The sequence below is a fragment of the Blastomyces dermatitidis genome, assembly GCF_000003525.1.
Source record: "Blastomyces dermatitidis ER-3 genomic scaffold supercont1.2, whole genome shotgun sequence".
In the NCBI taxonomy this organism is placed as follows: domain Eukaryota; kingdom Fungi; phylum Ascomycota; class Eurotiomycetes; order Onygenales; family Ajellomycetaceae; genus Blastomyces; species Blastomyces dermatitidis.
This window is the reverse complement of record NW_025544775.1, coordinates 2,166,551-2,238,639: the sequence shown is the minus strand read 5'-3', so window position 1 is coordinate 2,238,639 and position 72,089 is coordinate 2,166,551. Positions and strand designations below refer to the sequence as shown.

Below are 72,089 nucleotides of genomic sequence, written 5' to 3'. Positions count from 1 at the left end.
CATGATCTCTCATCAAGAATATCTTTAATCTCTCACTCAAGCTCATTATCTTCTTCTATGATCTCTAGCAGTTGTCAGTCAGAAGTCAGTTGAGAAGAAAATGAGTCAGTGACAGCACAGTGAAGCAAACTTGTATAAAAGATATCATGAATCTCTGATAATATGTCAAGACAGTAGTTATAACTATCTAGAACTTCTATCACTTTATATCTGATGTGACAGTAATCGAGTGTATGAGATGAACATGTGATTTGTATATTCTTAAGATTTAATCACACAAGGCCTTCTATCTTATACTGCTCTGTGAAATCTTATCAGATGTTGATTCAATCTTCTTAGTCTTGTTTTACAGTTATTATGAAGATCTCTGCTCAGTCACAGATGTCTCAGAGCTTTATTACTAAATTATCAGCAATCTGAATTAAACTGCAGAGATTTGATATGAACTGTGTAATCTCTAGAAGATTTCACACTTTCATGTGATATCTGTGTGTAAGAAAGAATAAGCTTATATCTGTTGAAACAGCATCTTGATCATTGATAGTGACCTCTGTATATAGAAGAAGATCATGCTAATTATCTTATAAGTAATTACAGAACTTATAAAGATAATTCTTTACAGTCTGAATTATCTATTCTGATGTATTATCAGTCTCAGAGTGATAAACAGTTGATAAACAGTATATAATCTTAAGAACTTGACAGATTCTTATTTAGAGAGCACTCACAAATTGACAGTCTTAATTCAATACTATAGATCTCAGCAATTTATGCATCTGATAGAATAGACTTCTTAGAAAAGCTTCAGTAACTTATTCAGTATTCATCTTATCACAGAGTTTCAATATAATATTCTTACTCAATCAGTTTATAATAACCAGAATGTTTCTACAGCTCTTACTCTCAGAGAGATTAATAGTGAAGTTAATTATCATATCTCATCAGATTCTATCAGAGATATTAAGTGATTTCAGCAGGCCTTTTCTATGATTAATTCATAAGATGATGAAGCAATAATAGTTACAGTTTTAGACAAAATATCTGATGCTGTTTAATATCTCAGATCAGTAGAACTTCTGAGAGATCATTCAATACAGTTATTTACAATCTGAATAATCAGTTATACACAAATCATGCATCTCTTGCATTATCTAAGTGCATAAGGGTTCAGAGTAGAGAACTCAATATCACTTACAGAACTGTAGAGTATTATTATCATTGATTAAGCATTCTGAGATGTCAATTCTTATACATAGTTCTGAAAGGAATCAGAATGCTTCTTAATATACTGCTTTAGTAAGTGATTGAAGAAGTTCATCAGTTTGAGCTGTTACATGTCATAATTCATTCAGTGTAGATTTAGGAGAAGTTGAGATATCAGTATCAGTGTCAGTATCAGTGTCAGTGATAGTTCAGAGAGAGAGTGTTCTAATCAGAGAAGTATATATAGTGTTATAAGTTATTTCATCTTAATCAACTAATATCTTTGAATCTAGAAGTCAGTGTTCTCAGTTCATTCAACAGGTGTCTGTTACATCAGAAGGCATTTCTTACTCTTATTATAAGAGAGTATCTGTCATCAAGTTCTAGCTGTCAGAACAGTAGTATATTGTAAAATGAAAGCAGCTTAAGAACTCAGATCATTATATCTATCATTCAGTGAGTTTATAAGTAGTTATAAAGTACTTGAGATTCTAATAATCTGTGATTATCTCAAATTCAAAGATACTTTAGAGTTCAAAGTCTCATTCTTCTAGACAGTATACAATTGTAAGAAGTTTCTTATCATAGATCTCATAGTTGTATTTAGCAGAACTCAATTTCTTAGATATGAAGATACATGATTATAAGATATCTTTATTATCATATTACAATATAGCTCTCTCTGTAATATAGTCAGAGAAGTCAGCTTCAACAACTGTTTCATAATCAGAGTTAAATATCATTAGTAGAGAAGTATTGATGAATATTTTCTTTATCTGTGTGAATACAGTTTCAGTGTTCACTGATCACTGAAATACTGAGTTCTTCTTAATGAGTTTGATAAGTGATCTCATGATATCTGAGAAGTTTTGTATAAATCACTGATAGAAGTTAGTAAATCTGATGAAGCTTTATACATCTTTCACAGTATATGAAGCTTCTCATTCAAGAATGATGAAGACTTTCTCAAAATTCATTCAAATTCTCTTGCCAGCTTCTATGATAAAACCTAGATATTTGATACTCTTGACTTTGAAGTCATACTTATCAATATCTATTAGTAGTCCTGCTTCTTATAATTATTGTAATACTCTTTGTACAGGTTCTTGATATTCTTTTCTGAACTCATCAGTGAAGATGAGAATGTTATCAAGATATATAGATGCAAATTTATCAAGAAAATCTCAGAGTGCTTAGTTGATATACTTCTGAAATGTACTGAGAGCATTGATCAGTTCAAAGAATGTAACTATTCATTCAAAGAGATTATAATATGTTCAGAATGCTGTAAGTCATTCATCTTCTTCAGCAATACAGATTTTATAAAACATGGCAATGATATCTAGTTTTATAAATCATTGAATTTATTCAATGCGAGCTAGGGTTTCATTGATAAGAGATAAAGAATAGTGATTCTTCTTGATTAATCTGTTCAATTCTTAATAGTTCACACAGAATCAGAGTTCTTCACCTGATTTCTTTATAAAGAGAATAGAAGCTGCAGTGACAGAGTTACTAATATATATAAATCTCTTATTCAACAGATCATTGAGTGTCTTCTGAAGAAGAAGAAGTTCATCTCTAGATATATTATAAAGAAGGCCTTATGATGACTTGAGATTCTTATTATTCTTCTTTTCTAACTTGATACTGTGATCTACTTCTGAGCCTCATAAGAGGAGTATATTCATAGTGTTATCTTGTTGAAAGACATCTAGATATTCATGATATTATTGAGAGAGTTTTGTACAAGAATCTGTTATTATAATATAGAATAACTTTTCTAGAGTCTTTTTAATATCAGTCAGACTGATGAAGTAGATTGATATATAATTCTGCTATCAGTAATTCTTTCAATGACTTCTTTTTCTAAGCATTTCATAGGTGTTGACAGAGATCTGTGTCAGATTTATAGTCTTATAAATGTCATTCTTATAGATTCTATCATTGTTAGGGAATATTAAACTTCTGTTTCAAGTGTTTAATAAGATGCCTTGTTCAGATAGTCAGATAAGTTCTAATATAAGATTATAATCAAGATTATCAACTTCATATGCATAGACATCTTCATACTGATATTCTCTAACATCTATGTTTAGTTTTATTATGTAATGAGTACAAACATCTTTTGAGCTATCAAATTCTGTGAGAAGTCAGAGTTTTGATAAGAAGATACACTGAAGATTATAACATCTTACAACTGAAGATTTTATCATTGCATAGTGATATAGACTGCTGTCTATCATAACTTTCATATTATACATGTTATTAAGCACAGTAGATACAAGAATTGCATTCATTGTTATTTTCTCTTTAAATTATTGTTGTTCAATCTCTTCAAGCTTCTGTTTATAAATTTGAACAGAAGCTAATCTTTTCCCTGTTTTTATCAGAGTATTTTTATAGTTATCTTTCAAATCTTTCTTCACTGCAATGTGATTGATGCAGATAGGCACTGATTCATTCTTCAAATAAGAAGACACTGATCTTTCTCTTAATTAAGAAGATGTCAGTCTTTCTCTTGAGTGTGAAGATACATAGATTGATTGATAGTTGAAAGTGATATGTTCTAATCAGTTACAGTTGATGTATACTTCACATTGATGTTGATTGACAACTTCTTCAGAAGTGATCTCAGAATCTCAGAAGTCTGTTCAAACAGTGAAAACTATTGCTTATGTATAGACATTTGAATCTATTCAGTTTATAACATCTGTATCATTGCTGTTACTCCTCTTCAGCATGAGTGTATAAGTGACTGAAGTGTAACATCTTCTGCCACTATTCTGTATACTCTTAAGCTTGATAAGACAGTCATTCAATGTTCAGAGCTGTGTGCAGAAGCCTTTATAAGTTGAGTCTTTATTTACACTTATGAGAGTCTATAAGAGTTTAAAAGTTAATGTCTTCTTGAGCATGCTAATCTTTATTTGATTCTCTCAAGATTGATCATCTGCTTCTAAGATCTTGATATCAAAGTCAGAAATGAATGTTGTAAGAGAAATGTTTCTCTGTCAGATACTCTATAATTAATCTAATATCTTCTGTTACATGATAGTGTCTTGAAACAGAATATCAAGATATTTTATAATATTATCAGATATTCATAATACTGGTTCACATGCTTTTATTCATAAGTAAAATTTCTGTTTTACACAATTCTTCAATTATTCATTGATATACTAATCTTAATTGATTAATAAACTGATGATATCTTCATCTATACTCAGTTTCATAAGCATTTTCATTCTTCATGATGAGTAGAGAGTGAGATCAGAAGTATTAAAATATATAGAAGTATCTAAGTGTTCTTTCAGTGCTTTTATATTTAATTCTGTAGATGTTGAAATTGCATGAGTTAATCATTGAATCTCTTTGTATTGAAGTTGTTAAGTTGTATACATGTCTGCTATCTGTTGCTGTTGTAATTTCAACATTGCTCAGAGTCACTGTGATATTATCTCTATACTCACACTCAAGAGTTCTCTCATATTATTATTAGACATGATTATATCATTTTATTGAATGTATAATATCTATGAAATCTGAAGAAGTGTAATCATATTCTCATATATCTGAGTATCAGAACTCTCAGATCTTTCACTAACATTCTCTTTATAAGATCTTATTATAAGATCAGAGTGACTGATAAGTAAGCTTCTATCTGAGAACTCAGTGTCTGCTTAACTGTGTTTCTCTTTCTTACACATTGTTATGTGTTTGTATATCTCTTGATGAATAATTATTTCTGATGAGAAGATGATACATGAATAATCATTTCTAATAAGAAGATGATGAACATTTTTCTAGTGTAAGAAGCCTACACTGAATAGATTAATATAATATTATAGATCTTATATAACAAAGAGAAAAATGTTAGAGAAGGAAAGAAAGAGAAAGTGTGAGAATCAGCAATTGAAGTGAATATTTATACATGTATGTGATGATGTATGCAGTGGAGTTTCAGGGCGGAAGAATCTATATGTGTTTATAGCAGCTGAGAATCAGTGATTGAGAATGGCTGAGAGTCAGAGTGTATGTGTTCAAGAATGAAGTAGTGGCTGAGAATCAGCGATCAAGAATGGCCGAGAATCGGAGTGTACGCGTTCGAGAATGAAGTGGTTGAAATCTGTGGAGTGTAACGGAATAGTCTATATGATTGATCGGGCGCAGCCCGCCACATTTTCAAATAATTTCAAAGTATTAAAAGGTGTTGAAATACTGCAATTTATAAACAGTTTTTATATTCTGAGCTGAAATTTTCTGATTTTATATATCTGAAATTGATAAATGTATAATAGTTGACTTTATAGATATAGAAAAAACTCTGAGAACTAAAAGTTCTCAGATAGATATTATAGTCTCTGACTGTATACATCTATAATTAAAGAATAATAATAATAATAATAATAATATCTGAAGTTATATACGGAAGTCTTTATAAGTCAGATCTTTATCTACACTTATAAGAGTCTGTAAGAGTTTGAAAGTTAATGTCTTTTTAAGTATATTAATCTTTATTTAATTCTTTCAAGATTGATTACCTGCTTCTAGAATCTTGATATTAAAGTTAGAAATAAATATTATAAGAGAAGTGTTTTTCTGTCAGATACTCTGTAATCAATCTAATACTTTCTATTGTATAGAAGTGTCTCAGAACAGAATATTAAAATATTTAATAATATTATCAGATATTATCAGATATTTACAACACTGATTTACATGCTTTCATTCATAAATGAAACTTTTATCTTATATAATCTTTCAATCAATCATTGATATATTAATGTTGATTAGTTAATAAACTGATAATATCTTTATCTACACTTAGTTTCATAAGTATTTTCAACCTCTATGATGAATAGAGAGTGAGATCAAAAATATTAAAATATATAGAAGTATTTAAGCATTTCTTCAGTATTTATATTGTGTTTATATTTGATTCTGTCAGTGTCAAAATTGTTTATGCAGTGATTTCTTGTTAAGACAATTATTGAATTTCTTTGTATTAACATTGTTAAGTTGCATGCATATTAGCTATCTATTATTATTAGACTGATCACCGGAATTATAAATTTCACATTTGATCTCATTTGATCTGATCTCATATATTTCTTTGTGTGAATCCTGCTGGGACTAATCATTAAAATAACATGCAAAGTAACTATATGTCAGATCTCAAAATGAAACCATGACTTAGAAAAAATAAGAAAGTAATCTCAATTGATCTTATTTAGTCTCATTCTTGATATAAAGTTACTATTTTTAGACATTTTAAGGTTTCTTTTAGACTATTTTTAATTTTTTAAAAAGTAACACTTTTTAATAATACTCAAATGAGATTTAAAGCCATTTAAAGCAATAAAAATAATTCAAATTGAGAAGTGAAAATCATGATCTCATTTGAAAAATGTGACAAGAGTAGATACTAGACAGTAAGTCTCACTGAGACAGTATGAGACTACTATCTAATGTTAAAACTGTGTAATAAGATCAGTTAAATTGATAATGAGACTATTAAAAATTCTGATTCTGATCTCAGACACAGTCACACAGTCAGTCTAGTTATTATTTTAATTTCAACATTGCTCAGAGCTATTAAAATACTGCATTTATACTCGTATTCAAGAGTTCTCTTATGTTATCAGTAAACATGTTATTCATTGAATATGTAATAACTGTGAAATTAGAAGAAGTGTAATTATATAAATATCTCATATATCTATAGCATCAGAACTCTCAGATCTTTCACTTACATTCTCTTATAAGATATTATTACAGAGTCAGAGTGACCGATGAGTAAGCTTTCATTTAAAGACTTAGTGTTTACTTAACTGATTAAGACTTAGTATTCACTTAACTAGTTATTTCTCTATTTCTTACACATTGTTACACATTCAGATATCTCATTGAGTAATCATTTCTAATAAGAAGATAATAAATGTTTTTCAAGTATAAGAGGCCTACACTGAATAGATTGATATAATATTTATAGATCTTATATAACAAAGTGAAAAATATTAGAGAAGGAAAAAAGAGAAAGTGTGAAAATCAGCAATCAGAGTAAATATTTATATACATACATGATAAAGCTTCAGAGCAGAAGAATAGAAATTCTGTGAGTTTTTCAGTCAAGAATCAGTGACTGAGAATCAGAGCTTCAGAGTAGAAGAATAAGAATCTATAATTAGTCAAGAATCAGCAGCCGAGAATCGAAGCTTCGGGACAGGAGAATGAAAATCTATGAAGTGTAATAAAATAGTCTATATAATTGATCAGACGCAGCCTGTCACATAGATAATAAATATAATACATTAGATAATAACTTAACAGAGCTTAAATCTATTAATACTTCTTCAGAATTTAAGATCACTAATACTAATATTAATATTTTATAAGATTGTTTATAATTAAATCACTGTAACTCACAGTATCTCTCTATAATATTTTATAATTAGTAGAAAATATAGTTGAAATTATCTTACATTATTAGAATATTACAGTGAAATAGTTAAGAAATAAAAATCTTTATAAACTTAAATTCAGAGTTCTAATATCTTAACTTATTAATAATACAGTTCTTCTATAAAATGATGAAATACACTATATTCAGTACTTTTCAAAGCAGAAATATTTAATAATAATCAATATTATACTATCTTACTTAAATAGAAGCGGAAATATCTTATTAATACTCTTTTCTTTAAAAAATTCAATTATAATTCTGATCTGAATATTATTAACTTTCAGACTACTTTTGAAATTATTTAGATTAATATATCAATCTAATTTAAACTACTTACTTCTATTTTTAAAAAAATAAACATATTAATTAAAAGAGCTATGAATGAGACTCAGATAAAATAACAGCTATTAAACAGCTATTTATTATTATAAGTATTATATATCACTCTTATTTCTTGAAAAACTCAAATTTCTTCAGCTCTATTTTCTCTGTATATATAAGAGATCTACGTTAAGTAGATCAGTATTAATATATAGATCTTATATAATAGAAGTGAAAAACATTAGAGAAGGATAAAAGAGAAAGTGTAGAAATCAGTGATTAGAGTGAATATTTATACAGGTATAAGATAAAGCTTTAGAGCAGAAAAATAGAAATTTCAGAGTAAAAGAATAGAAATTTCATAAGTTCTTTAACTGAGAATTAGTGACTGAGAATTAGTGACTGAGAATCAGAGCTTTCAGCAGAAATCTATAATATGTAATGAAATAATCTATATAATTAATCAGACACAGTCTGTTACATTAACTTCTTCTTTTTAGAAGTAAGATTACATGTAGTTCTCATTGATTAAGAGCTACTATCTCAGATAACACAGAGTTTAAAGTTCAGATCAGATAATTATAGCTGACTTATTTTACAAAATACTGTTAATTACAGTTACAGAGTCTGTTATTAAGAATATCTTTAATCTCTTATTCAAGTTTATTATCTTCTTCTATGATCTCTGACAGCTGTCAGTTAGAAGTTAGTTGAGAAGAGAATGAGTCAGTAATAACATAGCAGAGTAAGCTTATATAAAAGACATTATAAATCTCTGATAATGTATTAAGATAGTAGTTATAACTGTCTAGAACTTCTATCACTTTGTATTTAATATAATAATAGTTCAGTGTATAAGATAAGTGTATAATCTGTATATTTTTAAAATTCAATTATATCAGATCTTATATCTTATATTACTTAGTAAGATCTCAGCAGACATTGATTTAATCTTATTAATCTTATTTAATACTTATTATAAAGACTTCTGCTCAGTCATAAGTATCTTAAAGCTTTATTACTATATTATCAGTGATCTGAATTAAACTGTGAGAGTTTAGTGTGAACTGTGTGATCTCTAGAAGATTCAACACTTTTATATAATAATTATATATAAGAAAGAAGAGGCTTACATCTGTTAAAACAGCATCTCAGTCATTAATAACAACTTCAGCATGTAGAAGAAGATTATATCAATTATCTTATAAATAGTTATAGAACTTATAAAGATAATTTTTCATTATCTAAATTGTTTATTCTAATATATCATCAGTCTTAGAGTGATAAGTAGACTGATCATATGACTGTGTCTGAGATCAGAGTCAGATTTTTTAATAGTCTCATTATCAATTCAACTGATCTCATTACACAGTTTTAATATTAGATAGTAGTTTCATACTGTCTCAGTGAGACTTACTATCTACTCTTATTACATTTTTCAAATGAGATCATGATTTTCACTTCTCAATTTAAATTATTTTTATTGCTTTAAATGACTTTAAATCTCATTTGAGTGTTATCAAAAAGTGTTACTTTTAAAAAAATTAAAAATAGTCTAAAAAAACCTTAAAATGTCTAAAAATCATTACTTCATGCTAAAAATAAGACTAAATGAAATTAAATGAGATTACTTTCTTATTTTTTTCAAGTCATGATTTCATTTTAAGATCTGATATATAGTCACTTTGCATGTTTTTTTAATGACTAGTCCCAGCGGAATTCACATCAAGAAATGAATGAGACCAGATCAAATGAAATCAAACATGAAATTCATAGTCTCAGCGGCCAGTCTAGTGATAAGCAGTTAATAAATAATACATAATCTTGAGAATCTGATAGATTCTTATTCAGAGAATGCTTATAAATTAACAGTCTCAGTCAGATATAATTAGACTGACCGGCGAGACCATGAATTTCACATTTGATTTCATTTGATCGAATGTCATACATTTCTTGATATGAGTCTCATCAGAATCAAGCATTAAAAAAATCTGAAAATGAATCATTTCTGAGAGAAATGATGTGAAAAATAACTAGATTTAATACAAGAATAGTGAAATAAGAGTAATTTCTCAGAATAGACTGTGAAAGATAATCATTCTTTTAAAATCAGAATAAGACTGAGACTGAAGAGTCTTATTCAGTTCATTCAGTGATTGCTTATATAATCAGAATTTGGTAATAATTATTGATAACACTTATAAAACAACTAAATATATTCTTATGCAAGTTTATTCTTTACTTTCTCATGAAAACTACACTTCTCTGATATACTGTGATCAGAGATATTAAACTGTCTGATAATTTTATATTTTACAATTATAAGTTTCTTAATTATTTCTTCTTATACTTATTTTCAGTGATAGTAATAAATATCTCAGCTTGAGTTAAACTTTCACTTCATTCTCATGTCTGTTAATGAAATTGTCAGAATATCATGTATTATCAGTGTAATAGTTGAATATATACTCTCAACAATTTTTCATAAATCTAGAATTAATTTAATGTGTAAATTCATTAAATCATCTCAAAGATAGCAGTCAAATTCAGTTTTATAAGTATATAGTTTTACCTGATTTTCAGTTGTAATTAATATATATAAGTTCTGTTTCAAAGTTAGTATTACAGTTCTATGTAATATAGAGTGTTATCAAAGATTGTTACTTACTAGAGAATTATATTTCACTGTCTTTACATCTCTAATAATTATCTAATATAATTAAAGAGTCTGAATAGCTATCTGATATATTAAACTTCACTGTATTCTAATATTCTGTATCATATTCAGTGATATGACTGATTTATTTATTTATTAAATATCATGAAATTATTGTTATTATTTAGAGAAGGTATAAATTGTATTAGTAATGTTTTGAATCTCTGATATTTAAATTATTAGTCAATCTATTTAAAATTAACAGTAGTATTATCAAAAAGTATTATTAAAAAGTAATATTAAAGAGTGTTATCAAAAAACATTATCTTTTATAAAGTGAATATAAAAGTTACTTAAGTAATCACTTTCATCTCATTCTCATCTCAAGAATCAGTTATCTTATTATTTATCATCTCAATATTAAGATTCTTTATCAGTGTTTATATCACAAGTTGAATCATATAAGTAATGCAGAGAATATGACCTTATTTATTATTTCAGAAATACAAAGTTAATTTTTACTTCAAACTCTTTATTATAGTGTAGTTATTTGCAGTATTATTAGTTATAATTGAAGAAGACTGAAACTAATATCTCAATAGTTATTTTTAATCACTGTTATTAATATCTCTGTTATATAATTCTCAGTATGACTACTGATCAATGATTCAAATTCAATTAATATCTCTTAATAAGTTCAGTTCTTATTAATGTAATAACATGTAACTCTTATAAATATAAGATTATTTATACCTATTCATACATTCACTGTAAGAGACACTCTTTGATGATTCTTCAACTCTGATTCTAGATATTATATATTAACTTTGTAGTATATCTCAAGATTGAACTGAAAACATGATTAATATAAAATATAAAGATTTGAATTAAGTATTTGATGAAGTGTTCAGAATTCGGGGTTTTCAATTGATTAAAGAGAAAGATTCAGAGATATATATATATAAAGTAATTATTCACAGAAGTTATCAGATGAGAGTTATAAAATCAGAGTATTAATATATAATTATTTTTACATGATTTTCTTCAAATTAAAAAGTTAGTATTATCAAAAATTATTATCTGATAGAGTAACTTATCAGCTTAGTAGTAATTTTCTGATTATTTTTCTTTTATTATCTACATTCTGATGACTTCAGATGTTAGAAAATTTTATTAAAGCTATAATCAGTTTATAATAAATGTTTCTGAATAAAGTTACAGTGATTTCAGTAGAGAGATGACTCTTCAGTAATCTATAATACAATCTATAATAATATTCATAGTTTATTTCAATGTTTGTGTTGAGTTTTTCATAAATTCATAATCTGAAATCAGATGTAAAGAATGAAGTGATTATTTATATAATTAAAAGAGAGTATTCTGTATTGAATTGTAAATAATATAGACTTTATAATTTACAGTAATTTCTTAAAGAGTTTATGAATCTTTAATAGAAGTTAAAGAAGTAAAAGAAGTGAATTCAGAAGATATAATAAAGATTTAAAAAAGATAATAATTTATTTTTAATAAAGATAATAACTGATTACTGATATATATAAGAAGAATTATTATAAAAGAAAATGATCTTCTTTCTTAACTTAGTTATAATTTTAGTACTAACTCAGATTGAATATCATTAATATATAAAAATAAATAAATAATCTTGATTAATCTCTGTTATATTTCTTGAAATATATTAATATTGTGAAAGAGAGTATTATCAAATTATATTATCAGATAATATTATTAAAAATATATTAATATTATAAACATCAATATTGAAAAAATGTTAATACTTATATATTATAGTGATTTGTGAATCATGATAGTTAAATATATATATATATATTATTTCTGATATTGATTACAACTTGTACAATAATTTTTGAAAACTTAAAATTAATTTTAATTATTAATAATTATGAACTTATAACTAACTAATATAAAAAGAAAAAAACTTTTTCTACTTATTATCTTTCTTCTCTTTCTCATTCTTCTTATTATTCTTTATAATTTATTTCTTATTCTTATTCTTCTTCTTCTTCTTCTTATTTAAGATGATAATCACTTTAAAATCTCTTTTTACTGTTTTCTCAGAAGAGAATTCTCACTGCTCTCTCTCAGTCAGATTAATCTGTATCTTAAAATCCTGCATTTTCTGATCTACTGTCTCAGGTTTCACTTCAGCAGTAAGCAGATTAATATGCTCAGAGAGTAGAGCTATCTTCTCAATATTTTAAATTATGAAGTACATTCAAGATCTGAATAAGGTCTTAATTTTCTTCTTCTCAGTCAGCTTCTGATAATTAATTAGAGAACAGAAGTATTATTAAAAATTATTATCTCTTAATAAATAAAAAACTTATCAGCTTTAACTTCTTTATCTCTTATTTTAATACTCTCTTAATCTTCTTCTACTACTGTTTATTTACAGTAATACTCTTCTTCTCTCTCTCTCTCTTTATCTTGACTTCAAACTATTCTTGAGACTTCTTCTAATCTCACTACTACTGTATAAGACTCTTTACTATCTTCTTTTTCAATCTCTCATAGACAGTATTATCTGTATTATTTCTATACTTAGTTCAGTTTAAATCTATTAAAAGTATTACTTAAAATCATTATTATTCTACTCTCTTACAGAGTCTCTTCAAGATATTATAATATATCTTACAATCTGTCTTCTCTTACTTAAATATCTTCTTCTTCTCTCTCTTTAATCTGTAATAGTACTCATATGCCTTGATAGTCTGCAGAATCACACAATATTTGAAGAGAGATAATATAATTAATTTTAGTAAGTATTAAAGAGAGATAAAGACAGAAGAGACAGTCAGAAACAATATAATAATAATAATAATATTGATAATAATAATGATAATAATAGTAATAATGATAATAATAATAATAATAGTGATAATAATAATAATGATAATAATAATAATAATAATGATAATGATGATAATAATGAAAGAGAGAGTGCATTGAAATATATTACTGACTTATTAAATATAAAGAGATAAAGAAAATATTAACAGCTTTCAGAGATATACAGAAACAGCTATAGTATTACATAGTAATATTATCTTCATTTAATACATGCACTGTTGATATTCTTTATATACAGTTATTATATAATCTATATCAGAGATATATACAGAAAACAGATCTTTATTATTAGAAAGAATAATTACAGCAATTCTCTATTTTTATATTATAAAGATAAGTTATTCTTGCCCCGATAGCTGAATAATTAATGCAGCCACCTGGTAGCACCTTGGCATGGGAAATCAAGGCGCGTGGGTTCGAAACCCGCAGGGGATACATTAAATCCAGAACTCAAGCATCTCAGGTTTCTAATAAATACAGAGATGTACAAATCACTTCAATGAATCACTCTATGTTTCTGAGCTGAGAAGTTATTATCGTATGTATCTAATTGTCACTTCTTTGTATTTTTCTATGTTCTTGTTATCTTGATATGATCTCAACATCTGTATTTCCTTCTGTATAATTAACACTTGACCTGTATTTAACATCATACAAGAACTCATCATAAGCTCTGCTTGTATATGAGTATAATGAAAGAATAATAATAATAATAATAATAATAAGTTATTCTTATTTCTTTCTTCTCTCTTTTCTCTTCTTCTTCAACTCATTACTAAGTTCAAGCTGATATGAAAACTATTAAAACACTCTTAGAAATTCTCAAATTGAAGAGTATAGACTAATCAAATTTTAAATACAGAAGAATTAAATTATATTCAATATTACTAATTATTTATTTCTTCTTAATAAAATTACAGTCACATCTTTTCTCTCTTCTCTCTTAAATAAAATATGATCTGTGAAAAGTAAGTACTATGTCAGATTATAATAAATCAACATAGTCTCAGTATACAGAGCTTATATACATGACAGTGTATACTGAACTGAGAGACTGTATAAGTTATAAATCAGCAGCAGCATCTCAGAGAGAGTCATATAGTATAAGAAAGCTATAACTCTCAGTTATATATACAGAGAATAAATCATCACAGTAAGTGTATATATATTGTATAAAAGTAACACTTTTTAATAATACTTAGTCTCTAATATTATGAAAATAAAGTCTCTCTGTGAGATCTGTTTTTATCAAAAGTCAGAGAATCTTATATTTCTCAAGATTATCTTTATATATCTTATTTATAAAATCAATAAAAAGAATTATTGATTTCAGTGTTCTACTCTTAATATTATTCAAGTAGCAGCAGAGTTCACTCTGATCATACTTTTTAAGTATATATTTTCTAAATATTCACATTTATACAGATATATACTGATTATTTATTAGATAATATTAAGATAATAACTTATTACAGCTGTGTTACTCTCACTATAAGAGATATATAATTGATAATAAATATTATAAAGACTTTGAAAAGTAAGTATTTTAAGAGTACTGCAGCTCTGTAATCTTGATTTTTTTTATTTTTATTTTTTATTTTTTTCTTTTTCTTTCTCTTTTTTTTTCTTCTGATTTTTTCTTGTTTTTATTTTATTTTTTGGTTTTTTTTTGTATTTTATATTTTTTTTATAATTAAAATTATATGAATTATAATCTATATTTAAAAAAGTAATGATATTTAATAATACTCTCTATTGAATTTTTAACAAATGAGTACTATGTTATAATATTATTTAAGTAAGAAGTGATTTTATAATCTTATTTAATATTATTCTCAATAATGAGATCAGAATGAAAATATGACTAAGAATTTAAATATATTCTTTATTCAGAACTAGATTTTTATTTGAAAAGTAAATCTAAAATCTTTAATATTTAAAATAACATAATTTGAGATTAATATAATAAACATAAATTATAATCAGAAGTAATACTTTTAGATAATATAATAACTGTAAAGTTTGATTCTGATCTCAGACACGGTTACACAGTCAGTCTATATATACTTAGTATTACAGATGAGAAAGAAGAAGAAAAATATATTACAGAAAGAAGAGATTTTCTCAAAAAATTCTATTACTACTGTTAACTTTATCTCTAAAATATATTACTTTTATAGAGAATTTTATATATAAAATAGAATATAATAAGAGATGTGTAACTTACTTATTAACTATATTTTTCACATTTTAAGTTAATATATAAGAAATTTATTTATCATATATTTAATTTAAACAGAGATAAGAAAAGAAGATTTATATAGTTAGTAAAGAAACTTATTTATTTCTTTATATTATATATAGTATAGATACTGTTAAAATCAGTTAGTAACTATTACTATATAATAAAGATAATTTCTAATTCAGTAATTTTAAAAGTATTAGAACTATACTTTTAAAGAGAAAAATATTATTATATCTCTGACTATATTAAAATCTTATTATAGTTTTATATATTTTATTACTTTTCTACAGATAATTTTATTTATTCTGTAACTTATTTAAATCAGTTTTCAATTATTCTATAATATTATTCAGATATAATATAGAAAGATCTGATTAATAAATATAAGAATTCTACTTCTATATAAGATTAGCAGATTACTCTTTTATAATAGTAAAATACTGCTGAAATATCACTTCAGCTATTCTCACTTATAGAATAGAAGAGAGATACTCACTCATTATCTATATAAAATAGCTAGATACTGGCTTCTTATTAAAGAAGTCAGTGATTTTTTTTCTTCTAGTAAAATATATACAAGAGTTACTGCATTTCTCATACAATCTTCTTAGCATACTAAGTACTATATTTATGATATTCTCATAAGAACTCTGTAGCTCATGAGCTTGCTATTTAAGCAAGATAGTCAAGCTCACTCATACAGCTTCTCAAACAACTACCTACGTGACGCCGCTAGACTGGCCGCTGAGACCATGAATTTCATGTTTGATTTCATTTAAATCTGATTTCATACATTTCTTAGCGTGAATCCTGCTGAGACTAATCATTAAATAAACATGCAAAGTGACTATATATCAGATCTCAAAATGAAATCATGACTTGAAAAAAATGAGAAAGTGGTTTCATTTGATCTCATTTAGTCTCATTCTTAGTATAAAGTTACTACTTTTAGACATTTTAAGGTTTTTTTTAGACTATTTTTAATTTTTTAAAAAGTAACACTTTTTGATAACACTCAAATAAGATTTAAAGTCATTTAAAGCAATAAAAATAATTTAAATTGAGAAGTGGAAATCATGATCTCATTTGAAAAATGTGACAAGAGTAGACAGTAAGTCTCACTGAAACAGTATGAAACTACTATCTAATGTTAGAACCATGTAATGGGATCTGTCGAATTGACAATGAGACTATCAAAAATTCTGGTCCTGGTCCCAGACACGGTCACACGGTCAGTCTAGACGCCGCTGACTAGCCACCGCTTCGGTTCCGCCACATTACATATTATATAGATAGTTATCTAGAGAAGCTGTATAAGTAGACTTAACTATCTTACTTAAATAGTGAGCTCATAAGCTACAGAGTTATTGTGAGAATATTATAGATATAGTACTTAGTAGACTAAGAAGATTGTATAAGAATTGCAGTAACTCTTGTATATTATCAGTAGGAGAAAATGAGTAGATACTCCTCTTCTATTCTATGAGTGAGAATAGCCGGAGCAATACCTTAGCGGCGCCTCACTGACGTGGGAGGAGTAATCTGCTGACCTTGTATAGAAGCGGGGTTCTTATATTCATCAATCAGATCCTCCTATCTTGCATCCGAGTGATGTCATAGGGTGGTTGAAAACCGGTTCAAACGGCCTGCGGGATGAATGGAATCATCCGCAGGGAAGCGATGGGCCGTGTGGAACTGCAACGGGGCCTTGGCGCGGCCGGGGGCGTGACACCTGGTCCCAGACTCTACAGTAATCACTAACAGCTAGCGCGGTCAGCTGACCTACGCGAGGGGTCAGTTGATGTAGCCTTACAGGTGCCCTTGGAGTGAGCCCTAGAAGTGAGTCCAGAAAAAAGGCTGCTGAGAGGAGCCACTGAGAGGAGTAGTGCTCTGTGGTAGCTGGTCCGAGGGGTGTTGGGGGTCCCGGGTTGATCGGCCCTTCTACCAGCTGTGCGCTGGTGGTGATTGAGCTCTTTTGCCCCAGTAGCGTCAAGTTTTCTGTATACACCCCAGTAGCCGTCAGTTGACGTGTAACCTGGTCCAGAGACCTGCAAATATCATGCAACCTGGGTGGCAATATGACAGTATCTATGTCATAGACAGCAGTTAATAAGGCTTGCCGCTGCAGAAGTGATCAATTTGAGACTCATTGAGATCCATTTTTCACTGATATTTGTGTAAAGGTGTAATATGGCATGATAATCATCATAAAAAACCACTCATAAGGAAAAAAGTAATGCCAAACACGTGGCACTGTACTGAAAAAATCACCGAACAGGCCCTTGGAGAATCAATTGAGTTATTCCGTTCCAGCATCCATTATTCCTTCGCTAAACTAAATTTTCAAAGTATCCCTGCCGCTGAATGTATGTCAGACCCGCAGCAGATCAGCGAACGGGACGGCCCGGAATTGATCTTAACCAACTGGGTGTTGCTCTTGTCCAATTACCCAGTGCCACATATAACATTGCTTATTGGGAGTTGCAAGCCCAGTCTAGTGGGTCTGTCATTAATAATGCCTCTAATGCCGTGATAGGATAGTAGGGACTCGAAAATAGTGCCGGAGGTGGAAGGTGGGAAGGGAAATTTACCCGACGAAAACCGATCCTACTATTGTCTGAATTACAGTTGGCGGTTTTACTCAATGTTATTTATAAGTGATGTCTGCCTAACTATGAGTCATAGCCCGAGCTGGGTGGCAGAAACGGGAGATGGTGATAATGTTCTTGACATGCATTGAATAATAACCCCGAAGGATCATTCCAGCGTCAGGCTTCAAAATCTTATAATTCTCTCTCAATCAACCGCTCCTAGGAATCAGATACCTCATTCCATCAAGCTGAAACTCTTCATCCTCTCGCACCATCTTGCTCGTTTAGAATGGCGACCTCTGTGGCTACCAAAAAGTTCCGATTTCTTACCGCTGAACAAGTTATACGCCTCTACAAGACGTCAATTGCCAATATAGGGCCGACCCAACCGGCTATGTTGGAATCAGCAGTCGCATCTCCAATGAATGTCAAACACTATACGCAGCAGGAAAATATCTTTCAGCTAGCTGCCAATCTATCCGAGAAGATTATGAAGAATCACGCTTTTATGGACGGCAACAAAAGAGCTGCTCTCCTAGCAGCCGACATGTTCTTGAGGGTCAACGGTTATAAGCTGCAGGATATTCCAATGGCTCATGATAGTGTCAATCAAGGCATCGCAAACGCTCACGTTGCGGTTACAACCAATCAATGGACCAGCGAACAGCTGGGCAGCTATTACGAGAGTGTTGCGACTCCCATAGCAAGCTGGACTCAAGATATTTTGGCATGGCGGGATGAGACAATCGAGTATTAAGGGATATATGTTGTGATTGTCATGTCTATATCTTTTTTTTTTTTTTTTTTTTTTTTTTTTTTTTTTTTTTTTTTTTTTTTTGAATCCCCTTCTCTCCTTCTCCCAATGGATCATTTTTCATGTATGTATACGGACATAACCACTTAAGCCACTGACGGCAGAGTTATTGGGCGGGTAACTGCCATACGTACATCAATGACAACCATGAGGCTTTAAATTCTATATCAACCTATATACAATGGCCACCAAAAAAATTGTGCTGTTGCTTCAATAAGATATTCCTGCCACAGTCCTACTTGTCTTTGAGCTCATCAAGAGGCCCCTTCAGATCACGGAGAGAATCTCGAAGCTGATTTGTAAATTTTGCTGGCTGGAGTAAGCAAACGGAAAAAAGTTTCATACACAATTGGGCCTTACCATCAAAAGTCCCATCCAGTGTGATGGTATGAGTAGCTCCAAAGGTATGAAGAGTGGCGGGGCTTGTATTGGCATCAGACTGACGTGGAAGGTCCTGAGGAATTACAAGCCGAGGATATGGTAACGATTCTGGAAACTTCAGTGTTATTTAGGAAACGCAGAATTGCCGACATGACTTACCATGTGCAAAGTATCGAGAATCATGATAGAAAGTTAGGGGACACTGATCTGAGTCTCTCGCCAATGAATCGACAGAACGAGATCTGCTGTTTGAGTGGATGCCTGCTCGGAAAGCATAACCAATCTCTTTTGGGAGCATTGTGAAAGCCTCGTGGGCATTCCCCAAATCAATGTTGACAGTCTGAGTCACGAGGGACCCTTTATAGTCAAGGGTGATAAATTCTGCCTGCTTGGTATGTAGAGAGCGATAGACGCAAGTACGGCTGGTTGCGAAATTAGATAGTCGTTTCGGTATGGAAGTAGGGAACCGCATGATGTCAAGACCACGGTGAGGAGAATACAACCAGAGATAATGCAGTTGATCCGCTTCTTCTTGGAGCGATGGTGCAAAAGTTGGGTTTTTAGATCGGGAGCGCAAGAATATTTATCCGGTAGTATTTAATTAGTGTTGACGAAAACACGAATAATATTTGGTAAGTTAGACCGCAAAAGGGTAATGTTGGCCGTTACGGCCGTTGCGGCTAGCGATCTCCGTAGATCACGTGACCAACTGCTATATTACTGTAGGCTACTGGGGCAAAAGAGCTCAATCATCAGCAGCGCCTGCTGGTAGAAGGGCCGATCAACCGCAGGACTCTCAACACCCCCCCTCAGACCAGCTATCACAGAGTACAGTACTTCCTCTCAGTGACTCTCTTCAGTGATCTTCTCACAATGGCTTCTTTTTAATAATAAACTGAATCACTCAGCTCTAGAACTCACAGAACTTCTAGAGCACATTTCTGAGATATCTCTTAACACTGTTAAAATATTCAGAGTATTTATTAGAAATTTTTAAGTTTATTCTGAAATCAAACTCATGCATGTTAATCACAGTAAGACTCACACTTAACAGTTTCATAATCTGTAGACTACTGAGATAAAAGAGCTTAATTATTAGTAGTGCCTGCTGATAGAAGAGCTGATCAACCGCGGAACTCTTAACAATTATCATATAAGAAGAATATAGAGTTAATTTACAGTGATTACACTATAAATTCATTATTTCACCTGTGTCATATGTCACTGATTATAACACATGTTTCATTATTATATTCAGTGATACATCACTGAATATTAAATATTAAAATAATGTTGAGATAGTATAGAACTTTCTAATATTATTATAATATTACTCAGTAACTGTGTAATTAACAGATATTATTATTAAAATACTACTAAGATATTATAAGACACTGTATACTATTCTATCAGTGAAATTAATACTATTAAGCTAGTTATCTATTACTCAGTATAACTGCTACTATTCATTAACTATCTATTCTATTTAAAGAAATAAGATATTTTAATTATAATACAAATATCTTATTATCTAAGACTTATATATTAAATAATTATTATTTTTATCACTATTCTGTATTAAAATATTATATAATACTGTCTTTTAAACTATCAGCAGTCTGATAATAGTCTAATTATCAGAATTCTCTTATAAAATCAGCAGATTCAGTACATAATTATATATAATATAATATAAAGAAATAAGTGTAAAGAAAATTCACTTAACTTCTTTCATTTTATAAATAAATATATATAATGAGCTGTGTCTAATCAATTATATAGACTATTCTGTTACACTTCACAGATTTCTATCACTCTAATTCTTAGTTATTAATTCTTAGTTAAAAATTTACATAATTTCTATTCTTTCACTCTGAAGCTTTACTGTATATAAAAACCTCTATTCTTCTACTCTGAAGTTTCACTGTATACATCACTATGTATATATATAAATACTTACTTCAATTACTGATTCTTATACTTTCTCTTTCTTTTCTTCTCTAATATTTTTCACTTTGTTATATAAGATCTATAAATATTATATCAATTTATTCAGCGTAGATCTCTTACAGTTGAAAAATATTCATCATCTTCTTATTAGAAATAATTATTTATTAAGAAGATATCTGAATGTATAATAATGTATAAGAAATAGAGAAATAATCAAATAGCTAAGTAGACACTGAGTTTTAATCAGTTAAGCAGACACTGAGTCTCTAGATAGAAGCTTACTTATCAGTCACTCTGACTCTGTAACAAGATCTTACAAAGAGAATATTAGCGAAAGACCTGAGAGTTCTGACATCTCAGATATATAAGAGATTTATACAATTATATTTCTTCTAATTCTGCAGATACTACATATCTGATAAATAATATAACTATGTCGAATGATAATATAAGAGAACTCTTGAATATGAGTATAGATACAGTATCACAGTGACTCTGAGTAATGTTGAAATTATAACAGTAACAGATAGCTGATATGTATATAACTCAATAACATCAATATAAGAAAATTCAATAATTATCTTAACTAGAAATCTCTACACAGGCAATTTTAACACTGATAGAATCAAATATGAATACAATACAGACACTGAAGAAATACTTAAATATTCTCACATATTTAAATACTTCTAATCTCACTCTCTACTCATCATGAAGATTGAAAATACTTGCAAAACTAAGTATAGATAAAGATATCATTAGTTTACTAATTAATCAAGATTAATATATTAATGAATGATTGAGAAATTGCATAAAACAGAAGTTTCATTTATAAATAAAAGTATATGAATCAGTGTTATAAACATTTTATAATATTATCAAATATCTTGATATTCTGTTTCAAGATACTGTTATACAACAGAAAGTATTAAATTAATTACAGAGTATCTAACAGACAAATACTTCTCTTATAACATTTATCTCTGACTTCAATATCAAGATTCTAGAAGCAGATGATTAATCTTGAGAGAATTAAATAAAGATTAGTATACTTAAGAAGACATTAACTTTCAAACTCTTACATACTCTTATAAGCATAGATAAAGATCAGACTTATAAAGATTTCTGTATACAACTTCAGACATTGAATAATTATCTTATCAAGCTCAAGAGTATACAGAACAGTGATAGAAGATATTACATCTCAGTTACTTATATATCTGTGCTGAAGAATGACAATACATATATTATAAATTGAGTGAACTCAAATATCTATACATAAGCAAGAGTCTCTGCTGTTTAAACAGGCTTTTAAGTTTCTGAGATCACTTCTGAAGAAGTCACTGATCAATATTAATATGAGATATACATTAATTGTAACTGATCAGAACATATCACTTTCAACTGCTGATCAATCTATATATCTTATCACTTAAGAGTAGACTGACCGTGTGACCGTGTCTGAGACCAGGATCAGATTTTTTAATAGTCTTATTATCAATTTGACTGATCTTATTACACGGTTTTAACATTAGATAGTAGTCTCATACTGTCTCAGTGAAACTTACTGTCTACTCTTATTATATTTTTCAAATGAGATCATGATTTTCACTTCTCAATTTAAATTATTTTTATTGCTTTAAATGACTTTAAATCTCATTTGAGTGTTATCAAAAAGTGTTACTTTTTAAAAAATTAAAAATAGTCTAAAAAAAACCTTAAAATGTCTACAAATAGTAACTTTATGTCAAGAATGAGACTAAATGAAATTAAATGAGATCATTTTCTCATTTTTTTCAAGTCATGATTTCATTTTAAGATCTGATATATAGTCACTTTACATGTTTTTTTAATAACTAGTCTCAGCGGGATTCATGCCAAGAAATGTATGAGATCAGATCAAATGAGATCAAATGTGAAATTCATGATTTCGGCGGTCAGTCTACTTAAGAGAAAGATCAGTGTCTTCTCACTTAAAGAATGAATCAGTGCCTGTTCACATTAATCACATTATATGAAAGAAAGATTCAGAAGATAATTATAAGAACACTCTGATAAAATAGGAAAAAGATTAGCTTTTATTCAAATTCATAAATAGAAGCTTGAAGAGGTCAGATAACAATAATTTGAAGAAAAGATAATAATGAATACAATTCTTGTATCTACTGTGATGAATAATATATATAATATGAAGATTATAATAGATAACAGTCTATATTACTATACAATGATTAAATCTTCAGTTATAAGATATTATAACCTTCAGTGAATTCTCTTATCAAAACCTCAACTTCTTGTAGAATTTGATAGTTCAAAAGATCTTGGCATTAATTACATAATAAAACTAAACATAGATATCAGAGAATATCAGTATGAGAATGTTAATATATATAAAGTTAACAATCTTAACTATAATCTTATACTAGAACTTGTCTGACTATCTGAATAAGACATCTTATTAAACACTTAAAACAGAAGCTTGATATTTTCTATCAATGATAGAATTCATGAAGATAACATTTATAAAACTATGAATCTGACACAGATCTCTGTTAATACTTATGAAATACTCTGAAAAAGAAGTCACTGATAGCAGAACTATATAATAATCTATTTCATCAGTCTAACTGATATTAAGAAAGCTTTAGAAAAGTTATTCTGTACTATAATAACAGATTCTCATATCAAACTCTCTTAATAATATTATAAATATCTGGCTCATATCAGGCAGTTTGTCAACCGCTCCACCACGAACTCGCTCGATTTTTCGAATAAGAACCCGCCGATAGATCCATCGAAAAGCCCTCGATCATACGAGCATTTTGACCCCATCACCGACTGCATACCCCGTGTGGTGGTGGAGTTATCCAGCCAAATGTGAACCAGACGTCGTTCGGAACTCCTGTGTGGGATTATCCCCCATTCTCCCCTACCACACCACAACCCCGGGCCAAATTGCCATACAAATTGTAAGGTGAAGAGACCTAGCCATATGCACCAATCTTCTCGATTTTGGAAGATCCCCGATCTGTAGTTGTGGAGATATCTGAGGAGTGACCTCCGCGAAAACCCTGTCCATCTTTGATGTTCCAAAACACCAACGCCAAGTCCCACCCTCATACCGCCCTTCCCAATCTGGCCCATCCCCGGCAGAAAAATACAAAAAGATACCTCAGCGATAATATCAAGCATATAATCAACAGCCACTTCTGAAGTGCAACCTTCATGATCTGTCTTCAGCATATCATATCTAGACATCAATGCCAAGTCTCACCCTTGTACCACCCCTCTCAACCTGGCCCATCCCCGACAGAAAAGTACAAAAAGATACCTCAGCAACTGTACTTGATACATAATCAACAGACATGACAACTATAAAATCAGTATACCTCAAGATCTGACTGAGTCTTTGATTCCTGCACAGTGAGATATATTAAATCTAGTTTTAATATCTCAATATTCAATAGATTCTGCAAGAGATTGAGAACAACAACACTAGATTTCTATTAAATTTGAGAATTAACTCTATATTGATATAATCATTGATGAAGTCTTCTATTTTGAGATATAAATAACTAGTTTCTCTACATTCTGCTGATAATATTTACATTATTATATAGAAACAGACTTATATTCTCTATAATATCAAGACTCTGAAGAGAGAAAGTCTTGATAGAGAGTATACAGTAGTGTATATCTTAGCAGTTTCTATCTCATTCTTCTGCAGCAGTTAATGCAATAAAAAAAAAGATCTTAGAAATAGTTTTTTACTTCTCTTGAAAAAGTAAGGTGTTTTTCTCTGAGTTTTATACAATATTCTTACAAAGAATTAAAAACAGAGTTATTTTCTATCATAATTTCATATTCTTTTAAGTAAGAATTACTTTTTCAGTGACTGAAGAGCTTTCATTAATACTTAATTCTCTTTTACACTCTTTATTGACTGATTTGAGTTGCACACTTGTTGTGTGAGAAGAATTGAATGATTTAGAATAAAATTAAATAGTTTTAATCAATTTCTCTGCAAAAAATTGACTTATTTTTTATCAGTTTTTCTCTCAAAAACTGTCATATTATCTGATTTATTATTAATTGATATCATACTTTTCCTCACTGTATCTCAAGAAAGAGTTTGTAAAGATTTTATTGATTTATCTTAAAAATCACTTTTAGTTTATTAGATTCTCTTCAAAAATCTAATCTAGTTACTGAACTAGTGTGAAAAAAATCAGGTATTTTATACATAAAAGTCTTTCATTCTTCTTTTGAAACAGTCTGATTAACTTTTCAATTGAAAATAGACTAATAAATCTCTCAACTGAAACAGTCTGACCAACTTTTCATTTGAAAATAGATTAATAAATCTCTCAATTGAAACAGTCTAATCAACTTTTCATTTGAAAATATACTGATAAATATCTCAATTAAAACAGTCTGATCAACTTTTCATTCAGTGAGTAAAATGAGTTCAAGAGTACACTCAGTTAATGTGGAAAGAGATGTTTTCCCAGATGTCATTCCTGAAATTGAAATTCTAAAGAGAAGAAAGAAGGAAGAAATAGAGAAATAACAAGTTCTTGAAATACAGAAACTGAAAAAAGCAAGTAAAATTCTTGAAAAACAGTGTCTGAGTGAGAAGAATGAAGAAGTTCTGTTAATTCTTCATACTCAGACTAGACAACTACAAGAAGTGATCAAGTTCAAACTTGAAATTTCAAACATAATTCAAAAAACATTGAAATCTTTCAGTACAGTCACTGACTCTTTTTCATCTTCTACTTCTTCATCTTCTTCTTCTTCAAATCAGAAGAAAATATATGCTCAAGTAGCAGAATCTGCTGTCTTCAAACCTGCTAGTTCAAAATTTGCTCAAAATTCTGAGAAAACTGAGAAGAATATTTCTCAGATCTTCATTCATAGAAAGAAAAAAAAAGAAATGTAAAAAGAGAAGAACTTTCAAATCTTCAGAAACAGAAGACTTATTCTCAAAGTCTCAAATCAGAAGAGCTTGTAAAAAAACAAGCTAAACTCAAATCTTATTTTCAGAATTAGAAATGAAATTAACCAGCAGTTCTTTTCTCAGTTAATGACTGATATTGAAGTTTAAAAATCAGTCATAGCTTCAATTGAGCCATCTTTCTTTGAAAACTCTATTATTTTGACTACAATGCCTGAATTCAGTGCAGAATTCCTCATTCAGAATGAGAATCTCTGAAAATCAGCAATAGAATCTCTACTGAATACAATAATTCTATCTGAAAGAGATGAAAAGTGAGACAGATTCATTCTTCATGATATTCCAGTTGAAATTTTTGACTGTGAGAAAGAAATACTGCTTCTCAAAAATGAATTAGAAGAATACAATTCTATTCAACTGAGAAAAGAGCCTGTATAACTTAATTCAATTGAGTTCAGACAGAGCAGAAGAAATGCCTCTGTTCTAGTGTATATAAAGACACTTGAATAATCAAGAATCTCTGAAGTAAGAGTAGCAGGTTTGAAAATGAGAGTTCATGAATACAAAGATTCAAGAATGAATCTCAAAGCTTGAACACAGTGTTCAAACCATCAAAGATATGAACACTTTGTAATCTCTTGTTTCAGAGACTCAAAATGCGCATTCTATGCTAGAGATCACAAAACTAGTGAGCATAAATATAAAACATGCTCAAAAAGAGATGAAATATGTCAACATACTCTGCTTAAGTGCTTCAATTGCAAAGAAAAACATGTATCTAGCTCAAAAGAATGTGTATTTGCTTCAAGAACTCAGAAGAACTGAAGAAAAGATGAAGCTTAAAGTGAATCTAAAACTGAAGAGAAAACTCAAGCTAGTAAATTCACAACTGCAAGCTTAAAAAGAAGAAACTCTCAACTATCTAGATCTTCAAACTTCAATTCTTCAGCTAAATGTAAACAGAATTTGAATCCTTAAACATCTGTTAAGATTAGAGAATTGAGAAATGACTCTGATAATAAACTAGATAGAATGTAAGCAGTTGAGATTCCTGCTTTTTAAAATAGTTATAATCTACTATCTGATGATAGTGATTAGATTCTACTATATCTTCACTCTCTTTTAGTATGAATATACAACAAAAACAACAAAAAAAGTTTAAAAACTCTTCAAAAATCACATTTATTCAAAACAATGTGAATAGAAACTTAAATTATATTTATTCTTGTCTTCAGATTGCATTTGAATAAAAAGTTGACTTTGTACTTCTTCAAGAACCAAACTTTGATACTGAGTAAAAGTACATCATTTCTCATTCAAGTTATTACTGCTTTCTTTCTGAAAAATCTGAGATAAAATCAAGAGTAGCAATCTATGAGAGAAAAAGATCAAGATATTAATTTAATCTGAGATTTGATATTATATCTGACTCTGACATTCTAGTGAGTGACATTATAGATAAAGATGATAAGTTTGATACTATTCAACTTATAAATATCTATAATGAAAAATCATTGAAAGAAAACAACAATATCTGAACAATTGATAGAGGATTTTTGAATATAACTCTCTTAAAAAACTCTATAATTGCAGAGAACTTCAATGCTCATCATCCCTGATGAAACTCAGAGTGCATAAGAGCAGTAAGAGCAGATAAACTGGTTGAATGAACTTTTGAGCATTCAATAGATTTAGTTAACAAGTCTGATCAATAAACATTCTTTAGAAAAGATATGAAACAGAAATCTATTATAGATCTAACTTTCATATCACAAAATCTAATTGAAAAAAGACTTATAAACTGGTTTATTGATTCAAATGAAACCTCAGAATTGAGTCATGAGATCATTCAATTTGATATTGAACTGAGTGAAAAACAAAGAAGTGAAAATCCTCTTCTCTCTAATCAGTATAACTTTGATAAAGCTGATTGAAAAGCAGTTGAAGAAAGAGTAAAACAGCTGAAATCTGAAAGACAGAGTGAGCTCTATTGAAATCAAAGTCAAGATATATCAAATGAAATGCTTGAGAATAGAGCAAAGCTGATTACATCTATTCTTCTAACAAGTATTGAAGAAAATATTTCAAAGAAAAAGTCTTCTGAGTATTCTAAATCTTGATGAAATGAGAATATCACTTCTAAAAGAAAGCAATTAGTCACTGCTAAGAGAGATTGAAAGAATCACTTAATATCTGATGAAGAGTTTAAAGCTATTCAAAATGAATATTTTTCAGATATTAAAAAAGATAAAACAGATTACTGAAACAAATTTCTTGAAGAAGCACAAGAAAAAGAAGTTTTCAAAGCCTTCAACTATACTAAAACAAGAAGTGTAGCAAAGCTTCCAACCTTAGAATATAAATTTCAGAATGAATTATATACAGCAAATTCTTTTGAGAAAAAATGTCAAGATTTTATGAGAATTCTCTTCCAAACTCATCACATTTAGAAGAGGAGAATATGTCATTTCATGAATATATTGATGAAAATAACTGGGAATGGCCTGAGCTTACATATGATGAACTAGAGTCAGCAATATTCTCAAGTTCAATTAAAACTACTGCAGGACCTGATTCAATTAATCACTCAATTATTTAAAACACATATTCCTACTTGAAGAATGAATATTTTGAGCTCTTTTTCAATCTCTTAAAAAATGATTATCATTCTGAATGCTGGAGAGAAGCTACTGAAGTAATCCTTGCAAAACCTAATAGAAAGACTTCAATTCCTAAGTCATATAGAGTAATATCTCTGTTGAACTATTTGAGAAAAATTCTAGAAAAGATAATGACTACTAGATTATCTTTTATAAGCTCTATTAGTGATTCTCTTATATTTAATGAATAAATGAGAGATAGAAAACAATGTTCTGCAATTGATACTGTTCTCTCAGTTATTCATGATATTCAAGTAGCAAAGCATGAAGACCTGGTCTCAACTGCAGTTTTTATTGATATAAAAGATGCATTTGATCATATGTCAAAGTCTAAGATGATTCAAACTTTGAAGATGTTAAAACTGTCACTTTCTCTAATAAAATGAGTCAATTGTTTCATATCTCAAAGAATTATACAACTATTCTTTGATGGAAGAAAACAAGATAAAACTGAGATAAAAATAGAAGTATCACAAGAATCTTCAATTTCATCTGTTATATTTGCAATATACACTGCATATCTATTCAAGAATAGAGAGATGAAAATAGTGAGATCTTCAAGTTATATAGATGATATTGATCTACTCTACAGTTCAAAGACAATCAAAGAGAATTTAGAAGTGATTGAGAAAGCAGCAAAGAAAATCTTTGTTAGAGTAGATATCAATCTAATTCAATTTAATATGAATAAAACTGAGCTAATTCACTTTTTTTTCAGGTTTAATAAGAAAGAACTAAGTCTAACTCTTTTGAATAAAGAGATTAAACCCGGTTTAAATGTCAAATGGCTAGAAGTATGGTTAAACTCCAAGCTGAATTTTAAATATCATATTCAACAAAGAATCATCAAGGCAGAGAGACTACTGAATAGTATAATCAGACTATCAAATACTGAGAGAGGTCTATTCTTTCAGGCTATGAGACAGTTATACATAGCCTGTATTATCTCAGTAGCTGATTATGAAGTTTAAGTTTAATGAAACAATCAAGGAAACTTCACTGAACTCTTTCAAAGTCTACAAAACAGAGCTTTGAGAAGAATTCTGAGAGCATTCAAGTCATCTTCTATTAAAGCAATGGAAATTGAAGCTTCAATTCCACCTCCTGCTATTCAATTTGAAAAGGCCTGTATGAACTATGCTCTGAGAGTCATGAAGATGAGCTTAAATCATATAATCAGAGAAAGAGTCTCTTCTTCATTTCCATCAGTTAACTCAGGAAATGAACTGGATTGAAATAGATTTCTTGATTGAAATGAGAATAATACTTTAAAGAAAATGCTCTCTCAACTGTATAGACTGTGTTCACTTATCAAGAATCAATTTTCTTCATTAAATGTTGAGAAAATTGATCATGAGAAGATATCTCTCTGAAGAGAAAAGCTGGAATCTCTCATAGACTTATAAATAAGTGAACTATCTAAAGAGAGAGAATATGAACAGCATTTGAAAAAGATCTTTATAATCAATATAAAAAACTCTATTCTGATTTACTCAGATGACTCAAAAAATGAAAATTTAAATACATTAGATACAGACATTGCTTATACTGAAGATAATATCAATTTTATCTCAGATTTCTGAAATTTAGACTGTGAATCTGAAGTCTTTGATACTGAACTATTTACAATAGTGAAAGCTTTCAAACTCATTGAAATAAAATCTCATAAAAGAGAAAATAGTTTGAAAGAGATATGAATATTCTCTGATAATCAAGCTGCTTTAAAAAGACTTAGAAATAGTTAGATTTATAATGATTAAATGAATCTTGAACTGATTTTAAACTCTGTTTTGAAAATTCAAAAGAGAAGAATATTAAAACTGATAATTCATCTGTATTGAGTTCCTACTTATATGAATATTTATGGCAATGAATTGGCTGATTCAGCTGCAAAAAAGGGTTCAGAATTAAGCAGATTTATTCAAAAAACAGTGTTCTGATCTTTCATAAAGAGAAAGATAAAAGAATCTTATTTAAATAAGTGAAATGAAAGCTGATAGAAACAAAAGAAGAGCATATATTATTCAAGATTTAAGATAAAATCAAAGTGAAAATCTTGTTCAATTAAATGTAAAAAGAAAATATTCTCATTCATAATTCAGCTAAAACTAGAACATGATTATTTCAAATTCTATATACAAAGATTTGATGATAGATTTGATTCAACAGAGTGCTTATTCTGCAATATGAATGAAAATTCTGAGTATATTATAATATATTATGCATTATACAATAGTCTCAGAGTCAGATTAAAGAAGAAGTATGATTTAAATTAATTAAATATAAGGTTCTTATTCTCAACTGAGACAGGAATTAAATACTTAATAGACTTTCTATCAGAAACTCAAGCAGTTATAAGAAAATGACTGAATTCAGAAGTATCTGAATATGAAGAGGCAGAAATTGATTAGATATAGTCTGTTAAAACAGTCATACACTATCTATTAATAATTTTATTTTGTTATAGTCTCTCTTTACTATACTTGTTTCTTTCTCTTCTTTTCTATCTATCTATTTAATGTGTCTATCTTTAAGACTATATTCTCTTTTCCTTTGTCATGATATTTTCAAATGATTTCAAAGTATCAGAAGATGTTGAAATACTGCAATTTGTAAACAGTTTTTGTATTCTGAGCTGGAATTTTCTGATTTTGTATATCTGAAATTGATAAGTGTATAATAGTTAACTCTATAGATATAGAAAAAACTCTGAGAACTAAAGATTCTCAGGTAGATATTATAGTCTCTGACTGCATATATCTATAATTGAATAATAATAATAATAATAATAATAAAATCACAGTTATGTCTTTCTTCTCCATCTTCAAATGAAACATGATCTGTGAAAAGTGAGTATTATATCAGATTATAATGATTAATACAGCTTCAGCACACAGAGCTGTATACACATAGCATGTACTGAACTAAGAGACTGTGTGAGTTGTAAATCAGTATCAGCATCTCAGAGAGAGCTGTGTAGTATAAGAAAGTTATAACTCTCAGTTATATATACAGAGAGTGAATTATCACAGTAAGTGTATATATATTGTATAGAAGTAACACTTTTTAATAACACTCAGTCTCTAATATTATGAAAATAGAATCTCTTCATGAGATCTGTTTTTATCAGAAGTCAGAGAATCTTATATTTCTCAAGATTATCTTTATATACTTTATCTGTGAAATTAATAAGAAAAGTCATTAATTTCAGTGTTCTGCTCTTGATATTATTCAAATAATAACAGAGTTCATTCTGATCACACTTTTTAAGTGTATATTTTCTAAATATTCACATTTATACAGATATATACTAATTATTTATTAGATAATATTAAGATAATAACTTATCACAGCTGTGTTACTCTTACTATAAGAAATATATAATTAATAATAAATATTATAAAGACTCTGAGAAGTAAGTATTTTAAGAGTATTTTAAGAGTACTGTGACTCTGTGATCTTGATTTTTTTTATTTTTATTTTTTATTTTTTTCTTTTTTTTTCTTTTTTTTTCTTTCTCTTTTTTTTTCATTCTGATTTTTTCTTATTTTTGTTTTATTTTTTGTTTTTTGTTTTTTTTTTGTATTTTATATTTTTTTCATAATTAAAATTATATGAATTATAATCTGTGTTTAGAAAAGTAATGATAATAATACTCTCTATTGAATTTTCAACAAATAAGTACTATGTTATGATATTATGTAAGTAAGAAGTGATTTTATAGTCTCATTTAATATCATTCTCAATAATGAAATCAGAATAAAGATGTAACTAAGAATTTAAATATATTCTTTATTCAGAACTAGATTTTTATTTAAAAAGTGAATCTGAGATCTTTAATATTTAAAATAATGTGATTTAAGATTAATGTAATGAATACAAATCATAATTAGAAGTAATACTTTTAGATAATATAATAACTATAAAGTTTAATTCTAGTCTCAGACATGATTACACAGTCAGTCTAGTCTCAGTGAGACTTACTGTCTACTCTTATCACATTTTTCAAATGAGATCATAATTTTCAATTCTTAATTTAAATTATTTTTATTGCTTTAAATGACTTTAAATCTTATTTAAGTGTTATTAAAAAGTGTTACTTTTTAAAAAATTAAAAATAGTCTAAAAAAAACCTTAAAATGTTTAAAAATAGTAACTTTATACTAAGAATAAGACTAAATAAGATCAAAAGAAATTACTTTCTCATTTTTTACAAGTCATGATTTCATTTTAAAATCTGATATATAGTTATTTTACATGTTTTTTTAATAACTAGTCTCAGCAGAATTCATGCTAAGAAATGTATAAGATCAGATCAAATAAGACTAAATATGAAATTTATAGTCTCAGTAATCAGTTTAATTCTTACAACAGTAGCTCTTAACTGATAGAAACTAGACTTACTTTCAGAAAGAGAGAGTTCATATAACAGACTAGACTGACCGTGTGACCGTGTCTGAGACCAGGATCAAACTTTACAGTTATCATGTTGTCTAAAAGCATTACTTCTGATCATAATTTATGTTCATCACATTGATCTCAAATTCCATTATTTCAAATATTAAAGGTCTCAGATTTACTTTTCAAATAAAAATCTAGTCTCAGATAAAGAATATATTTGAATTTTTAGTCACATTTTCATTCTGATCTCATTATTGAAAATAGTATTAAATGAGATCATGAAATCATTTCTCACTTACATAATATCATAATATAGTGCTTATTTGTTGAAAATTCAACAGAGAGTATTATTAAATATCATTACTTTTCTGAATATAGATCATAATTAATATCATTTTAATTAAAAAAAAATGTAAAATACAAAAAATAATAAAAAAACAAAAAATAAAACAACAAGAAAAAATCACAACAAAAAAAAAAAAAAAAAAAAGAGAAAGAAAAAAAGAAGAGAAAGAAAAAAACAGAAAGAGAAAGAAAAATTAAAAAAAAAAAGAAAAGAAAAAGAAAAAAATAAAAAATAAAAATAAAAAAAAATCAAGATTACAGAGCTGCAGTATTCTTAAAATACTCACTTCTCAGAGTCTTTACAATATTTATTATCAACTGTATATCTTTCATAGTAAGAGTAACACAGCTGTGATGAGTCATTGTCTTAACATCATCTAATAAATAATCAGTATATATCTATATAAATGTGAATAATTAGAAAATATACACTTAAAAAGTGTGATCAGAGTGGACTCTGCTGTCACTTGAATAACATCAAGAATAGAACACTGAAATCAATGATTTCTCTCATCAATTTCACAGATAAGATGTGTGAAGATGATCTTGAGAAATATAAGATCTTCTGACTTCTGATAGAAACAGATCTCACAGAGAGACTCTATTTTCATTATATCAGAGACTGAGTATTATCAAAAAGCATTACTTCAATGCATATATACTTACTGCAGTGATTCATTCTCTGTACATATGATCAAGAGTTGCAGCTTTCTCACACTGCACAGCTCTCTCTGAGATGCTGTCACTGGTTTATAACTCACACAGTCTTTCAGTTCAGCACACACTGTGCATATGCAGCTCTGTGTGCTGAGACCGTGTTGATCATTATGATCTGATGTGATACTTGCTTTTCACAGGCCATGTTTCATTTGATTGAGAGAGAGGAAGGGACATGACTGCTGTTTTATTTGAGAGAGAGTGAATAATTAAATCTGTAGAAGATAATTTAATTTCTTCTGCATTTGAAATATGATTAGTCTATACTCTTCAATTTGAGAGTTTCTAAGAGTGTTTTAATAGTTTTCATATCAGCTTGAAATTAGTGATTGATTGAAGAAGAGAAAAGAGAGAAGAAAGAAATGAGAATAACTTATCTTTATAATATGAAAACAGAGAATTGCTGTAATCATTTATTCTAGCAATAAAGATCTGTTTTCTGCATGTATCTCTGATACAGATTATATGATAACTGTATATAAAGAATATCAACAGTGCATGTATTGAATAAAGATGATGTTACTATGCAACACTATAGCTATTTCTGTACATCACTGAAAGCTATTAATATTTTCTTTGAGTCTCTTTATATTTGATAAGTCAGTAATATATTTCAATACACTCTCTCTTTCATTATCATTATCATCATCATCATCATCATCATCATCATCATTATTATCATTATTACTATTATCATCATTATTATCATTATTATTATCATTATTATTATTATCATTATATTATTTCTGATTATCTCTTCTATCTTCACTTCTCTTCAACACTCACTGAAATCAATCATGTTATTCCTCTTTAAATATTCTGCGGTTCTGCAGATCATCAAGGCATGTGAGTACTATCACAGATTGAAGAAAGAGAAGAAGAAGGCATTCAAGCAAGAGAAGACAGATTGTAAGACATGTTATAATATCTTGAAGAGGCTTCATAAGAGAGCAGAATGATAACAATTTTAAGTAACACTTCTAATAGATTTAGACTGAACTAAGTATAGAAATAATGTGAATGATGTCATCTGTGAGAGATTGAAGAAGAAGATAGTGAAGAGTCTCATACAGTAGCAGTGAGACTAGAAGAAGTTCTGAGAATAATTTAAGACTAAGATGAAGAGAGAAAGAGAGAAGAAGAGTATTACTGTAAATAAGTAATAGTAGAAAAAGATTAAGAGAGTATTGAAGCAGAAGATAAAGAAGTCAAAACTGATAAGTTTTTTATTTATTGAGAGATAACAATTTTTAATAATACTTCTGTTCTCTAATTGATTAGCAGAAGCTGATAGAGAAGAAGAGAATTGAGATCTTATTCAGATCTCAAATGCACTTCATGATTCAGAACATTGAGAAGACAGCTCTGCTCTCTGAGCATGTCAATCTGCTTATCACTGAGATGGAACTCAAGACAGCAGATCAGAAAATGCAGGATTTTGAGGCACAGATTGATCTGACTGAGAAAAAGCAGTGAGAACTCTTCTCTGAGAAGGCAGTGAAGAGAGATTTTGAGATAATTATCATCTCAGATGAGAAGGAGAAGAACAAGAAGAAGAATGAGAAGTGAATTATGAAGAATGATAAGAAGAATGAGAAAGAGAAGAAAGATAATGAGTAGAAAAAGTTTTTTTCTTTTTATATTAGTTAGTTTAGTTATAAGTTCATAATTATTAATAATTGAAATTAATTTTGAGTTTTTAAAAATTATTGTACAAGTTGTAATCAAGTCAGGAACAATATATATATATATATATATATTTAACTATCATGATTCACAAATCACTATAATGTATAAGTATCAACATTTTTTCAACATTGATATTCATAATATTAATATATTTTTAATAATATTATCTGATAATATAATTTAGTAACACTCTCTTTCACAATATTAATATATTTCAAGAAATATGACAGAGATTAATCAAGATTGTTTATTTATTTTTATACATCAATGATATTCAATCTGAGTTAGTACTAAAATTATAACTAAGCTAAGAAACAAGATTATTTTCTCTTATATTAATTCTTCTTATACATATCAGTGATCAGTTATTGAAAATAAATTATCATCTTTCTTAAATTATTATCATATCTTCTGAATTCACTTCTTTTACTTCTATTGAAGATTCATAAACTCTTTAAGAAATCACTGTGAATCACAAAGTCTATATTGTTTACAATTTAACACAGAATGCTCTCTTTCAATTATGATGAATGATCATTTCATTCTTCACATCTGATTTCAGGTCATGAAATTTATGAAAAACTCAACACAAATATCAAGATAAACTATGAAATAATTATTAATAGATTGTATTACAGATTACTGAAGAGTCATCTCTCTGCTATAATCACTGTAACTTCATTCAGAAATATTCATTATAAACTGATCATAACTCTGAAGAAATTTTTCAACATCTGAAGTTATCAGAATGTAGATAATAAAAGAAAAATAATTAGAAAATTACTACTGAGCTGATAAGTTACTCTATCAGATAACAATTTTTAATAACACTAACTTTCTAATTTGAAGAAAATTATGTAAAAACAATCTCATATCAGTACTCTGATTTCACAACTCTTATCTGATAACTTCTGTAAATAATTACTTTATATATGTATATCTCTGAATCTTTCTCTTTAATCAATTGAAAACTCTGAATTCTGAACACTTCTTCAAATGCTTAATTCAAATCTTCATATTTCATATCAATTCTATCTTCAGTTCAATCTCAAGATATACTACAAAGTTAATATATAATATCTAGAATCAGAGTTGAAGAATCATTGAAGAGTGTCTCTCACAGTGAATGTATAAACTAGTATAAATAATCTTATATTTATGAAAGTTATATGTTATTACATTGATGAGAACTGAACTTATTAAGAGACATTAATTGAATTTGAATCATTAATCAGTAGTCATACTGAGAATTATATAATAGAGATATTAATAACTGTAATTAACAATGACTATTGAGATATTAGTCTCAGTCTTCTTATAATTATAACTGATAATGCTGTGAATAACTACACTATGATGAAGAGCTTAGAGTAAAAATTGACTTTGTATTTCTGAAATAATAAATAAGATTATATTCTCTGCATTACTCATATGATTCAACTTATGATGCAAACACTGATAAAGAATCTTAATATCAAGATAAAGAATAATGAGATGACTGATTCTTGAAATGAGAATAAGATGAAAGTAATTACTTAAGTAACTTTTACATTCACTTTATAAAAGATAATATTTTTTAATAATACTTTTTGATATTGCTTTTTAATAATGCTTTTTAATAACACTACTGTTAATTTTGAATAGATTAACTAATAATTTAAATATCATAGATTTAAAACATTGCTAATGTGATTTATATCTCTTCTAAATAATAATAACAATTTCATGATATTTAATAAATAAACAAATCAGTCACATCACTGAATATAATACAGAATGTTAGAACACAGTAAAGTTCAATATATAAGATAACTATTCAGACTCTTCAATTATATCAGATAATTAATTATTGAGTGCAATACTCTGATTGAGAAAAGATTCAGATATTGAAACTTTCTGATATAAAGTAAACTCAGTTGAAATATGTGATTGATTTACTGTTTTAGTTTTATAAGATAATAAAGACAGTCTTAATCACTTATACATCAATGCTGCAGTCAGTCTGATAAGTGTATAACAGTTTATTTATTTATCTTAAGAAGCAGTTGAATCACTCAAAAAGAAATTCAGTCTGAGATAATGCTATAGTACAGACTATTATTACTGTAAGAAATAAACTAGTATATTACTATAGCAAAATAGAATAATCTTTTACAGAGTACTATGCTATAGCAGCTCTACTAGATCTCTTCTGTTAAGTTAATATCTACACTTCTCAAGATTGAACAGAGAAGAAATAAGACTTATATATTAAATTAGTCTGAGACTACTATAATGTTAACTATCAGAGATTTAAATAAGCAGATGTTCAAGATATGAAGATAGTGAAATACAATTCTCTAGTAAGTAATGATCTTTGATAACACTTTATATTATATAGAACTATAATACTAACTTTGAAACAGAACTTATATACATTAATTACAATTAAAAATCAGACAAAACTACATATTTATAAAACTGAATTTAACTGCTATCTTCAAGATAATTCAACAAATTTACATGTCAAATCAATTCTAGAGTTATGAAAAATTGTTGAGAGTATATATTTAACTGTTACACTGATAATATATAATATTCTGACAATTTCATTGACAGAGATGAGAATGAAGTAAAAGTTCAACTTAAATTAAGATATTTATCACTATCACTGAGAACAATTATAAGAAGAAACAATCAAGAAACTCATGATTATAAAACATGAAATTATCAGATAGTTTAATATCTCTGATCACAGTATATCAGAGAAGTGTAGTTTTCATGAGAAAGTAGAGAATAAACTTGTATAAGAATGTATTTAGTTATTTCATGAGTGTTATTAATAATTATTATCAAATTCTGATTATATAAGCAATCACTGAATGAACTGAATGAGACTGATTTTAATCTTCAGTCTCAGTCTCATTCTGATTTTGAAAGAATGATCATCTTTCATAGTTTATTCTGAAAAATTACTCTCATTTCACTGTTCTTGAATTAAATCTGGTCATTTTTCACATCATTTCTCTCAGAAATGGTTCATTTTCAGATTTTTTTAAGGCTTGGTCCTGGTGGGACTCACGCCAAGAAATGTATGAGACCAGATCAAATGAAATCAAATGTGAAATTCATGGTTCTGACAGCCAGTCTATAACAGACTATATCTGATTATATAGACTATTTTATTACACTTTATAAATTTCTGCTGAAAGCTCTGATTCTCAGTCACTAATTCTCTGTTTAAAAGCTTTAATTATTAGTTACTAAATTCTTCAGCTGAGAAATTCACAGAGTTTCTATTCTTCTACTCTAAAGCTTTATCTTGTATATATATAAATATTTACTTTAATCACAGAATTCTGTACTTTTTCTTTTTTTCTTCTCTAATGTTTTTTACTTTTATTATATAAGATTTATGTCTTAATACTGATTTATTTAGTGTAGATCTCTTATAATTTAATTTATAGAACTTTTACTTATAAAATCAGATCTGTAACTAATTATATTATATATTACAGTATTTAACTTTTTTTAACATTTAATATGAAAATTATATACTGAAAATTCTGTGATTTAATATGTTAAATATTTGAAAGATTTTACTTTTAATTATAAATAGATAAAACTTTTATAATTTGTAATTACTAAGTCTGTTATTATATACTTATTATCAATATATCTGTTTTATTATATTAATATATATTTAAATATCAGTAATGTCTTTTTATACACTGAATAATTAAGCTCAGTATCTGATTGTTTTCTTTCATTATATATTATTAAATACAGCTTGTTATTTTTACTTATCTGCAGAAAAATGTCCCTGATAGCTCATTCAAATCTATTTATTTCAATATGAAAAAGCTTATTATAATTTAATTGAAGAAATACTGACAAAAGGCAAACTTACTCAGCTTAGCTCTAGCCAGAACATTCCCACCTTTTTTTTCCCTCCTCGCCTTTTTCTGCTTCACACTGCTTAAATAGCAAATCCAATCAAACATCCACTCTGCCATATCATCTACCCTTCCACCACCCATCGCCAGCATTCCCATTACTCCCTCCTCTTCGCCCACCTCTGATCCTCCTCATTATTCCCTTCTGCTGTCATTCCCTCCGGATCTATTTTATTGCTTTCTGCTGCTGCCTTTTGACTTTTCGGTTGTGTCGCCCTCTCTCCTGGTTTCAACCTCCCCACAGCAAAATTTCCCGTTTTCTCCTCTCCCCCTTCGCGAAAAAAAAAAAGCTCTGTTCTTTTCTTTCTTCCTTTTTATAAATAAAGTCCTCAAAAGTTGTTTTTTTATCTTCTCTCCTACCCTCCCCTTTCTCGTATACTACAACTACTACCAGCGTTTCCGCTTCTTCTTTTCATTTGTATATTTTACCCGTCCCTTCGTAAGTTTCTTTTCGCATGTTTTTGCTTCCTCTCCCTCTCTGCTCTCCAGCCACCCAGCAATTCTACCCGTTAACAATACTTTGAAGCTTATTCGCTGATATAATTTTGTTTGTGGCAGCATCTCTGTTTCGTTTCTTCTATATTTTCTTCTATTTCTTGTTCCCTTTTGTTTAGGAAAAAGAAAAAAATCGGTGATATCTGGTTTTTTTTCCTCTTTTTCATTTCCCGCCTCCCTACGACGTATCTGACTTGACGTACGGCTTCATTCCTACTGCCTGCAGCTGATCCCTTCGTCTCTATCCTTGGATTTATTTTCACGATCTTCAACCATCTGTCTTCCTTTCTACGTCCAAAATTTTTTTCTTATTTAGATATCAAGAAGAAATCGCCCAGCATGGCCACCGCACCTACCACCAACCCGGCTCTCGTCAACGGAAACTACCACGCCCATCATCAAACCAATCCTTACGCCGCTGATGCCTATAATCCCTCCCACGCTGCCACCAATAGCGCCTCTTCCGCCAATTATAATAATAATCAACAACATAACAATTCTTCAGCCCCTGCTCACTCTGCTGGGTCTGAGCCAAAGAACGACATCCCCAAGGATGAGGTGGGATGGTTCTTTGTTGAACAGTACTATACTACCCTCAGCCGTAACCCTGAAAAACTGCACCTCTTCTACTCCCGTAAATCTCAGTTTGTTTCTGGTGTGGAGGCGGAAAAAGTTACCGTTGCCGTTGGACAAAAGGTGAGCTTTCCATAGTTTTTTTGGTATCCAAAATCTATATATCTGAAAACTAAAAAAGCTTATTTTTGATTTTTTTTTTTTAAAAAAAATCTAGGCTATCAATGAACGGATTAAGGAACTCGATTTCCAAGATTGCAAGGTCCGAGTTTTAAATGTGGATTCGCAGGCTTCCTTCGATAACATTCTCGTTTCCGTGATTGGCGAAATTTCCAACAAATCTGAGCCGTCTCGCAAGTTTGTCCAGACATTCGTGCTGGCTGAGCAACCAAATGGATACTACGTCTTGAACGATATTATCAGATACTTGGCCGATGAGGAGGAAGAAGCCGTTGTGGAAGAAGCCCCCGTCGAGATAGAGGAAGTAGCTGGGGCTGTGGAGCCTGCCGCGACCGCTGTTGAACAGGAAACAACCACAGAGCCAGTCGCTGAGCGTCAAGCAGACAATGAGACTACAGGCCAAGAAATTGATGAGAAGCTTGAACAAATCAATGGTGATGCGGCTCCTGTCCCTACTGCTGAGCCGCAGCCCGCAACTGAAACAGCGGATGAGAAGGCTGCTCCGGCTTCATCTTCAACTACAGAACCCGCAGTGCCAGTAGCCCCTGCGGTTCCCGAGGTCACACCCGAAGCTGAAAAGCCCAAGGAGCCGGAACCCACACCTGTCGTACCTGCTCCCAAAGCCGCTGCGCCAGTTCCTGAAAAGGAGCCTGCGCCTCCCGTGGCTAAGGCACCAATGAGTTGGGCGTCCATTGCCTCCAGCCGTGCTAGTGTCCCCGTAGCTGCTACGCCCACCGTGGTTACCCCAACCCCAGCTGCGGCAGCAGCACCAACACCCCAGAAGGCGGCTGCTCCCTCTCCATCCCACGCTCAGTCGACTTCCGCTGCAGCCGCCGCCGCACCAGCTGCTACAGAGAGCGAGAATCTTACCAGCCAATCTTCAAGCGGATCAGAATGGCAAACTGCCGGTGCGGATCATGGCAGAAGACAAGGCCGTCCTCAATCCGTCTCTACCGCTGCAGAGGAGAACACCCGCGGTCTTATCAAGAATGTCAATGAGAAGGTCGATGCGGCGCTCTTGAAGCAGGTCATGTCCCGGTTTGGAAAGCTCAAGTACTTCAATGTGAACAGACAACAGGTATGTTGCTAAAAAGAAGTCCTTTCCTATTCTTTTTGTATATATACAATGGCTCCAGACTAACCCAAACAACGCAACACAGGGTACCGCCTATGTCGAGTTCGCAGATGTTGCTGCCTACAAGAGCGCTCTCTCCTCCAACCCCCACCAGATCGGAACCGAAGAAGTCACGGTTGAGCGCCGTCGACCTGGCGGTTTCGGGGGCAATTCCTACGGATCTGGTCGAGGAGGCTCTCGCGGTGGCCGTGGTGACGGTCGTTCTGGCAGCCAGGGCGGCCGTGGCGGTTTCCAAAATGACTCTGGCCGCTACACCCCCCGCGGCCGTGGTGGAAACCTCACACCCAAGGGAGGCCGCAGCCAGCCCCAAGCTGCGTAAAAGAATCAAAAGAAAATCAGAACACATGAATTGCCAAGTTCACCATGAAAGAAGAAGAAAATCCTGTCCCCTTTCTGTCTATTCACCTATATAGGCTACTTACATGTACCTGGATCAAAATGATCTACGTACCTCCGCCCAACTACCTGCATACTCCTTTCCTACCTACATGCCTATATGTATGCAGACCTAGATTATCATTAATCCGTGCATCACTCAAACTCTACACACCCATATCTGGTCGGCCAGAGAATCACAACCACCACCACCACCTCACACATACATTAAAAAAAAAGCGGCATTCAGAAAGAGCTTCTCAGAGCTCGTCTGTATCTCTTCCTAACATATGTATTATTTTCCAGCTTCCTCCTTTTTTAAATGCTCATAAATGACATTTTTTTTTCTTTTCTTTTTCTATTCCCATTTTCATTTCAATATCATTTTCATTCCCCATAGTTCTTTTTTTTTTCTTTTGTTATTCACATGCTTGAGTTGAAAACTAACGATGTTATTTATTTTATTTCCTTAATTACAGCATGACGCCTTTTGCTATCTTATTGGTCCCTCTTTTTTTCATCTTCTTTATTCTTTAGTTTTCTGTGGGTGCTCTCCGTGATTTACTTTCTCCATATCCCATCCGTGTCCAGACGCACCTGTATCTACCGCCAACAATTCAACCTCTACCACTCATTACACCTCCATTCCGTCTTCCTTTTCCTTTCTTGTTACTTATTCATTAGCGATGAGGGGGAAATAAAGCTTCAATTCCTTTTTCCAGCATGAATCTTCTTATCTTATTTCGCGATGTTTTCTCCAAAATCAGAAACAGGGTTACAACAGCTTAGATAAAAAGGAGCATTTTTTCCTTCATCTTACTTCGTTGTCGTCTTCTCATTACTAGTCCAATTATTATTATTCTACTCTTGCCGCATACTACAATGACGAACGATACTGCCTCTTATGACTTTTATCATTTTTCGAAAGCTTATATTGTTCACTAGATAGTTTAACTACCTTCTGCTTTGTTATTTTTATACCATTCTCAATTTTAATTATGTCATTCCATTCTATTTCATTGCATTCAATTTACCTATACTTTTTATTAAACTTAAATCATCATCTCTTCCTCCGTTCTCCATTTTGACTCTCCTCTCTTCTTCATATAACCCGCCTCAACCACCCCTCACCCTCCACATCCGTCCCTACAGAGATAAAAATAAAATAAATAAATAAATGACAATGACAATGACAATGACAATCCAGCTAGAATACGCGTGCGCCAACAGGCATATACTAATTTCGATAGGAATGCATAGCATTCCCCCTTTGTCTTGTCTTGCCCTCGCTCACGCACTCATGGCACTCTCAGCGACAGAGGTTCATGTACGGACATACCCACACCATGCATACCGCATACCGGAGCATAAGGTCGACACACCTCCCATCTCCCCGTAACGTGATGGATGCCAGGAAGTATCTGTCGCCATACGTAGGCGTAAGGGGGATGTAAAATAACGGGGGTAGTCGAATGGTATGTTCAGTACAGTGCTGGCGGCTATCTGCTGTGGTATAACTATCTGTATTTTCAATTTCAACGCGCCACCCCGGCGCGCTGCTCCCTGTATCGTCTTCTGATCCTCGAGAAGTGTGACGGGGGGGGGAGGGGGGGGAGGGGGGGCCCCATATTAAACGGGCGAATGAATAGCATGGTTGTAATAATGTGTTCCAAAGTTGTTGTTTGGAGATCGTGATGATATCTGAAGTGTAGTAGTTTACTTATTTTTCAGGCAGAAAAAAAACATGTATTTATTTTAAAAACAGCTCAACTATTGCTGGTTGAGTTTTATTTTTCACCGTCATCCTGCCTTGATTCCCTAAATGCCCGCTAGCAGAAACGACGAAATGTTGTTATGATATTCAATTTAATGGAACAGAGTCTACAGGGCGAGGTGAGAAAGCAAATAATTGTTGTTCTCTCACGCGCAAAAAATGAGAAGGGAGAAGACAAAATTGAAAAAAACCCTGAATTTTCACACAACCTCTAGATATACACGGATACAAAATCATTGCCCCCGGAACTGTGGAAGTAAACGGACCGGCCACGAAACTCTTCTCCGAAATCAAACCCGACGGCTAGGGATAACTTTGATTGATCAATCATCTTTAATTCTGTCTACATTAATGGCTTACGTTACCTGATGGCCATATACTTCTTACTTACACGCACAACTCATATCACCAGAGTCAAGATGATGATGAAATAAGAGCAAAAACGAAACCAAAAACTAAAATAAAGTCAGGATATGTCTGAAAAGCTTAATTAAATAATTAAAAACAAACAGAACAGCTATAACCACGAAAACAGAAACAGAAACATAGGAAAAAGGACAAAAGCAAAAATACTGAAGCAAAAAACGGAGAAAAACAGCCGGTTAACCGCTAGAATATGATATATGACATCACTTGCTTCGTTTTCTTCTTATTCACTCTTTAATGAACACGCACACAACGCTTTTTGGTATTTTTGTCCTTTTAATTGTAAAACAAGGGCGAAGAACGAACTAAGTAACATTTGTGCGTGCATTTTCATCTCATCATTCCGCCATACGCTCATGATTTTTTAAAAAACCTGGTTTTTTGTTTAACTATCGGAAAGAGTAATAAAAAAAAAGGCAAAGGAAATAGGAAAAGGGGAAAAGCTAAATTCAAGAAACAAAGAAAAAGGGGGAGACAAGAGAAAATCTAATCAACCTCCTCCATGGCGCTCTCACCCGCAACCTCAGCGGGGGCAGCAGCCTCCTCCGCCTCCTTCTCCTCGGTAGTCTCAGCCTCCTCATCAATGTTCAAACCAAGAGAAACGAGCTTGTGAATGCGTTCCGCGAAGCCGGCAGGCTCCTCGATGGTGAAGCCCGAGACGAGCAGGGAGGTCTCGAAGAGGAGTTGGGTGATGGACTTGACGGTGCGATCATTCTCGCCGTCGGCCTCGACCTTCTTCTTGAGCTCCTGGATGATGGGGGATTTGGGAGAGATTTCGAAGGTCTTCTTGGAGGACATGTAGGAGCTCATGGAGGTGTCACGGAGGGCTTGCGCCTTCATGATACGCTCCATGTTAGCGGACCAGCCAAATTGACCAGTGCGGATGGCGCAGGGGGAGCCAATGAGCTTGTGGGAGACAACGACCTTCTCGACCTTGTCGCCAAGGACGTTCTTCAGGCTCTTGGCGAGGCCTTCGTATTCCTTCTCCTCAGCCTCGCGGGCCTTCTTCTCCTCCTCGGTCTCCTCGAGCTCGAAATCCTTGGTGATGTCGACGAGCTTCTTGCCATCGAACTCCTTGAGCTGGGTCATGGCATATTCGTCGATGGGATCGACGAGGAACAGAACCTCGAAGTTCTTCTCCTTGAGAGTATCGAGGAACGGAGACTTCTGGACGGCCTTGAGAGATTCGCCAGTGATGTAGTACATCTGTTTCTGGTGCTCTTGCATGCGGGTGACGTAGTCGGCGAGTGAGGTGGTCTCGTCACCAGATTTGGTGGAGTTGAAGCGGAGGAGCTTGGCAAGGGCGGGGCGGTTCTGGGCGTCCTCGTGGATACCAAGCTTGATGTTCTTGCTGAAAGCGGAGTAGAACTTGTCGAATTGCTCACGGTCTTCCGCGATCTCGTTGAAGAGCTCGAGGGTCTTCTTGACGATGTTCTTCTTGATGACCTTCATGATCTTGTTCTGCTGGAGAGTCTCACGAGACAGGTTGAGAGGAAGGTCCTCGGAGTCGACGACACCCTTGATGAAGCTGAGCCATTCGGGAATGAGATCGGTGGCGTCATCGGTAATGAAGACACGGCGAACGTAGAGCTTGATGTTGTTCTTGGTCTTCTTGGTCTCGAAAAGGTCGAAAGGAGCACGCTTAGGAACGAAAAGGATCGCGCGGAACTCGAGTTGACCCTCAACGGAGAAGTGCTTCACAGCAAGGTGATCCTCCCAGTCGCTAAAATTAAATAGTTAGCAAAAGATGAACGTGACAGAACTGAAAGACGAGTAAACCGAGTAAACTTACTTAGACAGGGTCTTGTAGAAAGAGGCATACTCCTCCTGAGTGATATCAGCAGGATTTCGAGTCCAAATGGGCTTGGTTTTGTTAAGCTCCTCCTCCTCGACCTTTGTCTCCTTGATTTTCTTGGTCTTCTTTTCTTTCTTTTTATCCTCTTCGTCGTCATCGACCTCCTCAACCTTGGGAGTCTTGTCGTCACCCTCATCCTTAACCTCCTCAGCATCCTCATCGGGGACCTCCTTCTCGGTCTCCTTCAGGACATGGAGGTAGATGGGGTAGGAGATAAACTCAGAGTGCTTCTTCACGACTTCCTTAATTCTGCTCTCATTCAGGTAGTCGGCCTGCTCGTCCTTGAGGTGGAGAATCATCTTAGTACCACGGCCAAGAGACTCTCCGTCTGTGTCCTGGGTGATTTTAAAGGTGCCACCGGCACTGGACTCCCAGATGTATTGTTCATCATCGTTGTGCTTGGAAATGACTGTCACCTTATCGGCAACGAGGTAGGCAGAGTAAAAACCAACACCGAACTGGCCAATCATGGAAATATCGGCACCAGCAGTGAGGGCTTCCATAAATTGCTTAGTACCTGAGCGGGCAATGGTACCCAGGTTGTTGACGAGATCCTAAAACAAAAATCCAAAATGTCAGTATTATTTGTTTTCACAAATTTCTTGGCAAAATCACGAGGGAGGCTCAATTGGGAATATTTAACATATTGGGGCAACATACAGCCTTGGTCATACCAATACCGGTATCGCTGATGGTCAGGGTCTTGTTCTCCTTGTCGGGAATGATATCAATGCGGAGATCCTTGTTGGAGTCGAGTTTGCTTGGGTCTGAAAGGGCCTCATAGCGGATTTTGTCGAGGGCATCAGAACAGTTGGAAATCAGCTCTCGCAGGAAGATCTCTTTGTTGGAGTAGACGGTGTTAATGATGAGCGAGAGGAGCTGAGAGATCTCAGCCTGGAACTCGAAGGTTTCGGACGCCATGTCTGCAGTGGGTGATAGGATGGTATTCTGTGCAAGCTTTTAGTTAGCTTCGATTTCAATTTTTTCGTTCCTCTTTCTATTGTTCCTTGTGTTCTCCGCTTCTCTTCACTTCTGCTTACGAGACAGCAATGAACGTAAAAAAAAAGTGCAGATCTGGGTAAAATCGAATCAAGGGATCAAGATACTGATTGATTATTCCACTCTGCAGTCTTTCTTGTAGTGGGAGAGGGAGGGAAGAGGGGGTAAACAGTCGTAAAAAACAAAGGGTAACAGAGGCAACAGAGCTCTGTGCGGCTAGAAAAGAAAAGAAAAGCACTTACGGATTACTGAGTAGGAGGGAGCCGTTGCAGTAGCAGTTGTTCAAAGATATGGGTATAGAAGGGGAGAGGAGAGAGATGAAGCTGGGATGCAGAGAATTGAAGAGGTGAAGAAGAAGGAAAGGAGGAGGAAGAAGAGAAGTTGAAGAAGAAGAAGAAATTGGGCGAGGAGGTTGCAAAAAGAAAAACAGAAAGACAGAGAACTGCGCAGAAACAGAACTTAAAAGCAGCGCCAGAAACAAACAAGCTCCAAACCTTTCGCAGCTCCCCGCCCTGCCAAACAAAAATATCCACCGCCGCCTGCTCAATCCAGAACCCAGCGAATCTTCCACCGATTTCCATCGCTGCCCTACGCGCTAGCCCCGACTCACCGCCCGCCGCCTTTCTAGAACTATCCATCCATCACTGCTCATGTCCTGCTCGAGGCAGCGAGAGTTTCAACACGTTTATAGCACATGCCCAGCTTAAAGCCGAGAGTTTGGTGCCCGCCTCACCAGCCAATCTACCTGGGAGCTGATTGATCTACTACTATTAACTAATAAGTGCCAGACGCTGCGACAGCAGGCCGCGGATCAAACAGCGGAGGGAGGAGAGGGCGGGGTTCTGGAACATTCCGCCGCACCCGGAGTTCCGCCTCCCCCATTCCAAGGTTTCCTCTACTGGCGGAAAACAACCTATACGCAGTTACACCTACTCTCATACAATAATGATAGCAATAGTCGTCCTAGATCTAGATCTATGGGATGTGTAAAGCATGCCTGATACCTGCAATTAAATTGCACATCAGATTCATCTAGCTGTGTCAGTACATCTCACTAACCTCTCATTAGTGAGTGCACCACACCATAAAGGAATTCACACCGCAACAGAATTTTGAAAATAAGTATCTTTTATATGGAAAACATGGATATCTTCAACATTATAATACATATGAGTCATATAGGTATATTATTAATTATTCCAAGTATATTACAGTATTTTTTTTTAAATAAAAATGTATATCTATTTTTCTAGAATGAAATTTACTAAATTCATCAAATCATAGCAGATTTCAGGTATGAGAGTGACAAAAAAAAAAAAAAAAAAAAAAAAAAAAAAAAAAAAAAAAAAAAACAAAGAGAGAGAGAGAGAAAGAAAGAGAGAGAAAGAAAGAGAGAGAAAGAAAGAGAGAGAAAGAAAGAGAGAGAAAGAAAGAGAGAGAAAGAAAGAGAGAGAAAGAAAGAGAGAAAAAGAAATTCATGTTTTTCTATAAGTACTACTGTTTGTATGATGAACCCATACAGAGATACAAATCATTTATGGTGTGGCACAATCCGTATGTACGCAGAAAATGTCAAAGAAATAAGAATAATACAATATAGTATAAAGAAATCACCTGGTGTCACATCAAAATCATATTCCATAATTGTAATAATCCGCCCTCATATGTTAAAACTATTAAACGTATTCAACCAACTTTAAAGGATATTTTCCTCCTTACATGTATAGTTCCCGCCAGACAGTTCAGTCAGTCAGTCACCACTGAACCACCCAACATTCCACTCCGCAAACACTTGAGCCGTAAAACCCCACGCCTTCGCAACCCACAGTGCAAGCCCACCAACAACCCCCACACCACCAATGACCTGTATCACTACCCAGCCAGTCCGCTTCACATCGTCATTCCACCGTATCAGGCCCAGTGGATCCCGCGATGAACTCACATCCGCAACCTGGTACTTAACAGGCTGGCCATCCGGCCCCGGAACCATCACGGTCTCACTGCCACCCCCGCCCTTGCCTTTTACCGCCCACCGAGCCTTGGGGTGAGTAAAGCCTGGCGTTTGGGTTATGGGGAGGAGCGTGCCGTCCGCCACACACTCGCCCAGGCGTTCGGTTAGCCAGACTGCTCGCTCGCCACGGGCTAGAGATTGGTATCGTTCTCGTTCGTTTTGGAGGCTTTGCTGCAGATCAGATGCCCACTTTGCAAGTCGGATCTGAGCCAGGTGCTCCTCCCGCTGGGTGTGGTCGGCTACACGGGACATGGTATACGATGGCGGACCGCCGCTGTCGGCACCGGGGTATTGAACGAGGACCTGCGAGGGGGAGACGGATGAGAGGGGTGATGAAAATTGAGAAAGATTGGAAGTTATTCCACCTGGTTTGGAGGCTGAATAATCTTGTGGACGTGGGCGTGGACGTGTCAGAGAGATTGTATGCGAATCGCATGACTCTATCAACTTCTTCGCAGCTAGATGCCGTAGCCAGGCTATGTTATCCCGATCAAATAGCTTTTCTAAGAGTAAATTTAGCTCTGATGGGGCTAAGGGCTGCACATAATCAGGACTCATTAAGAGGCTTGCATCCATGATATCATCGTCATTGGAATTTGCGGAAGAAACAGCAAATGGTAAGGACGGGATGGTTTCTTCGTCGCCTATGCTCCCAGCGAGATCACCAAACAGAAATGGTCGAACGCCTGCTTCCCGAGCCTGAGAGTGGAAAGATCGTTTTAGGGAGTGGATTTGGCTTTCGGTGAGAAGGTCAGCTTTGGAGATGAGCGGGATCACAGTGGCGACTTTTGAAAGCTTCTGGATGCATGATATGTCCGCCGACATTGAATCTATATAAATCGATTAGAATTCATGGCTCTTAAAACAAGCTCCATTTTATCTCAAAATCGTAACGCATACCTTCGGAGACAAGATATAATATAGCATCCACTTGGGAGCCCCCATTTCCGCTCAGAAGGCCCTGGAGATCAGTGTTGACTGAATCCAAAGCGGTTACGGCCCGCTGGAACTGTCGGTTGACATACTGCACGATACATTCTGCCTGATCTAATAAACCCAGGGTCCCACAGGCCGTGTCGACGAAGCACAAGTTTCTTTCCAATACGACGTCTCCCATACTTTTCCTCCTTCGAAGAACCCTCGAGTCTTCCAGATCCGACCACCAAGATGGGTAAGGCTTGGTGCTGGCATAGATCTCCACAATCGAAGTGGGCTCTCGTACATGTTGAGATCGATGAGATCGCTTCGAACCTGATTTGCTGGTTCTCTGAGCTTCTGTCCGAGACGGGCTGCGAGGGAGCGGGTCGACATGTACTATATCCTCAAGCACTTGAACAATAGATTTTATAAGGGACGTTTTCCCACAGCCTGCCAGCAAATTGCATCAGTAAAAATCTCACATGTAAAACTTTACCGGGAAATTTTTAAGGAGTCGTTTTTCTTACCAGCAGCACCAGCCAGGAGAATCTTAAACCTGCCCATAGATTTTCCTTTTTCAGTAAAAGGTCTCCGACTGGGCATTTTGATACTTGGCATTATAAGCTGTGCTGTGCTATCCTGAACCGCGGACGAACCGAGACTGCTGCAACCCTCATTTTCCGCCGCCCTTGTTGTATGAATCCCTCCATATGCCACGGGTACATCATCTGTGGGTCGAAAGGACCGGGTCGAGGTTGACTTGGGGCTGTCCGGAAGGGAGACTGGTTCCGCCGGTGAACGAAGTATGAAAGGAGTTAGGGGGCATGATGTGGGAACGTTAGAAGGGGTTCTGCTGCGCGTGTTCTTCAATGGCGAAGGGTCCCGCCCATCTGGATCTGATGCATCGCCGACCTCGACAGTTTTCGCTATAGTTTCCCTAGTCTCGGAAATAATGTGTCGGGGTGACGTATCGTCTATTTCTCTCGTAGGCTGGGGATCCGGCCATTGTGTCGAGGTACCGGATTTGGAACTGTCAGCTGTGGATTCTTCGAGGCTTTGCACGCCATATGTGTCCTCTCCCTCTTCTTCTGCTGAAGTAGCCTGGGAATCTTGTATATCGCTATCTCGAGCAAGGAAGAAGGTCTCGGGGGAAGTGTGGCAGAACTCGTCCTCAGGTCCCGCAGGTGAAGGGGATTTGCGGGGTCGGGGTAGGAAGGTGTCGGGAACAACGGGTCGCATAGTCACGGGGGGCGGAGGAGGCTAGAGCAGGTATATAGAGTGGTAACTAACACCCGCACCGGGCTAGAATATGTTAGGCAATGAAGAGGAATGTAGAAACAGAAGATAGGATGCCGGAGAAGGTGTAGTTGCTATGGGCGGGGATACCAGTAGATACTACCAGCTGCTGTACAGCTGACGTGGGGCTTGGGTCGGTGAACGGAACATGACGTGACCCGGAGTTCTGTTATGTAACTAACTAGTTAACTAGTTACTGTAACTTACCCGCCATCTACGCTTGGTCGGTCTGGTCTATCTGGTCTATTATTATTGTCAACATCGTGCAACATGTATCACGTAACTATGGAGTAAACTACAGTTCTTCAAAGATGGATGGCCTCACTCTTTCTGGCTCTACTTTTCGAATCTTTATGTTAATGAACCAAATGAACCTTCGTGTCCTTCTGCCCTGATATCCTTTGCATGTTCTTTCTCCCCTCTGATCTGATAGTGCCGCCAAGCCAGATCCCTAAATTAGCGCAGAAACAATCCCTCCCAACATCCCACAAGCCTGAGTCTAATTAATAATGATGATACTTGCCTGTTGATTCTCTTATTTATTTTAATCCGCTTTAGCCCTTGATCGTCAATCCCCGCCATGGTGGTGCTCCACTAGTTATCCATTATTACCCCTGCCCTGAATCTTCTGTATAATGGTAGATATCTACCTTTTCGCCTTCTCGTTCCAAGAAGACTACGATGTGAAAACCACTGTTGGAACGGAGAGTTCATGTGCCAATGAAGCTTTTTCAGGGCTAGGCCATCCATCACTCATTTGATTGAGGAAATATCGAGAAAAAAATAAAAAAAAAAAATAAAAAAAATAAAGACCTACAAACTCAAAAGTATGGAAGCAATTGCTAAATTCAGATTTTTGATACTGTTGGCTATATTTCAAGCCATTGGAGCCGTTGTTGACCTCAAAATCGTTCCTCGATATTATCTTGGCCTTCAAAGACTTTTTAGCCAGGCTAATAAGAACAATGTCATATCTGCATCATTAATCCTATTGTTCTTTGCAGAAACTTCCTTCATTCTAGGGAGTTACATTCAATTTCTTCAGCTTGGCAATAATTTTTAAAATAAATTGGATGTGAACCCCTTACATGATTAAACAATGAATGGAAGATTAAACGCAAACATCCTCTCTTGGCCAAGTTCTAGACATCAGGATTTTCTTTCTTTTTTTTTCCTCTCTCGAAGAGGTCGCACAACTGTTTCAGAAGCTTTATTTGCTCACTTAATCCCTTCCATATCCTCTGCCATTATAGCTTTATTTAGTTTTGCATGGGATTATTCGGATGATACCAAAAGTCCATCCTCGGCGTTCTATTGCCTCGATTTACCCGGATCCCGGATAGCATGTTAATCACCTTAACATCCACAACAAGTATTGACAGGCAACAGCAATATATACCCGGATAGCACCCTGAGTACGGAGTACAGATCATAATGCTTTGATGTGCCAAGGTCCGCAGTGCAACATCTCGAAATTAGCCTTGCGTCAATCATTATGTTTCCCGAGTGTTGCGCCATATACGCTTACAGTGAAATCCTACGGCGTCCTTCTATAGGTTGCTGTTCAATTTCCACCGCCGAGAAATAAAATCGGCACTCTAGGCCCTTTTGTTGTTTCTTCTGAAGCAACTCGCACTTTGCTACCTAGGCATGCTGAGCCCTGCATGATGAAGCGCCGGTGCGGAGATTAAGCATACCCTATCACAATATTCGGTCTCCTCCGCCCGTTAAAAATAGGCCTTCTTTTTTGTTCTCTCTGAAGACGCAGTGAAACGAGCGGCTCATATACTTGCTGCTTACGAGGGATATAAAGTCCTCTGCCCCGCAGGATTTGGGTCAGACTGTACGCCTTCCCTCCCCTCCCGCCCCAGTGCATGCATCATCAACTATAACGTATAGGGATGGGGAGTTTTTAGAACAGTGAGAGGAGGCAGTTAGGGCCTGCATGCTTCCGTCTCGTTTCGCACCACACTCTCGCCCGGGGAGAGATTAATTCGAATAGCGGAAATTGATATATAAACGGCCCATGCCTCCTCCTCACGAGTTCTTACATCTTTCCTCAGCAACATCTTCAAAGACAGTTCTTGCTTGCTTGCAATCCATTATATATATCCACGTCCTACAACCCAGGGCCAACCGGATCACTCTTCAAACCCCAAGAAGAAACACCTCCCATTACCCGAAGAACCACACCTTAAAAACAGAAAGAGAACGAAGAAAAAGAAAATATTAAAAATGCAATTCTCCATCCTCCTCACCACGCTCACATTCGCCCTCATCAGAACACAAACTGCAATCGCCCTCCCAGCTCCAATGGGCCAGGTCGAACAGTCCGCACAAGTGTCACTCACCACCCAAGACCAACAGCAGCTACAAGAACTCCTGGTAAAACAAAATATCCAAGGCGAGGAGTGCCTACGGGTCTGCTACCCCAAGCCGCCAATTTGCATCGGTAAAGGAACGGCACGTAATTTTCTTCTTTCTCTTTTCTCATTATCATCATAACCCACTGCAATAGTTGCATGACTGAGGTCACCTTTTTTTTTTTTCTCTCTTCCTCAATGTCAGCGCAGTGAAAAAGGGTTCAATTTAACTAACAAAGTTTTCTCTTGGATGCATATTAAAAAAATACAGTACGCGAAAAACAGACCAATGCACAGACATGTATGTACTATGTCTTTTCTTTCTGTTCTACACCTTCCCCCTCCTTTTCTTCCCCCAACCTACCCCCGTCCGGCTACGTGAGACCCCCTTTTGAGCTCTCCTACATTTCCCGCGTCCGCCAAGAGTGCCTGAAAACGAAATTCTCTATATAGCCAATTTTCTGACCATTTAATTACATGTAGTCACAATGCTGGACCTGCTGTGTCAAAAACTGATGAAGATATCATAATGTGCTGGGTTGGTTGTTGGTTGTTGTTACTGTTACTGTTATTGAGGGAGATAGGCCCAGTTTGCATTCGGAAGATTGACTGATTATTGTTTCCTTATTTTTCCCCCTTTTTTTTCCATGTGCATATTGAGGGAGAAACAGAGACAGGGAGGGTTGAGAGCTTCTCTTCTTTGCATATGTTTTTCTATTGAAATAAAGCTTTTTAATTTTATGAAGCCTTCACTTTTGGATTTTCATTATAAAAATGGAGTAGCTGTTCATTTAAGACGTCAATTCATCTTAATCCAATTAGAAATAGTAAGCATGCATATCTCTCAGTTTTTTATTCATAATAGATATGTACGTCTTATGTAGTGTATCTTATGTGAGAAGGCTCTATTATGCAGCTTTTATTACCTATGTAAGAAAAGGAAATATCACTTGGTTCCTATACACACATACAGATAGTTTGTCAATATCAATGAAACTGAAAGGTTCAAAATGATAATATAGTAGCCATAGCCTCCGCAAATAGCATCTATAATTTAATCATGCAAAATGTTTGACTACGAAAACTTTACCTACATAACTCATTTTATACAGGCCTGAGCTTTTTATTGCGAAAATGTGTACGGAGTAATGTGTCGCAAATTAGCTTGGAGGAAAGAGGTGGAAAGGGTGACAGGGAATTATATCACACACAACTCAATGGACTGCGCAAAATCTCGCTCTCTCATCCAGTGCCATGCTACTTGGGGATAAATTGAGAGTATCAATAATCAATAGTGAGTAAGCACCTCAGAGACAAAAAGGGAGAAACTGCCAGCTCTCAATGCTGATTTTTCATCCAGCTTGCAATAAATAGATATGATGTTGATATGATGCAGTTTTTAGCTGTAGATAGGGCGATGGGGAGATAAGTTTGAGGGAAGGGAGTTAGTTCCTCATGATGGTTATGCATAGAGTTGAGATTTTGACAGTGCAAAGTGCCAATTAACCATAAACTATCAAAAAGAGAATCACGCGGACAAACAATGGCAGTGCTGCCATAGCAGAAAGGAATTTTGTGGCTGCACAGGCAGGGTGGTTGGTTGATGTGTGATCAGATCTCTGCCTTCTTTGAATTGCAGATCTTTTGATTTCTCTGTCGGGGATTTGTTCGAACCTGTCTGCATCATTTGAATATCCACATGATGCATCCATGCAATATTTGGATACATGTATAGCACATATACAGAGTATACACATATTTCTCGTGGCACCTGCTTTTCGCCCTGTCAGGAACGATTAAAGATATGCCGATATGCTGTTCCTTTGTGTCAAATTGTTTATAGAAATCAGTCCAAGAGCACACAATAATTGTTCTCCTTCCTTTTGCTTTCCTGTTTCAATCCCCCTCGGTGTCTCATTCCCACCATCTCAACCCCAACCCCAACGCCACCCTCACCCCACTGATGCTTTTCGAAGATAAATATCGAAGACGGCCAGACTGATTGGAATGTAAGACCTCTGGGCAGAGGGCCCGAGCCCTGAATAAATAGAATCTTCGTTTATCAACAAGGAACCCTCGAAGCGCCTTTTCTTTGAGGCTTGCCCTTGTAGCGAGCCAGGGTTTGCACAACCCATGTTATTCCAGCTTAGCGCGGCCCAAAATAATCCTACCATGCCGCATGGAGCTTGTCGATTTCGACGCTACTTCACGTCCTTCCGCCACGCGGCTGGGATTCGCGAAGCCAGCGAGCACACCCCACACTGAAACTCCCGGCTAGTTTCTTCCACAGAAAAGGGAAAGCCGACAGACAGACTTGCTTCTTGGGTTGCTCTGTGCTGAATTTCGGGGCGGATGGCGGCAAGATAGAAAAAGAAAATAATGAAACTTGGGGGTTTAGTTTGCTTTCTCCGCGCATCAAGTGCAGGGCTATTTTGAGCAACCTCTGACGCTCTTGAAACTCTACGGAGTAGGAGTAACTACGGAGTAGCGATGATAGAACGGAGGTTCTGACCACCTCTGCGAGGTTTATCATTGGTGAAAATCTTCCATCCAGCCCTATTTGCTAGCTCCAGCGTCAGCATTAGCGAACAAGAGATGTAACTTAACCTCAAAAAGGTTTGAAGCATCGAGGAGGAAGATGGAAGGAAAAGTATACACTACCATAACTACGAAGTATCCTTCTTAGTCACGCCGTTATGTGACGTCGGTCTGTGGAAAAACCAACCAAGCAACGCCGCCACGGCGCCGGCCAAGAACGCGGAGCGTCCCATCGTCCCGCACTATCCCGACAAAACTCACCACGGGCCCGATTTGCGCCAACCTCAACCTCTACTCGCCGCCAGGGCTTCAACCTCCACCCAGTAGTCAGTGTTCTTCTGTTCGCTCCTTTTTGCGCGCTCTGCTTCTTTGCTTTTTGGACCTCCTCCCCCAGATTCCATTCTCCTGTTTTCTCCTGTGGTCTCCCTGTTTCCAAGTCCCTCGTTGGCCTGCTGCGAAAATTGATCCCACCAACTAGGTCCGCGCTCTCAGTTCCCGCCGCAGCCACCTGCGGCTCCCCACCCGCAATTTTTGACCACCTTCCCAGGGCCATCGGGCTGTCATCTGCCCTGTCTGAGGTTGTGTGTTGTATCTGTCTCTTGTCTCTCTGTATCCTCTTCTCGATACCGTTTGTGGTTTCTTGAGCAGCCCGAGATATATCAATCATGGCAATGGATAGAGACACGTCGCTGCCCGCTTGGCCCCAAACCATGCCTGAGGACCTTCTTGTTCCTGTATCTGGAGAAGAGGAATTTTCAAAGTATCTGGATTTCAACTTCAACTTCGCGGACTTGGACGATGTCGTGAACCAGCAGCACAATGCCATTCACGCTTCGGCCCCGGATATTTCAACATCAATGCAGGACGTTCAACCCCCTGGAATGGCCCATCACCAGCAGATGCAGAATACTTCTGAAGCCCCGGACTATCAACCTGAGCTTCACCAGTTGCACCACCAAATGGGCATTCAAGGCAGCATAAATACGACAGACGCGAACGCAGCACCACAATTCTACGCCCAGAAACAGCAAGCTTTCCTCCCGCAACAGAGCTATGGGCAGAGACCATATATTCCGCCTACCCCCAACAGTGCCGAGATGCATGCCGGAATTCCTCATGGGCTTTCCAGGTTGGACACTGATAGTCATCGACACTACGAGTACTATGCAAGACCCAATGATGACCATGTATGATTAAAACCCCAAGTTGAAAATGAAAGGAGTGGTTTTCTGACTCTTTTATCAAATATTACAGAGCGCGTTTACCCCTTCGCTTTCCCCCGCGATGACCCCTTTAGAACAGCAGTTCTGTATGCCAGAATATACTGTTCCTGGTGAATACTTTACTCCCCTCACGTCACCAGCTCTGGAAGCGCGAAATGCGAACGGCAATGGGTATATGTTCAATGGCACCACATCACATACTCCAGATATGAGTTTTATATCTTCGCCGGTAGAAATGAGCAATCAACTTCCAAGCGCCTCTGCTCCATCGTCTCCGGGGCTCGCACGCAAACAGCGACGAAAACTGTCCTTTTCGACTCGGGCCGGTCCACGACTAGTTCGTCAATCTCCGTTAGTTCGTCCCCTTAGTCGTCGAAAACCTAGCTTATCCGGCCCGTCGGATGATGCTACCTTTTTTGCGAACCATGATAAGAACTCAAGTCGACTATCAGTAAACCAGGTCGATGGGTATCGCCATCCAGGAAGCACGGAAAGCTCAGGACAAGATTCTGTTTCCCCAGAACCCTTGTCAGAACCATTGATGCCTCCGCCTGCGCTCCCACGATCCGCAAGGTCTCCGTGCATTGGAACCCAAGAGTCAAGATCTGAAGCAATTGCCCGTGAAGCCGCAACGCCTGCTACTTTGATGAAACTACAGCGACGATCCCAGCCTACGCAAAGTTCAGAGCATCAATTCTCAAGAAGCGGAAACATCGTTATTAACGAATATCCTGACGAGGCGATGGAAGATATATCGTTGCCTGAAGCCGCTTCCTCAAATTCTGAACTTGCTACCGCGTCATCTGGAACAATCGTGACGAACAGTGAAGCAACTCCAACGATCGCGGCTGAACAGACGCCCAAGTTGAACCCAGCCAAAAATGGGTCTTCAGAACGTCCATCAATCGCCTCTGTTACACCAAGCCCCCAAATCGCTGCTACGGCATCTCCAACTGGGCCGATTGGCACCAAGCGGGCGGATTCAAAACCGAATAGCAGAGTGTCCAAGAAACGACAAAGCGTTAGCTCCTCGCAAGTTAGTCCGGCATTGCGGCCGAAAATTAGCCCTAGCATTCAACCCCTAATTCGCGGTGATGGTATGCCTCACTCCTACCCTAGCTAGTCTTGTTTTTATCCTTCTTATATATTTTTTTAATTATTTAATATCGGCCACAACGAATTAACTGACCATTCGACTATAGTAGGTATCAACGCAGAAACGTCAGCTCTTTACCTCGCCTCGAAATCCAATTACCAACACATCATTGAGGGTACTCTTCTACCAGGCGTCTCGTATCCAAATGCGCTGGCGGAAAACCTAAGCTCCAAACGGACGAATCACAAACTAGCCGAACAGGGTCGTCGAAATCGCATCAATACCGCACTCAAGGAGATCGAAGGCTTACTGCCACCGTCACTAATACGAGAGCGTGAAAAAGTAGACAGAGCCGGCGGTGCCGGCGGTGATGGTGGCAATGGCGCAACGAACAGCAACACCACCAGCAAATCATCCTCTGATAAGCCAAGTTCAACACAAACGATCAGCAAGGCAAGCACTGTTGAGATGGCAATTGTCTACATCAAATCGTTACAACGGGAGCTCTCGGAGACCAAGGAGAAGCTGAAAGTTGCTGAATCGAAGCTTGCTGAAAATGCGGATGGCGGTGGTAAAAGTCCGCAAGACACAGAAAAGAAAGACGATAAAAGCATAGCAGAAGGTGATCCGAAAGCTGCTGCTGCCACTTGAACTCTGACTTGCTCAGATTAACCTTGTGTCGAATTGCTTTCCTCCTGGCGGCTCTTATCGATCTACTTTTCTCGTGTTTCCTCAATTCCCCCTATTTCAAAAACCGAATAAATATATCTTCTCCATATCTCTATTTTATCTTCAGCTCTTTCTTTCTTGTCCATTTTTATTTCCTACTTTTATCTTCTCAACTTCTATTTTACGGGCTACGGGTTACGTGGATTTTTTATTCGATCAAAACAAGACACTGGTACTATTGGTGGGACCATACCTTGGTTATGATCTATTATTATAAGGCCGATTCCTATCATCACCACCCCTGACCTCACAAACCCAATTTTCAATATACGCGTCGTCGAGAACACCAAAAAGCACCGCTCACATTTATTTTTGTTTTTAGAGGTGGTATTCTTTTACTTTTTTACTTTTTTATTATTTTTATTATGTTCATACTTAATGACGTGGATATAATATATATATAGATATATACTGGGCGGCTATCTGCATTTATCATTGTTAATTATCATCATTTTGTCAGGTCACATGTCCCGGCTTATTAATCCTTCCGTTCCCACAAGCTAGCACAGCAAGGCAGGAAGCAGAAAACTTTGTTGGTGATTACTACACCTACCCTAGTCACGTGCCACCCCAACCTATTTAGTGTAACTCGCGTAGTTAGAACACAATATAATAACATTATCCTTCAAGAGGTTATGAAGCCCTCTATGCAATGAAAAGCTGCAAAATAATGTGCAATTGACATCTTCACACATCATTACAAGTGTGCCTAGATGATTTATTAAGTGATTGAACTCATGATTAATCTAAGATCTGAGAGAATGTCTGACTTAACAAAAGAATACATATCTTCAAGACAAAGAAATAAGAAAACATCAGAGTAGTAAATACAAGATCACAGATCACTGTTAATATCAATAATGAATCAGAAGATGACTTCAGAGATGTTTAAGCTGAATGAAATTATCACAGAAGAATAGTCTGATAAGTTCAATATATATAAAGACTCAGTTGAAGATATCAGTGAGATGTCAGATAATGCAGAAGACTTAAGTGACTGAAACAACAATGACTCAGTAAGTGAGAAGACTTGTATAAGACTTGAAATTGCAAGACTTCAGTATGAGATTGAGTGTATGAAGATTAGTAGAGATGAGACTCTTGTAAGTGATGAGATAAGAGTGAATCTGACAGAATATCTTTAATAAAAAGAGAAGATATCTGTTATAATAAAAGTTCTTGAAGAATTCAGAAGTTAAGTAAGACTCATTAAAAGATCAATTATTCTCACTGAATTCATTAACTACTCAATATGAAAAGAGGAAATTCTTTTAACTGTAGAACAGTCTGAAACTGATGATATTCTTAAAGATAATAATCTTAATGAGAATGCTATCATGAATATGCAATGTTTCTGAAAAGAATACAATCTTTGATTATACAATTACATGTGATCTGCAATTGTCTCACAGACTAAGACTCATTTCACTATACTTAAGAAATTCAAGTTGTCTGCTTATACTCTATGAAATATTATAGAGAATAACTTTTCTGAGAGATCTGCTGTTCACAGAACTTATCTGTTTGAGAAACTGATTAGTATGACTGCTAAGTTAAAAGACTCAGATTGCACTTTCATTGAATGTCTGATTATCATAAGAACTGATTATATCTGTTTAGAATATGAGATCTCAGATGTCATGTTTTTTAACAGACTGCTTATAGAAGTTAACAGAGATTGAGCCTCATTTATAAGAAATTGAATGAATTAAATTGACAAAGATAATACTCAATTCTTAGAGAATGATTTTATAGATCTATACTGTGATATTCTTTTACAGCTCTCTGCTGTGAATGAAACAAATACTGATATGTCTAGAAATCCTATCAACAACACACAAGATAAGAATAAGAAAGGCAAGAACAAAGAGAAAGACAATGATAAGAATAAGAACACTGAATTCAAACCTGAATGTAGAAGTAATGATGTGAGAACCTGCTATTATTATCAAAAGATTAATTATATTCAGACTGACTGTTGAAAGAAATACTCTGAGAAATGTTCTTCAAACTTCAATACAAATAGAAACAAGAATAAAGATAAGAATGTGAAGAATACAGATACTGCTTCTATTCACAATGTCATAAAGCAAGTATTTTGCATCAAAGAAAAGACCTATATGAGTGATCAGACAGGAAAAGATATCTGAATTCTAGACTCTGAATTAGACACTCATGTCACACCTTACAGAGATCTTGTTGTGAAAAAACCTCAGAAGGTGAAAGTGATGTTGAAAATAACAGACAGAATGATGATCTCTACTGCAGCTATAGAAGATACAAAGATTTCAGTGAAAGAAGTGAATATGCTGTTAAATAATGTTCACTATGTCTCAAAGTTAGAAGTGAATCTCATAAGTATGAGTAAGCTTGTATATCAGAGTTATATCTATAAGCAGTTGATATATGAGAATAATCATGCTATATTGATTATATCTTCTGACTGCATGTTCTCATTTACAGCAAGATTAAATGAGAATGATATCTATGAGATGAAAAGACTGGTTATATACAGAGACTTGATTCAGTTTGCTACACTCAATGATGATTTTGAACCTGTGAATACATTATAGATGAAAGATGATACAATATTGACACTATCTGAAAGAAATAATACAAAGATTATAGAACTTATAATGATGCAATAGCATCAAAAGCCAGAACATCTGAATCTCATAGATATTGCAAAAATAGTGACAGATTCATGATTAGAAATGAGAATAAAGAGTGACAGAGCTTTGTCATTCTGTAAGATCTGTGTACAGATAAAAATGACATGTTCAACCTTCATATCTATGATACAAGCTGTTAAGCTGATAATGAGATTCTTCATTGATCTGGCAGAGGGTGGAAAAACACTTTTTAATGAGAATGATACTCTCACTAGAGAGAATGTAAGCTACTGATTGAGTATAACAGATGATACAATCTGTTATAGATGAATAATTCTTATAATAAGAAAGAGAGAATCTACTGTAAGATTAATAAACTTCATCACAGATATTGAGATAACTACATAATATTGAGTTGAAACTCTACACTGAGATGATGAAGAAGAGTTCAAAAGTCAAGAACTTAAGACCTACTGTCAGAGCAAAGAAATAATGTATGAAATGACTACATCTGACACATCACAATTAAATGACTCAGCAGAACACACAAATTAAATAGTAGTAGAAAAGATGTAAAGTCTACTATTTGATAGTGAATTAGAAAGAGAACTTTGAGATGAAGTAATACAAGCTATGATTATGATGATCAACACATTTTCAATATTAACAAAGATATTTGAATGTAAGAAAGAAACATCACTTACATCTTTTAAAGCATGAACTGAGATGCAATCTTCTGTTCATTGAATATGAAGATGAGAGTGCAAGGTCTACAAGAAGAATTTGAAAGTGTTAAATAAGCTTGCAGATAGAACTGACAGCAGAGAATAATAGCTGATTGAATATCAAGAATTACACTAATATTGTGTATGAAATCCTGTTGCATGTTGTCTTGAGATTGCATGAGATGTCATATTTAATGAAGCTCTTGACATGAGTGCAAATACACCTGTAAATATGATGAGAGAATTCAATAAATTGTCTAATAAATTGAATATTCTGAATGTCAGAGAGAGATGACAGCACTACTTACTATAACATCTAATGAAGAAAAAGTCAGATGTTTTGAAGATGATTATAAATAAGAACTTAGAGAGTGCAATTGATTCAATCTATCTTCTAGATAATGAGACACAGCTTGTCATGAATGAAGAGTTCAAAGACTCTGTTAATAAGAATGATTCTGTTCTAAGTATTCTGATAGATTAATCAACTACACTGATAAAAGTCAAGAGAAGCTCAGACTGAGACTATTGATATGAGACAATGAAAAAGAAGATTAAGATATTTGAATAGAAGAAGATATATATTGTTGTTGAGAAGACTCTGGAAATGAATATTCTTACAGATAAATGAGTATATGATCAGAAATTTAACAATAAGAAAGAAATCATTCACTTTAGAGCTTGCTGAGTGATTAGAGAGTTCTTACAATAGCAGGGTATTCATTATACAAGATTATATACTGCAGTGATATCAGAATCTACATCACATAGTCTATTCACTATATCAACTGTTAAAGAATGAAAGATTAAATTGATTGACTATGTATCTGTGTTTTTGAATGATATACTATCACAGAATGAGATGATCTATATGCAACTACTCACAGGTGTTAAGCATGACAGAGAGAACTTAATGAGACTACTTCATCAGAGTCTATATAAAATGAAGCAAGCTATGAGAGTATGATATTTCCTAGTAATGAAACACCTCACTACATTGAGATTTAAGATATCATCTTATAATAATGAATTTCTATATCACTCTGTTTACAAGATTTATCTGACATTGCATGTTGATGATTGTCAGATGATGAGATCTCAAGAACAGTAATTAGACTGAGTATTGAAAGAGATCACAAAGAGATTTGAGACAAAGAATGTTAAAGAGATCAAGTTATATCTTGAAATGAAGATTAAATGCTAGAGAACTGATGATCTAGCAGTTACACAGAGTCATTATATTGAGAAGATTCTTGAAGATTTTGACATGAATAAGATGAATCCTACGGAGATCTCAATGATGACAGGCATACAACTGAAGTTTTCACCTGATGAGGATAATGAATTGAATGATAACTTTACAGCTATAAGATATTGTCAAGAATTGAAATTATTGCAGTATTTGATCTCAAGCAGCTGATCAGATCTGGCATTCACAGTTAACTATCTCTCATGTTTTAACTTGCATTCATACAAAGCATGTTGAGCAGTGTTGAAGCATGTTCTATGTTATGTCAAGAAGATAAAAAACCATGGCATATTATACAGGAAGAAGATCAGTGATATAAGTCTGAGTTCTGTGATATACTGCAATTCAGACTGAGCAGGGGTGAATTCTCAATACAAATTGACTACCAGCTATGTTATATTGATTAACAGATCACTGATCTCATGACAGTCACAGAGACAGACATCTATTGTCAAATCAACTACAGAAGCTGAATATATTGCAGCTAGTGAGACAGCTTGTGAGATAATCTGATTGAATGATATATTATATAATGCTAAGTTAATGAATGATGAAAAAGTGAAAATATACTCATATCTATAAGTTGATAATAAGGGAGCAATTGATCTAGCAAAGGGAGAATTCTTAATATGAAGATCACATCATATTGAGATTAGATATCATATTCTCTGTGATTTGATTAAAAAAGAGGAAATTATGATGAAACATATTGATTCTACAGTGAACATAGCTGATAAGCTCACCAAGTCACTGATGAAGCCTGCATTTGAAGAATTTGTCAAGAGAGTTAACATTCAGAAAATTGAGAAGAAGAAATGATTGAATGATAATGATAATACAGCAGATCAATGAATTTTGCATGTATTTCTTGATTTTTATAGTTATTGCTGTACAGACACCTTTTCTAATGAGAAAATCAGGGTCTGATTCATGTAATTAATTATTATTGCATTTTTGAAAGATTTGAGAATGAGAGAGGCCCCGGGTGGCGGCTTATTATAGGCCACGGTGTAGCAAGAGGGGGTGTTGATGATTACTACACCTATTCTAGTCACGTGCCACCCCAACCTATTTAGTGTAACTCGCGTAGTTAGAACACAATATAATAACGTTATCCTTCAAGAAACTTGACCTTGCTAAGTGCGCCACTTGACCTCGTTATATAATCATGACTCTGACCTCGCACAATACAGTAATAATCAGTTGGTAATTGACTTTCAATCTTTCAATTCACTCATAGTCTCATTCATTCAGCTCATCAATCAATTAAAGCATGTATAGCTGATTCATAATCAATTAAATGAATAGATAAATTCATATAGAATATAAAGAGATATTTTACAGAATTTTAAAATATATCAAGATAAAAATATTTAATAATTGATTTTAAATTGATTTTAAATTGATTCTGAATTGATTCTGAATTAATTATAGTAATAAAAATAAATTTAATCTATATATTTAAGTAATTAACAATTGATTGAAAATCAGTTGATAATCAATTCAGTATAAATTATATAAATACTTACTTTATTATTAAATTCAAGAATAATTTCAGTATTAAATTAATTTTGAATTAATTTTGAATTGATTCTGAATTAATTGTTAATTAATTATAGTAATAAAATAAATTCAATCTGTATATTTAAGTAATTAATAATTGATTGAAAATCAGTTGATAATCAATTCAGTATAAATTATATAAATACTTACTTTATTATTAAATTCAAGAATAATTTCAGTATTAAATTAATTTTAAATTGATTTTAAATTGATTCTGAATTGATTGTAGAATTGATGATAAATAATTGAGTGATTTCAAATTACAAGAAAAGATGTATTAAGTAAGATCACATAGTAGCACGGGCCACATTTATGAGATCAGCTTACATAATGAGGTTAAGTAACGTACTTAGTAAGGTCAAGTTTTCTGTATATACATAGAAAGATGTGTATACAGAAAACTTTGTTAAAGCTACTACACAAGCTCTAACCCACGTGACTCACACATATATATTTAGCTTTTACTAGCTACTAGTTAGATAATAATAATAATAAATCATATTCAATCTCTCTTACAGATTATAAAGTGCTTGCACTTCTATAAAGTGTTATAATTATGTAATAATTATATAATAAGCTTTTCAAATAGCTGCTTCTTTCATTCAAATACCTCATATTAAATGCCTGTTAATACAAGATTAATTAACTGTAAAGAGACTTCAGAGAATTAAACTACTATATCTGAATTCTTTTCAATTTTAATAACTATAAGAAAATCATTATATAATAATAATAATTAAGATAATGATAATATAACTGATGAAGCTGCTATCTTAAGATAATATATTACTCAGATAAATAAAGAACTATATTAAATAAAAGCTTTTAGTAATTCTACTACTATAGCTACTATTAATAATAATAATAATCTAAGTTCTAATTCTTCTACTTATCTTCAGAATCAGAGAGATATTTCTATACTAAGTAGAGTTTTTTAAAAATTCTATAAATATATTAAATATTTTTAAAAATCAGATCTTCTTAAATCAGTATTTAATTATCTTATTTAAAAGAAAGAGATTCTGCTTATTATTAAGTAATCTTATATAAAAGATATTCTCACTAGTAAGTTCTTGAAAAATATCTCTAAAAATATGAAATAATTCTGAGAGAAATATAACTTTTAATTATATAATTTTATATAATCTTCTATTTCTATTAAAGTTAAATCTCTTTTTACTATATCTTAAGATTCTCTGAGTTTTACTACTCTATGAAATATTATAATAGCATTCTTTTCAGAATAGATGAAAATCTACAGAGTCTATCTATTTAAGAAATTCAATAATATCAGTGTAACTATCATCTATAATAACTTCAACTGCTTATTTATAAAATGTCTACTTACAATTTATATTAAGTATATCTATCTTGAATATACTAATATTCTCAACTTCATATTCTTTGACAAGCTTCTCAACAGTCTTATCAAGAAGTGATCAATCTTTATCAGAGATCACATGAACTATATAGTAAAGAATGATAATATTATATTACTAGAAGATGATTTTCTTAATCTCTGCAGAGATATACTACTCCACCTGCTATTGAATGACAAAAATATCAGAAATAACACAAAGAATAACAAAGATGTTATCAAGAATGTGAAGAATAATAAGAATATCAAGAAGAAATGCACTGTCTGTAAGATGAAAGATCATGATGAATCAAGCTACTGGTTTGAACACTCAGAGAAATGATCTGTGAATTGAAAGAATAGAAAGAAGGTCAATGATGATAATGCTGCTACACCTGTATGCTACAATACTGAGCAAGTCTTCTAATGATGCTCATGATGACCGCCAATATCAACGCCAAAACGATGGAAATACCGATAACGATGCCAGGCCACAGTGCCTATATGATGCCAGGCCCCAGTGCCTACGATGCCAGGCCCCAGTGCCTATATGATGCCAGGCCCCAGTGCCTACGATGCCAGGCCCCAGTGCCTATATGATGCCAGGCCACAGTGCCTATATGATGCCAGGCCACAGTGCCTACGATGCCAGGCCCCAGTGCCTATATGATGCCGGGCCACCGATTGCCCATATGATGACCTATGCCGATGACCTATGCCGATGACCTATGCCGATGACCTATGCCGATGACCTATGCCGATGACCTATGCCGATGACCTATGCCTATGCCTATGACGATGAAAACCACAAAAATAATAAGAATGAGATCCCGCGGCGTTAGAACAACTGAGGGTAATATCAATACTGAAAGGATGGATTTGGGCGTTCTTCTTGCAAGTTTTTTATGTTTTTTCATGTATGGAGCTAGTCATTATGAGGAAACTAGACTCTACTTTTTGTAATTAATTTTTATTGCAGATTTGAATGATTTGGGCGTTAACTGGCCTGCGTAGCATGGGGGGGTGTTGAAGCTACTACACAAGCGCTAACCCACGTGACCCACACACATATATTTAGCTTTCACTAGCTAACGTAATCAACCACTCAACGCCCGTCTACACTCAACGCCCGCCCCTGTAATTCTATTTCAATCAACTTCAAATATTAATATCTCAATGAATATTTATCAAAAACTATTCTAAAAAAATGAATATAGTAATTTACAGATATATATTATATTATATCAAATTTTTATAAAAAAATAATATATAATTATTAATTTATTAAACTTTTTAAAAGACTATTTTAAAATAAAATACAGTGTATATATTTATAAATATATTAATAAATATTGATTATTTTTATATAAAATTTAAATATAGTATAGATTATATATATTTCTAATACTATGTAAAATTTTATTTTAAAATTCTTATTTATTATTGATTTATTTAGAATTTTATATAAAATTTTATTTTTTAAATACTACTTTTGTAATAACTATGTATTATTTATATTTTAAAACTGTAATTTAAATAAATTATTATATTAAAGAGCTTAAATATATTTATATTTAATAAATTATTTTTAAAAATTTAAAATTTCAAGAATTTTTAATATTTTACTTGTAATTTATATAAAAATAAAAATTAAAAAATTAAAAAAATTCTTAAAAATTAAAATATATAATTTTTATATAAAATAATATAATATTTATTAAATTATAATATATTTATATAATATTTAGTTCTTAATTTATAATTGAATATTATATATTTTATTTAATTGTATTTTATTTTATAATTAAATCTATATTTTAATTAATTTTAATTATATTATAATAATTCTGAATTATATTATAATATAAATCTTGATATTTATAAATTATAAATTAAAAAGTTAAAATAATGAATATTCATTGAGATATTAACATTTGAAGTTGATTGAAATAGAATTACAGAGGCGGGCGTTGAGTGTAGACAGGTGTTGAGTAGTTGATTACATTACTAGTTAGATAACAATAACAATCAATCATGTTCAACCTCTCTCACAAACTTGACCTTGCTAAGTGCGCTACTTGACCTTGTTACATAATCATGACCCCGACCTCGCATAATATGTTAACTATTACAGCTGTTGCGGTTAGTGATCTCTCTAGATTATGTAACTCATTACTATATTAAGCTCTTTATAAATAGATCTATTATACAATCTTTAACTATTCTACAGATTATAGTCTGAATAACATGTTTTTCTTTTTAAAACATTGTATTAATATTTTTAATAAAAGTAGTTTATCTTTCTTAAAAAGACTTTTATATTTTACTAGAGATATTTCATTTTCTCTGAATCTGCTAATTAACAGATTTATATACTTTTCAAAAACATATTCTCTATTATGAAGAATATTATCTGTTTTTTATATATTTAAAAGAAGTAGAGTTATTTTAATATAAGTAATACATCTGTTACTTCTAGACTGATTATATAATCATGTCTGAGATCAGAATTAAACTTTATAGTTATTATATTATTTAAAAGTATTACTTATGATCATGATTTATATTTATTACATTGATTTCAAATCATATTATTTTAAATATTAAAGATCTCAGATTTACTTTTCAAATTAAAATCTAGTTTTAAATAAAGAATATATTTGAATTCTTAGTTATATTTTTATTCTGATTTTATTATTGAAAATAATATTAAATAAGATTATAAAAAAATCCTCAGTGACTGAATGATTAATGCAGCCACCTGATAATGCCTTGGTGTGGGAAATCAAGGCGCGTGGGTTTGAAACCCACAGAGAATACATTAAATCTGAAACTCAAGCACCTCAGGTTTCTAATAAATACAGAGGTATACAAATTGCTTCAATGAATTGCTCTATGTTCCTGAGCTGAGAAGTTATTATTACATGTATCTAATTATCACTTCTTTGTATTTTTCTATATTCTTGTTATCTTAGTGTGGTCTCAACACCTGTATTTCCTTCTGTATAATCAACACTTGACCTGTATTTAACATCACGCAAGGACTCATCATAAGCTCCGCTTACATATGAGTATAATGAAAGAAGAATAATAATAATAATAATAAAATTATAAAATCATTTCTCACTTATATAATATTATAACATAGTACTCATTTATTAAAAATTCAACAAAGAGTATTATCAAATATTATTACTTTTCTAAATACAGATTATAATTAATATCATTTTAATTAAAAAAAAATATAAAATACAAAAAAAAATAAAAAAATAAAAAATAAAATAACAAGAAAAAATCACAATAAAAAAAAGAAAAAGAAAAAAAGAAGAAAAAGAAAAAAAGAGAAAGAAAGAAAAAGAAAAGAAAAGAAAAGAAAAGAAAAATAAAAAAATAAAAAATAAAAATAAAAAAAATCAAGATCACAGAGCTGCAGTATCTTTAAAATACTTACTTCTCAGAGTCTTTACAATGTTTATTATCAACTGTGTATCTCTCATAGTGAGAATAACACAGTTATAGTAAGTTATTATCTTAATATTATCTAATAAATAATCAGTATATATCTATATAAATGTGAATAATTAGAAAATATACACTTAAAAAGTGTGGCTAGAATAAACTCTGCTGTCACTTGAATAGTATTAAGAATAGAATACTGAAATTAATGATTTCTCTCATTAATTTCATAGATAAGATATGTGAAGATAATCTTATAAAATATAAAATTCTCTGACTTCTGATAAAAATGAATCTTATAGAGAGACTCTATTTTCATTATATCAGAGATTAAGTGTTATTAAAAAGTATTACTTTAATATATATATACTTACTATAATAATTTCACTCTCTGTATATATGACTGAGAGTTGCAGCTTTCTCACACTATACAGCTCTCTCTGAAATACTGCTGCTGATTTATAACTTATACAGTCTCTCAGTTCAGTACACACTGTATATATACAGCTCTGTGTACTGAGACTATATTAATAATTATAATCTGATATAATACTTACTTTTCACAGGTCATGTTTTATTTGATTGAGAGAAGAGAGAGACATGACTAGACTGATTATATAACCGTGTCTGAGACCAGAATCAGATTTTTTGATAGTTTCATTACTCATTCAACTGATCTCATTACATGGTTTTAACATTAGATAGTAGTCTCATACTGTCTCAGTGAGACTTACTGTCTACTCTTATCACATTTTTCAAATGAGATCATGATTTCCACTTCTCAATTTAAATTATTTTTATTGCTTTAAATGACTTTAAATCTCATTTAAGTGTTATCAAAAAGTGTTACTTTTTAAAAAATTAAAAATAGTCTAAAAAAAACCTTAAAATGTCTAAAAATAGTAACTTTATGCTAAGAAT

The 72,089-nt window shown here is 33.1% G+C and overlaps 8 protein-coding genes across 8 annotated transcripts; 4 read left to right on the top strand and 4 right to left on the bottom strand.

Annotated features, from left to right (window-relative positions):
* Nucleotides 1–18,660: 18,660 nt before the first annotated feature.
* On the top strand, nucleotides 18,661–19,128 carry BDCG_01596 (DOC family protein; the record flags this gene model as incomplete). The annotated part of the gene is made up of 1 exon (XM_045417117.1): nucleotides 18,661–19,128. One exon carries the CDS (start codon nucleotides 18,661–18,663, stop codon nucleotides 19,126–19,128), a length of 468 nt encoding a protein of 155 aa, XP_045274021.1.
* A 292-nt stretch (nucleotides 19,129–19,420) lies between these two features.
* On the bottom strand, nucleotides 19,421–20,038 carry BDCG_01595 (uncharacterized protein; the record flags this gene model as incomplete). The annotated part of the gene is made up of 3 exons (XM_045417116.1): nucleotides 19,421–19,494; nucleotides 19,546–19,674; nucleotides 19,726–20,038. 3 exons carry the CDS (start codon nucleotides 20,036–20,038, stop codon nucleotides 19,421–19,423), a joined length of 516 nt encoding a protein of 171 aa, XP_045274020.1.
* A 4,196-nt stretch (nucleotides 20,039–24,234) lies between these two features.
* On the bottom strand, nucleotides 24,235–24,759 carry BDCG_16384 (uncharacterized protein; the record flags this gene model as incomplete). Its single annotated transcript, XM_045425625.1, has 1 exon — nucleotides 24,235–24,759. The coding sequence occupies one exon, from the start codon at nucleotides 24,757–24,759 to the stop codon at nucleotides 24,235–24,237; it is 525 nt and encodes a 174-aa protein (XP_045279656.1).
* Nucleotides 24,760–41,054: 16,295 nt separating this feature from the next.
* BDCG_01594 (NTF2 and RRM domain-containing protein) lies at nucleotides 41,055–42,922 on the top strand (the record flags this gene model as incomplete). Its single annotated transcript, XM_045417115.1, has 3 exons — nucleotides 41,055–41,411; nucleotides 41,506–42,546; nucleotides 42,629–42,922. 3 exons carry the CDS (start codon nucleotides 41,055–41,057, stop codon nucleotides 42,920–42,922), a joined length of 1,692 nt encoding a protein of 563 aa, XP_045274019.1.
* Nucleotides 42,923–43,937: 1,015 nt separating this feature from the next.
* BDCG_01593 (heat shock protein 90) lies at nucleotides 43,938–48,667 on the bottom strand. Its single transcript, XM_045417114.1, has 4 exons — nucleotides 48,275–48,667; nucleotides 47,694–47,981; nucleotides 46,971–47,587; nucleotides 43,938–46,901 (listed from the first exon to the last, which is right to left on the bottom strand). Exons 2-4 carry the CDS (start codon nucleotides 47,952–47,954, stop codon nucleotides 45,665–45,667), a joined length of 2,115 nt encoding a protein of 704 aa, XP_045274018.1. The 5' UTR covers nucleotides 47,955–47,981; nucleotides 48,275–48,667; the 3' UTR covers nucleotides 43,938–45,664.
* Nucleotides 48,668–49,463: 796 nt separating this feature from the next.
* Nucleotides 49,464–52,721, bottom strand: BDCG_01592 (uncharacterized protein). Its single transcript, XM_045417113.1, has 4 exons — nucleotides 52,583–52,721; nucleotides 51,489–52,500; nucleotides 50,944–51,411; nucleotides 49,464–50,873 (listed from the first exon to the last, which is right to left on the bottom strand). The coding sequence occupies exons 2-4, from the start codon at nucleotides 52,198–52,200 to the stop codon at nucleotides 49,783–49,785; spliced, it is 2,271 nt and encodes a 756-aa protein (XP_045274017.1). The 5' UTR covers nucleotides 52,201–52,500; nucleotides 52,583–52,721; the 3' UTR covers nucleotides 49,464–49,782.
* BDCG_01591 (uncharacterized protein) lies at nucleotides 52,496–55,534 on the top strand. The gene is made up of 3 exons (XM_045417112.1): nucleotides 52,496–54,720; nucleotides 54,892–54,921; nucleotides 55,104–55,534. The coding sequence occupies exons 1-3, from the start codon at nucleotides 54,493–54,495 to the stop codon at nucleotides 55,134–55,136; spliced, it is 291 nt and encodes a 96-aa protein (XP_045274016.1). The 5' UTR covers nucleotides 52,496–54,492; the 3' UTR covers nucleotides 55,137–55,534.
* Nucleotides 55,535–57,823: 2,289 nt separating this feature from the next.
* On the top strand, nucleotides 57,824–60,128 carry BDCG_01590 (HLH transcription factor; the record flags this gene model as incomplete). Its single annotated transcript, XM_045417111.1, has 3 exons — nucleotides 57,824–58,345; nucleotides 58,413–59,478; nucleotides 59,587–60,128. 3 exons carry the CDS (start codon nucleotides 57,824–57,826, stop codon nucleotides 60,126–60,128), a joined length of 2,130 nt encoding a protein of 709 aa, XP_045274015.1.
* Nucleotides 60,129–72,089: the final 11,961 nt, after the last annotated feature.

What these genes read in the sequence shown, in the direction of transcription:
- BDCG_01593 (XM_045417114.1), bottom strand. Translation starts at nt 47,954, where the DNA reads ATGGCGTCCGAAACCTTCGAGTTCCAGGCTGAGATCTCTCAGCTCCTC. An exon ending in GTATTGGTATGACCAAGGCT is followed by an intron (nt 47,588 to 47,693) that starts GTATGTTGCCCC and finishes TTTTTGTTTTAG; the next exon opens with GATCTCGTCAACAACCTGGG. An exon ending in TTCTACAAGACCCTGTCTAA is followed by an intron (nt 46,902 to 46,970) that starts GTAAGTTTACTC and finishes ATTTAATTTTAG; the next exon opens with CGACTGGGAGGATCACCTTG.
- BDCG_01592 (XM_045417113.1), bottom strand. Translation starts at nt 52,200, where the DNA reads ATGCGACCCGTTGTTCCCGACACCTTCCTACCCCGACCCCGCAAATCC. An exon ending in TCTCCTGGCTGGTGCTGCTG is followed by an intron (nt 51,412 to 51,488) that starts GTAAGAAAAACG and finishes ATTTGCTGGCAG; the next exon opens with GCTGTGGGAAAACGTCCCTT. An exon ending in ATTATATCTTGTCTCCGAAG is followed by an intron (nt 50,874 to 50,943) that starts GTATGCGTTACG and finishes CGATTTATATAG; the next exon opens with ATTCAATGTCGGCGGACATA.
- BDCG_01591 (XM_045417112.1), top strand. Translation starts at nt 54,493, where the DNA reads ATGCAATTCTCCATCCTCCTCACCACGCTCACATTCGCCCTCATCAGA. An exon ending in TTTGCATCGGTAAAGGAACG is followed by an intron (nt 54,721 to 54,891) that starts GCACGTAATTTT and finishes AAAAAAATACAG; the next exon opens with TACGCGAAAAACAGACCAAT. An exon ending in ACAGACCAATGCACAGACAT is followed by an intron (nt 54,922 to 55,103) that starts GTATGTACTATG and finishes AATTACATGTAG; the next exon opens with TCACAATGCTGGACCTGCTG.